General features: G+C 36.3%; 2 protein-coding genes across 2 annotated transcripts; both read right to left on the bottom strand.

Annotated features, from left to right (window-relative positions):
* Window positions 1-15,281: 15,281 nt before the first annotated feature.
* On the bottom strand, window positions 15,282-15,969 carry LOC140176653 (secreted RxLR effector protein 78-like). The gene is made up of 2 exons (XM_072208186.1): window positions 15,966-15,969; window positions 15,282-15,883 (listed from the first exon to the last, which is right to left on the bottom strand). Exons 1-2 carry the CDS (start codon window positions 15,967-15,969, stop codon window positions 15,282-15,284), a joined length of 606 nt encoding a protein of 201 aa, XP_072064287.1.
* A 7,382-nt stretch (window positions 15,970-23,351) lies between these two features.
* On the bottom strand, window positions 23,352-28,214 carry LOC112727061 (U-box domain-containing protein 3). Its single transcript, XM_025776662.3, has 5 exons — window positions 27,878-28,214; window positions 26,669-26,949; window positions 26,429-26,545; window positions 24,349-26,205; window positions 23,352-23,828 (listed from the first exon to the last, which is right to left on the bottom strand). Exons 1-5 carry the CDS (start codon window positions 27,885-27,887, stop codon window positions 23,763-23,765), a joined length of 2,331 nt encoding a protein of 776 aa, XP_025632447.1. The 5' UTR covers window positions 27,888-28,214; the 3' UTR covers window positions 23,352-23,762.
* Between the last annotated feature and the right edge of the window lie 43,875 nt (window positions 28,215-72,089).

The following is a 72,089-nucleotide window of genomic DNA, read 5'->3' as shown; positions in this document are numbered from 1 at the left end:
CTAATACTTTGAGCTCAGATAGAACGGGAGTGGTTGTCAGGCACGCGTTCATAGGTTGAGGATAATGATGAGTGTCACGGATCATCATATTCTCCATATTGAAGTACGAGTGAGTATCTTAGAATAGAATCAAGCGTGATTGAATAGAAAACAGTAGTAATTGCATTAATCGATTGAAACACAGCAGAGCTCCTTCACCCCCACCTATGGGGTTTAGAGACTCATGCTGTAGAAGATACAATATGAAGTGTAAAATGTCATGAGGTGCTAAATGAATCTCTAAAAGTAGTTTTTATACTAAACTAGTAACTTAGGGTTACAGAAAATGAGTAACTAGGTGTAGATAGTGAAGAATTCCACTTTCGGGGCCCACTTGGTGAGTGTTTGGGCTTATATTTCAAGATTCCACGTGCATATGCCTCATATTGGAGTTAAACGCCACCCTGGGTGCCAAAATGGGCGTTTAACGCCGAAAAGTATGCCAGTTCTGGCATTTTACGCCAGAAAGTTTTTGGTTGGCTTTTAATGCCAGTTTGGGCCATCAAATCTCGGGAAAAATATGGACTATTATATATTGATGGAAAGTCCAAGATGTCTACTTTCCAACGCAATTAAGAGCGCGCCAATTGGGCTTCTGTAGCTCCAGAAAATCCATTTCGAGTGCAGGAGGGTCAGAATCCAACAGCATCTGCAGTCCTTTTTCAGCCTCTGAATCAGATTTTTGCTCAGGTCCCTCAATTTCAGCCAGAAAATACCTGAAATTACAGAAAAATACACAAACTCATAGTAAAGTCTAGAAATGTGATTTTTGCATAAAAACTAATAAAAATATAATAAAAAGTAAGTAAAACATACTAAAAACTATGTAAAAATAATGCCAAAAAGGGTTTAAATTATCCGCTCATCACAACTCAATAAGCTCAGCAGTCTCTTCAGGTGTCTTCTTCATGTACAATGAACCACCTGTAGATTTGTCTAAACACATTTTAACCATTTCACAAAGGCCATCATAAAAGATCTCCAGCTTGGTCCATTCAGAAAACATGTTAGGAGGGCATTTTCTAGTCATCAGCTTGTACCTCTTCCAGGCTTCATAGAGTGTCTCACCATCTCTCTGCGTGAAGGCCTGAACATCCACCCTTAGCTTAGTTAGCTTCTGTGGTGGGTAGAATTTGAACAAAAATCCATTGACTACCTTATCCCAAGTTTCCAGGCTCTCCTTGGGCTGAGATTCAAGCCACGACTTTGATCTATTCCTCACAGCAAATGGAAAGAGCATAAGATTGTAGACCTCAAGATTCATTCCATTTGTTTTCACAGTGTCACAAATCTGCAGAAAGTTAGAGATAAATTGGTTTGGATCTTCCTGTGGAAGTCCATGATACTGACAGTTTTGCTACACCAGAGTGACTAACTGAGACTTCAGCTCAAAGTTGTTCGCAGCTATAGGAGGTATCACAATACTATTCCCATCGAAATTAGGATTGGGAGTAGTGTATGAGCCAAGCATCCTTCTAGGTTGTTCATTATCATTCTGATTTACCACATTGGCATTGACAGCATTGTTGTGGTTAGGATGCATTGTGATATCCTCAACTTCTTTTGCAAGAGTATCACTGAGATTTTTACCAGATTTATAGAGTCTAGCTTGTTGCAACCGCCGTCTCAAGGTCCTCTCAAGTTCAAGATCAAAATCTATAAGAGGTTTCTTGTTCCTGTTCCTGCTCATAAACAACAGAAAACAAGAAAAAATGGGAAGCTCTACTTCAGAGTGCAGAGAATTTCCAGTGAGGTAACCTGTGTAAAAGAAATAAAATAGAACAACTAAATAATTAAAGAAAAAATTTCAAAAATTATAAATAAAATTAAATAAAAAATTTCGAAATTTAATTAAAAAATTGGACAGGAAATGTAAAATAAAAATAACTAGGTAACACGAAACTTAATTTCAGAAATTAAGGAAAAATAATAGCAATAAATTTCGAAAATTAAAGGGAAAAATTAAATAAAATTAAAGTTAAAATACCTAATCTAAGCAATCAAACAACTAATAGTTTTCAATCACAGTCAATCCCCAGCAACGACGCCAAAAACTTGGTGCGGAATTTATAACCCACAAACTAACCGGCAAGTGCACCGAGTCGTACCAAGTAGTACCTCAAGTGAATGAGGGTCGATCCCACAAGGATTGATGGATTAAGCAACAATGATTGAGTGATTTACTTAGTTAGACAAGCAAAAAAGAGTGTTTGGGTCTTAATTGCATTAAACAGTAAATTCATGAAATCAGAAAGCAAGCAGTAAACGGGTTGTGAAATATATGAGTAAAACAGTTAAGGTTTCAGAGATGTTTATCTTCCGGATTAACTTTTCTTACCAATTATTTTAATCATGAAAGATTCAATTCATGGCAAACTATATGTGACTAAACCCTAATTTCTTAGACCTTTTTAGTCTCCTCTAACCTTCATCAACCGCCAATTCCTTGGTCACTTGATTCCAATTAGAGGGTTAAGTTCAATTTTAGTTTATATGCCACAAAAACCCTAATTATCCAAATATAAGAGGATTATATATCACGTATCCCGTTAAGTCTAGATAATTAGTGATTTAGGAGAGTTTGTTTTCAAGCTGTTGTTCAGGTAAATTGCTTTTCCAAGGTTTACAAGAACTCAAATAGAATAAGGGTCATACTTCCGTTCCACCCATATTCATAAGATGAAGAACGAAAACAAATTCTTGAAATAGAAATCAATACATGAATTAAAATAGAAAAGTAATAGTATCAATCCATACAATAAACAGAGCTCCTAACCTTAATAGTAGAGGTTTAGTTGCTCATGGCTCAGAGAGAAAACAAGGATTCTAAAAAACTCTCAATTGCGGAATGAGGTCCGAGAGAAGTGAAGAGCCCGAAGGGCTGATTCTTTTCCCTTTTATATCTAATCCAAATTAATGTAAAATATATTTTCTAAAACTAAATAATATCTTTTCCTATTTATAAATAAATTAAAGTTTTAATCAAAATTAAATAACAGTTTCGTTGCTTGCTTCAATTGGCGCTGGGACCACTTGGTTCTCTTAGGCTGGCGCCTAACTTCACAAATGTGAAGTTAGACTTGGATGAGGCAGCACGCAAAAAGGGGCTTTAACTTGCATCTGGTGCCTAACTTAGAAAATTCCAAGTTAGGCGCTACCTTGGCAGCGAGCATATGGAGCTTTAGTTCTTCTTCCGGCGCTGTTCCGAGGGTTACCTGAAACTGGAGGTCGATCTCGGATGAGATCTTCTGTACTGGTCGGAGATGACGTGTCCGGCTGGCTGGTGGCGGCCGGAGCTGTTGTGTCCGACTTGTTGGACTTGCTGCACTGCTGATCCTTGGCCACTGAAGGGTGGGGGGTACTTGCAAGAGACTCCGATACTTAAGTTAGCATGGGTATTAAACAGGTTTATTGTGTAGAATCAGAGTATGAGTTATACCTAGGTGCTTCAGTGTATTTATAATGGTGAGATGTGACCTTTGGATAAGATAAGTTAGTTATCTTATCTTATCTTTATCTTTTGGGTTGAGGTCAGCGCATCTTCAACGGAACCGCCCTTCTCTGTAGGCCTGAACGACCTTTTGGATTTGGGTCGTATTCCTTGAATAGGGCCCTTTTTTGGGCTTTCTTGTCGGTTTGGCCGAGTTCTTCGTAAAGAAGTCGGTCCGCTTGACCTAAGGAGGTCGGTCGCTTTATTACTGAACATCCCGGTTCGGACAGCTCGACCCAGGATATGAACAGTGCCCCTGCTTGAGCTCGGTCTTCTTTTTGAGGTCGAGTTCTCGACTTCGGTCTTTCTTTAGTGAAGCCGATCTCAAGCATTTTGTCGATTCTTTTGTAGAAGCTTTTGAATGTAGAACGTTTTCCTCTATAAGCGCGTGCTTTTATATCGGCGCTTTGGGAACGTGCGAGGGTTTAATGCCTTTTAATTTTAGCATTAATTGCCCCGTTTCCTTTTGGCTCTTTATTTTGATTTTGAAAACCCAGAAACGGTTTCTCTTCTTTCGCCCTTTTTCGTAACTTCTTTGCATTTTTCCCTTCATTCTCTCGCTTTCAACTTTTCTATGTGTTGCGGCGTTTGTTTGATTTTTCTGAAGCCTCTGCCTGGAGTTCGTAGTTTCGCGTTTCAGCCTAGCGACGTTTTCTTTTGCTCGTGTCTTTTCCAGATTTCGCCGTCCCTCTTCACCTTCCCTGAAGTCTGCTGCCTTTTCAGGTTGGTACTAACTTTCTTGCTTCTTTCATGGCTTCATCTTTAGTTTTTTGGTGAAGCTTTTGCTTTTGCATGTTTTGAAAGTTTGGACCTTTTCGTGATTTTGCATCTGTTTGTCGCTGTAAATGCGTTTTTCTTGGCTTTCTTTTGTGTGTTCCTCTGGCATTTCCGTCGAGGCTTTATACGGTTTTTGTTTGTTGCTTCTGATTTTTTACTATCTGATAGAAACTCTGCATCCGTTCCTTGCTTTGCTTGATTGCTTTTTGTCTGATTTCTCAAAAGTTCGTACCTTTGATGATTTCCATTTGGCGTGTTTTGATGTTTTGGGAATGCTTCTTGCTTGGTTGACTGTGATGACTTATGCTTCTGGAAATGCTTGCTTGTTTGAAGTCTTTTTCTTGTTTGAAAGATGCTGGGGTGAGAGCTGTAGATTTTCCTGGAAACCTTGCTTTGTTACTGCCTCCAAAGGATGCCCCAAGATTTTGGTTTGAGTCTTGGGGTTTTCCTTTTCTGTGTGTTCACCTGCATCGTATTAAGTTGTTTTCTCCCTTGTCCAAGATGTTTTTAGTAATCCCATCTTCTTTTCTTACTTGTAGGATTAGTTGGCCTCATGTCTTCTCGCAATAACATTGTAGAGATGTCTTCCAGAGTTCCCGAGGGGATGTCCGATTGGCTGGACTCCCTTGTTTTGTTGTGTGTTTCTATTGTGGATGCTGAATTTTGCACAGAGCTGAGGAAGCGCCATAGGATTTGTGATAACAGTGCCCGCGAGAGTGATTATGAGCTTGTTGTTCCTGATTCCGATGAGAGAGTTTGTTTTCCGACTTCCGTCGAGGGGGAGCGTCCCTCTTTCTATGCTTATGAATACTTCTTCAGCCAATTAAATGTTACTTTCCCTTTTACTGCTTTTGAAACTGACTTGTTGTGGTCCTGCAATATTGCTCCGTCCCAGCTTCATCCGAACTCCTGGGGTTTTATCAAAATATTTCAACTTCTGTGTCAGGAGTTGGACATAACACCTTCTGAAACTCTTTTCCTTTATCTTTTTGTCTCGGCCAAACCTGGAGGTTCCTCCAGAAAGAAAGCTTCCTGGGTTTCTTTCAGGTCGGCCCAGGGGCATAAAGTTTTTGCCATGTATGATGAGTCGTTTAAAGGTTTTAAAAACTATTTCTTCCGAGTCCGTGCCATTGAGGGGTTTGCCCCTTTTTTCTTGATGAAAATGATGAGCCTGCTTTTCCTCTGGAGTGGCAAAAGAATGTAAGAGTGCCACGTTACACATGGGAAATGCTTAGTGAGGTTGAGCGGGCCTTTGTAGTTTTTCTTGAAGATTTGTGGGGGAAGCCATCCCATCTGGACACGAAGAGATTTTTGAGTGATCCATCTTTGGTTCGGGCTACTTTGGGTACTGTCTGATTTGTTTTTATACTTGCTCCCGAGTTTTGTTTCTCCTGTGTTGTAACTTGTCTTTGATTTTTGTGTTTTTCAGAGATGTCGAAGAATAATGATTCTATGAGAGCCTATAAGAAGGCGAAGAAGGTGACCGCTGCTTTAAACATCTCGGCCAAGGCGGCCGGAGAGGGATCTTCTCAGCCTCCAGTTAAACCTCCTATATCGAGTTCTGCCGGGCCGAGGAAAGCAATTCCTACTCCCCGGGTCCGTCTGGTCGATCCTCCACAATCTTCTGTTGCAGCTTCCGGTGCCCCTCCTAGTAAAAAGCAAAGAACAACTGAGCCTTTCAACCTTGATGCTCCTGACTTTGATGCGGTTGAGTTTGTAGATCAACAAATCGGCCCTTATGGTGTTCTTCCTATGGACGACGTGTCGCTTCTTCATCATTTTGATTATATCACCCGGAGTGGTATCAAGTTGGCACACATGGGGGCGGCCCTATATCGAACTGCTCAAAGTCTTCCTCTCTATGCTACTAAAGCTTTTATGGAGGAGGCCAAACAGGAGTTTGATCGGATGAAGGACTTGAAGGAGGAGCTTGAAGTAAGGGTGGCCAAGTTGGAGAAAGACTTGGAGAATGAAAAGGCTAGTTCTACTTCTCTGGCTGGTTCTCTGAGACTGGCCGAGGACACGGCTATGCGGCATAAGGACAGTTATTTGACGTCTTACCGGGAGGTGTTGCGTCTGAGAGAAGAGTTGGAGAATGCCCGGGCTAATTATTCCGAACTCCAAGGTCATCTTGTTGGCAGTGTAACTGCTGCCTATGAGAACCTGAGGGAACAAGTTCGGGTTATTGCTCCCGAGGCCGACCTGACCCTCTTTAGCTTGGAGAACGTTGTCAGGGATGGCAAGGTTGTCCCTGATGACGAGGATGAGGATGATGTCGATCCTCCCCCTGTGGCCTCTACCAAGGTGTCGACTTCTGCTATCCCTGCCGAGGTTGGTCCTCCCGCTTCTGACCCCGACTGCCAGATCTTGAACCGGGATGACGGTACTGTAGATGCCGTTCCTCTCCAGACTCGACCTCCGTCTCCTCAGCCTGATGCTGCTAAAAAATCTTCTGACCCTTAGTTTTAACTTTATTCTGGATATGTAGTTGGCCCGGCTTGTGGGCTTTTTTAAACTCTTTATGTTTTGTTAATTGCTGACACTTTTCCGTTGCTTGCCTAGCAACTTTTGTTTTTTATGAAAAACAAATGGTAGCATGCTTTAGCTTTTTTGAGATAGGTTTTGGTGGCCTCCGAGACTTTTATAACCTTGTGGATGATATCGCGCTTTTTGTGCTTGACTTGGTATCTCTTTTGGATTGCTTTGTACTTTGTATCTTGAATCCTTTGTGGTTGTGACTAGGTAGGTCTAACTTGATTTTTGGTTCGTTCTCGCTCCGGCTTGTATTTCCCACGATTTGTAACCGATTTCTTCAAGTTAGTCCTCCGAGTTGTTTTCGCAGTCCTTTTCTAAGTTATTTTTGTAATCCCTTTCCTGGATCTTTGTCGGATATCTTCCCGGGATTACTTTCATAACTTTTTTAGTAGTAGGAGTCCGACTTCATTATATCGGTCTCCTTTAAGTTATTTGTAGTCCTCTTTCTTGGATCCTTGTCAGATCTCTTTTAGGGACTACTTTGATAACTTTCCAGTAGTAGGAGTCCGACTTCATTATATCGGTCTCCTTTAAGTTATTTGTAGTCCTCTTTCTTGGATCCTTGTCAGATCTCTTTTAGGGACTACTTTGATAACTTTCCAGTAGTAGGAGTCCAACTTCATTATATCGGTCTCCTTTAAGTTATTTGTAGTCCTCTTTCTTGGATCCTTGTCAGATCTCTTTCAGGGACTACTTTGATAACTTTCCAGTAGTAGGAGTCCGACTTCATTATATCGGTCTCCTTTAAGTTATTTGTAGTCCTCTTTCTTGGATCCTTGTCAGATCTTTTTCAGGGATCCTTGTCAGATCTCTTTCAGGGACTACTTTGATAACTTTCCAGTAGTAGGAGTCCGACTTCATTATATCGGTCTCCTTTAAGTTATTTGTAGTCCTCTTTCTTGGATCCTTGTCAGATCTCTTTCAGGGACTACTTTGATAACTTTCCAGTAGTAGGAGTCCGACTTCATTATATCGGTCTCCTTTAAGTTATTTTTGTAATCCTCTTTCTTGGATCTTTGTCAGATCTCTTTCAGGGATTACTTTTATAACTTTTTAGTTGTGGGAGTCCGACTTGGTTATATCGGTCTCCTTTAAGTTATTTGTAGTCCTCTTTCTTGGATCCATGTCAGATCTCTTTCAGGGACTACTTTGATAACTTCTCATTTTGGGCTGACTTTGTCATGTCGAGCCCTTCTAAGTTAAAGTAATCCTCTTTAATAGGGTTGGCCAGACCTCTTTCCAGGGTTTACTTATAACTTGAGTTGACTTGGTCCGACTTCTCAACGTCGGCCAGTCTTTAAGTTATTATTTTAGCAATCCGTAAGACCTCGTCAGGTTCTTTTTTAGATCACTTTCGATAACTTCTTACATTATTTTGTGTTCATCTTTGCCGATTTGTAGAAAGTGGTTGTCATCTCTAGATCTTCCTTTGGGTGAATCGCGTTTTTACCTTTATCGGACGGTTGTCTTTATCGTGATCGTGCAGTGAAATTGTTTTTCACTTTCTGCCGATCTGTTGCTTTATAATCGGACGATGAATGTTTCAGATTAATGCGTCTTGAAATCTTTGTAGAGTATCTAAAATATATTTTATTTAAAGGAAAAGTGCAAATATATACATATGGGATTGTCTGAGTCTCAACTTGGTGCCTCGTTAAAAAACCTTTTCAGGAAAAAGAGTGCATCCAATGATGAGATCTTTTATCTTTTCTAACTGTATTACCTTCTGAGGTTGCAGGCGTGCCATGACCTGGGAAGCTCTCGTCCGTCGAGTTCAGACAGTCTGTAATAGCCCTTTCCAAGTACTTTTACAACTCGGTAGGGTCCTTTCCAGTTTGCTGCCAGCTTTCCCTCTCCTGGTAGAGTTGTTCCGATATCATTTCGGATTAGGATGAGATCATTTTCTATGAAACTTCTTGGCACTACCTTTTGATTATATCTGGAAGCCATTCGGCGTTTTAGAGCTTCTTCCCTGATCCGAGCTCTTTCTTGGATTTCGGGTAACAAGTCGAGCTCTTCTCTCTGAAGTTGGAAGTTTGCTTCCTCATTGTAGTGAACTATTCTGGGCGACCCTTCCTCAATCTCTATTGGAATCATCGCCTCTATTTCGTATGCTAATCAGAAGGGGGATTCCTTCGTGGTGGAATGTGGCGTTGTTCGATATGCCCACAGGACCTGTGGGAGCTCTTCTGCCCAGGCTCTTTGCATCTTGTAATCTCCGTTTTAATCCGGCCAATATGACTTTGTTAGCAGCTTCGGCCTGCCCATTGGCTTATGGATGTTCGACGGAGGTGTACTGGTGCTTTATATTCAAGTCGGCTACTAGTTTTCTGAAGCCTGCATCTATGAATTGGGTGCCATTGTCTGTGGTTATTGAATATGGAACCCCGAACCTTGTGACAATGTTTCGATATAAGAATTTCCGGCTTCTTTGAGCGGTGGCATTGGCTAGGGGCTCTGCCTCGATCCACTTTGTAAAGTAATCTACTCCCACTATGAGAAATTTAACTTGTCCTGATCCCTGTGGGAAGGGGCCGAGAAGATCGAGTCCCCATTTTGCAAACGGCTAAGGCGAGGTCACGCTGATGAGCTCTTCTGGTGAGGCGATGTGAAAGTTGGCATGTTTTTGACATGGTGGACATGTCTTTACAAATTCTGTGGCTTCTTTCTGTAGAGTTGGCCAATAAAATCCCGCCCGGAGTACTTTTTTGGCGAGAGCTCGTGCTCCGAGATGATTGCCACAAATGCCGCCGTGTATTTCTTCTAGCACTTCCCTTGTGTTGGAGGTCGGCACGCATTTTAGTAAAGGTATTGAGATTCCTCTTTTGTACAGGATGTTGTTTATGATGGTGTAGTACTGTGCCTCCCTTTTTAACTTCTTTGCCTCCTTTTCCTCTGCGGGGAGTGTTCCTTCTTTGAGGTAGTTGATTATGGGGGTCATCCATCCTTGGTCCTGACTTGTTATGGCCAGGACTTTTTCCTCTTCCGAGATTGACGGGTTTTGCAACATTTCCTGGATGATGCTTCTATTGTTGCCCCCTGGTTTGGTACTGGCTAGTTTTGAGAGTGCATCAGCTCGGGCATTTTGTTCACGGGGTATGTGGCAGATCTTATATTCCCCGATTTGTCCGAGTAGTTCCTTGGTTTTATCCAAATATTTTTTCATGGTGGGGTCTTTGGCTTGGTAGCTCCCTGTTATTTGTGATGTGATCACTTGTGAATCGCTGTAAATGTTGAGTTTTTGAGCTCCGACCTCTTTAGCCAGCTTCAAACCAGCTAATAATGCTTCATATTCTGCTTGGTTATTGGAGGCCGGGAACCCGAACTTGAGGGAGAGCTCAACTTGGGTTCCTTTGTTGCTTTCTATTATCACGCCTGTGCCGCTTCCAGTTTTATTTGAGGAACCGTCCACGTAGAGATTCCATTCTGTGGGAGTTTCCAGGGTATCTGTGAATTCTGCGATGAAGTCGGCCAGATACTGTGATTTGATGGCCGTCCGAGCTTCATATTGGAGGTCGATTCTGACAACTCGACTGTCCATTGTAGAATTCTGCCTGCTAAATCTGTTTTCTGCAATATTCCTTTTATAGGCTGGTTAGTTCTAACCTTAATGGTGTGAGCCTGGAAGTACGGGCGGAGTCGTCGAGATGTTAGGATTAGAGTATAGGCAAATTTTTCTATTTTCTGGTAGTTCAGCTCGGATCCCTGTAGTGCTTTGCTAATGAAGTAGACAGGTTGTTGCCCATTTTCGTCTTCTCTGACTAGTGCTGAGGCTATCGCCCGGCTTCCTACTGTGAGATATAATATGAGTGGTTCTCCTTCTCGTGGTCGAGATAGGATAGGTGGCCGTCCTAAGAACTCCTTGAAGTCTCGGAAAGCTTGCTCACATTCTGTCGTCCATTCGAACTGTTTTCCCTTTCTTAAAGTAGCATAGAAGAGGAGAGATCTTATCGCAGCTCCTGCTAAGAATCGGGATAGGGCGGCCAATCTCCCGTTGAGTTGTTGTACTTCTTTGACACAGGTTGGGCTCTTCATGTTGAGTATAGCTTGACATTTGTCTGGATTTGCTTCAATTCCCCTTTGTGTGAGCATGAAACCCAAGAATTTGCCTGCTTCAACTGCGAAGGTGCATTTTGCGGGGTTGAGTCGCATGTTATGCTTCCTTATAGTGTCAAAAACTTGAGCCAGGTCGGACAATAATGTATCTTCGCTTTGTGTTTTTATCAACATGTCGTCCACATAGACTTCCATGATTTTTCCGATGTGATCTGAGAAGACTTTATTCATTAGCCTTTGATAAGTAGCTCCCGCGTTCTTGAGACCGAAAGGCATCACGATGTAGCAGTAGTTCGCCTTTGGTGTTAAGAACGAGGTCTTTTCTTGATCTGGTGGATACATGGGGATTTGGTTGTATCCCGAATAGGCGTCCATAAACGAGAGGTATCTATATCCGAAAGAAGCATCTACCAGAGCGTCAATATTTGGGAGTGGGTATGGATCTTTTGGGCAGGCTTTGTTGAGATCGGTGTAATCGGTACACATGCGCCACTTCCCGTTTGATTTTTTCACCAAGACAACGTTGGCTAGCCATAGTGGGTACTTGACTTCTCTTATGAATCATGCCTCCAGTAACATTTGTACTTGTTCTTCCACAGCTTGGGATCGTTCTGGTCCGAGTTTTCTTCACTTCTGCTGCACCGGCCGAGATCCTGGATAGACCGCCAACTTGTGGCACATTAGCTTAGGGTCTATGCCTGGCATGTCTGCGGCTTTCCATGCGAAGAGGTCGACATTATCTCGTAAGAATTGTATCAGTAATTCTTTTGAGTCTCCTCTTAGGACCGTGCCGATATTAGTCATTTTGTTCGAGGTGTCTCCAATCTGAACCTTCTCTACCTCACCTTTTGGGTGCGGACGGAGTTCTTCTCGATGCTGAGCTCCGCCAAGCTCAATTGTATGAAACTCTTCTCCTCTGCCTTTGAGGTTTAAGCTCTTGTTATAACAGCGACGTGCCATCTTTTGATCTGCTTTTATCGTGGCTATCCCCTCTGTAGTTGGGAATTTCATGCATAGATGCGGGGTTGAGACTATTGCGCCGAGTTGATTGAGTGTTGTCCGACCTATGAGAGCATTGTAGGCTGAACTTACGTCGACCACAATGTAGTCTATTTTGAGGGTCCTAGATTGGTTCCCTTTTCCAAAGGTAGTGTGTAGCGATACATATCCCAGCGGTTGTATCGGAGTGTCTCCTAGTCCAAACAAATTGTTCGGGTATGCTTTAAGTTCCTTTTTGTCTAAACCAAGCTTGTCGAAGGCTGTTTTGAATAAGATGTCGGCAGAACTCCCTTGGTCTACTAGTGTGTGGTGTAGGTTGGCGTTTGCCAGTATAATAGTGATGACCATGGGATCGTCGTGTCTCGAGATGATGCCGGATGCGTCCTCTTTAGTAAATGTTATCGCCGGGATGTCGGGTGCTTCCTCCTTTCCCTCAACATGATATACTTCTTTGAGATATCTCTTTCGGAACGATTTGGAGATCCCACCTCCTGCGAACCCGTCGTGTATCATGTGGACGTGTCTTTCTGGTGTCCGAAGTGACCGTTCAGCTCGTCCATCATCTTCGTCTCTCCGTCTTTTTCTTTGGTCATCATCCCGGGTGGCCAGAAATCGATCTAATTTTCCTTCTCTTACCAATTTTTCTATGATATTTTTCAAATCGAAGCACTCGTTGGTAGAGTGCCCTCGAATTCGATGGTATTCACAATATTCCTTCCGGTTTCCTCCTCCCCTTTTGCCTTTGAGTGGCCGCGCTGGGGGAATTTTTTCTGTATGGCAGACTTCTTTGTATACGTCGACTAGGGATGCTTTGAGAGGAGTGTAGTTGTGGTATTTTTTTATTTTCTCACCCTATCGATATTCTTTCCTTTTGGGGTCCTTGTCTTTGTCTCGGTAGGAGGCCCCAGATTTTGAGATTTCTCCCAGCCGAGCGTTCTCTTCCATGTTGATGTATTTTTCTGCTCGCTCCTAGACTTCGTCTAAGGAGGTAGGATACTTTTTTTATATAGATTGGCTGAAAGGTCCCTCTCGTAAGCCATTGATAAGCCCCATGATGGCGGCCTCTGTTGGTAAACTTTGTATGTCCATGCATGTTTTGTTGAATCTTTCCATGTAGTTGCGGAGGCTCTCCCGATCTCCTTGCTTGATCCCTAGTAAGCTGGGTGCGTGCTTGGCCTTATCTTTTTGGATGGAAAATCTGGCCAGGAACTTTTTGGCCAGGTCGTCGAAGTTTGAGATGGACTTCGGAGGTAAGTTGTTGAACCATCTGATCGCCATTTTCGTGAGAGTTGTTGGAAAAGCTTTGCAGCGAACGGCATCTGAGGCATCGGTAAGGTACATTCTGCTTCTGAAATTGCTGAGATGATGGTTGGGATCTGTAGTGCCATCATACAAAACCATATCCGGGAGCTTGAAATCTTTTGGGATTTTGGTCTTCATGATTTCCCTGGTGAATGATTCCTGTTCTTTGCGTGAATTTTCCTCAGGAGTGGTCCGAGGAGCTTTTGATTTGAGGTCGGCTTCTAATTGCTGTAGTTTTTCTTCTAGTTCTCGACGTCGCCGTACTTCTCTTTGTAGGTCCTTTCCGATCTCCCGTTGTTGCTGGGTTTCTTTCTCAAGTTGCTTTAAGCGATCTTGAAGTGCTTCCATGGCTCCCGGATTTGGTGAGTTTTTGTCCCCGTTGGATTCCGGAGTATCCTTTAGCGTAGTGTCTGCGTTCTTGTGCGGTGTTCTATTCTCCATATCTGAGTCGTGGTCGTTGTCATGGCCGTCCGCCATGGTTTTGGGATGACTTTCAGGTTCCCTGGCAACGGCGCCAATGTTCCGAGGGTTACCTGAAACTGGAGGTCGATCTCGGATGAGATCTTTTGTACTGGTCGGAGATGACGTGTCCGGCTGGCTGGTGGCGGCTGGAGCTGTTGTGTCCGACTTGTTGGACTTGCTGCACTGCTGATCCTTGGCCACCGGAGGGTGGGGGGTACCTGCAAGAGACTCCGATGCTTAAGTTAGCATGGGTATTAAACAGGTTTATTGTGTAGAATCAGAGTATGAGTTATACCTGGGTGCTCCAGTGTATTTATAATGGTGAGATGTGACCTTTGGATAAGATAAGTTAGTTATCTTATCTTATCTTTATCTTTTGGGTTGAGGTCAGCGCATCTTCAACGGAACCGCCCTTCTCTGTAGGCCTGAACGACCTTTTGGATTTGGGTCGTATTCCTTGAATAGGGCCCTTTTTTGGACTTTCCTATCGGTTTGGCCGAGTTCTTCGTAAAGAAGTTGGTCCGCTTGACCTAAGGAGGTCGGTCGCTTTATTACTGAACATCCCGGTTCGGACAGCTCGACCCAGGGTATGAACAGGCGCCTAACTTGGAAAAAGCCAAGTTAGGCGCCAGTATGGCCAAGTATGCTATAAAAGAAGTGTATACTATTATATATCGTTGGAAAGCTCTAGAAGTTAGCTTTTCAATGCCACTAAAATCACGTTAATTGGGCCTCTGTAGCTCAAGTTATGTCCGTTAAAGTGCAAGGAGGTCATGGTTGACAGCATCATTCACTTTCTTCTCTTTTTCTACAAAACTCTGTTAAATCCATCCGAATGCTACCTGAAATAAACAGAATTACATACAACTCAAAGTAGCATTCAAAGTGACTAAAAAGTATTTAAATCTTGATTAAACTTACAAATTCAAATGCAAATTCACTAGGAAAAGATAGGAGATATGCTCATGCATCACCAACCATCCTCCCAAAAATGAATATGTCTGCCATTTCCCACCTCCATAGACAAACCACTAATCATCATATCTCTCACCTGTTGATCCTTCATATTAAGCTGGCAAATATCTTTCCATGGGCCCCCTCTTGACGGTAAAGAAGGTTTTGACAACATTAAAGTTGGGTTCAAATGATTACAAGAACATACAACCTTTTTCCACAACGGGTAGTCCTCCTTTGAGAAGCGCCACCATCGCTTGAACAGAAGCGATGCATTTCTGAGTAATGCATCACCTACCCCCAAACCACCTAGCTTCTTTGGAGCTTGAACCACCTCCCATTTCACAAGTGGTATACCATTATTCCCATCTTCTTTACTCCACAAAAACCTTCTCTGTAGCCCAATTATCTTTTCTGCAACCACTTTTGGCATTTTATACAAGCTTAAGTAGTAAATCGGTAGGCTATTAAGAACAGATTTGATGAGAACCAACTTACCAGCTTTGTTGAGAAATTTAGCTTTCTATAAGCTCAGCTTATCTTCCACCTTGTCTATGATTGGTTTCTAGGTCTTCACCAGCCGAGGATTTTCACCTAGAGAAATCCCCAAGTACCTGACGGGTAACGCAGCTTCGGTACATCCCAACAAACCACACATATTCGTTATCTATTGCTTCTCACATTTGACTGAAATCAAGCTTGACTTATCAAAGTTAATACTCAGGCCAGACATCAACTCAAGACAATGCATAAGTCTCTTATAATTCAACACTGTCTCTGTTTCTTGAGGGAAAAATAAGATCGTGTCATCTGTGAATTGGAGATGCAACAACTCTATGTTGTCCCGTCCCACCCGTAGTGGAGAAATACGTCCATTCCTTACCACCTCACCCACCATCTTGTGCAAAATGTCAACGACAAGAACAAACAGAAAAGGAGAGAGGGGATCTCCTTGTTTGAGTCCTCTCTCCATCTTGAACGGCTTAGATGGTGACCCATTAATCAACACCGACATAGATGCTGTGGTCACACATTCCTTCACCCATGTCCTCCATCTAAGACCAAAGTCCATCTTCTGTAGCACTATATCCACAAAGCTCCATCTCACCCTGTCGTATGCTTTCTGAAAGTCTAGTTTGACAATTGCCGCCTGCTTCCTTCGCAGCTTCAGCCATTGGACCGTCTCACAAGCAATGAGAGCAATGAGTCTCCCCCCACTAAATGTGGCATCACTAAGCGCATTCTTCTTACCAACACTTTGGATATCACCTTATAAACACAACCAACCACACTAATCGGTCTTAGGTCTTTGAATTCCTTGGCCCTCCACAAATTTTGGAGCTAGCGCCACCCATGTTACATTAGCCTCTGTTGGTAGCTTCACACTTTTAAAAAATCCCAACACAGCTATAGTAAATTCCTGGCCAATCGCATCCCAACATTTCTTTATAAAGTTCATATTATAACCATCACTACCTGGTGTTTTACTAGACTCACAATCCCAAACTGCCTCTCATATCTCCTCCAATGATGGCATTTCCTCTAGCACTGCTTCCTCTTCGTCATCAATCTGTTTTACCAATCCATCACGGATCCCAATAATAGGAGCATGGTTCTGCCGATACATAGGGATGGCAAAACTCCCCAAGACGTGGGGATCTCTGCCGGGACTGTCCCGAATAGGGATCTGACTGTGGAGAATTTTTTCCGCGGAGATGGGGACGGGGGATAAAATTCTCCCGAGGCAGGTGCGGGGACCCGAGCGAGGATCCCCACCCCATCCCCGCTAATTCCCGAAATTCATAAATTTATTGAATTGTCCTTAATAGTTTATTTCCCATATATGTGTTTTAGTCATTTCACATATATAGAAACCCAAAACTCCTAATCCTCATTTGTATAACCCTTCTTCAATTCAGAGATCCCTAACGTTATCCAATCTCTCTGTAGCCATTCCCTCGCCACTCTCCCTTCTCACCGCATCGTCACACCTCACGGTGCCATCACCCTCACTGCATCGTGCTCTCTATTTGCGGCATCCCTTTCCATCCTCTCTGTTGCCGCGTCTCCCACCTCATCCACTGCTCTGTCCTCTGGCTTGCCGTTGGGTCCCCCCACTGCGCATTTTGAAAGAAGTCATCATCTTGTTGTTTAGACTTTTTGTATAAAATCTTGGTATTTTTGTATAGGATGGATACTTGCAACTCTATTCATATTGAAATTAATAATTAGTTAGAACTATCAAATAAATGGGGAATGTGGTTCCCGCAGAAAATGGGGCCCTGTGGGGAATGGGGATGGGGAGCAATATTCCCCTATGGCGGGGAACGGGGACGGGGACGGAGAGCAAATATGGGGGTGGGGATGGGGAGCAGGGAGGCATCCCCTGCCCCCGTCCTACCCCATTGACATCCCTACCGATATAGATCTTTATAAAAACATGTAATCGCAATCTTTATTCTGGTCTGATTCCGCACCAATCTTCCATTAATCACTAAAGAATCAATTCTGTTGTTCCTCCTTCTAGCCGACGCTAGATTATTGAAGTACCTAGTGCTCTTGTCCATATCTCTAGCATGTTGAGATCGAGACATCTGCTTCCAATGAATCTCCTTTCTAGCATACCACTTCGCACAGCAAGTCACAAGAGCCTTCAGTCTAGCCTTCATTGTTCCGTCATAAGTACCAGCACTAATGGTATCATAAATCTTCTTAATCTCTTCCTCAAACTTCTTTATCCTATTGTCTATGTCCCCAAAATTGTCCTTGTGCCATCTCCTTAGCGGAACTGTCCAAGCCTTCAGCTTATTTGTGAACTGATCATCACCCAAGTTCCTCCACTCATCCTTTACCATCCTCAGAAATCCCTCATGTATAAATCAGGAATCTAGACTACGAAAAGGTCTTGGACCTGCCCAAAGTCTTGTATCTTCTAGAATCAACGGGCAATGATCTGATAAGCCTCTCAGACCCCCTTTCAAACGAGTATCTGGAAACTCCTCAAGCCACTCCAAACTAACCAGAATCCTACCAATGTGGCTACAAAATTGACCTCAAAACCATGTGAATTTCTGATCAGCTAGCGGTAAATCTACGAGCTATAAATCTTGCACCTACTCCTTAAAATCCTCAGCAGATGCTGGTAAACTAACAACACCTTTCCTTTCTTCCAGATGTAGTATCTCATTAAAGTCTCTCATGAAGCAAAACGGAACCTAACATAAACCCACCATATAGCTTAACTACTCTCACATCACCAGTTTCTCACTCCGCACATGTGCACCATATACCAAACAAAAAGCACAGTTAAAATTATTTTTTGTCAGCAAACCTTCAACACAAAGCCAACCATCCCCTTTATAGCAATTCAACCGTACAAATAATAAATTATCCCACATTAACAATAAACTGCCAGAGGCTCCAACTAATTCCACATATTCCCAATCCACCGTCTCACAACCCCACAAACGTGCTACATCAAACTTAGTCACTACCTCCTTCTTAGTTTCAATCAGCCCTAGCATATTCAACCTATACTTTTTCTTCAACCCTTTCACCATACTCAACATTGCATTCCCTCCTAGTCCTCTAATATTCCAACAACTATAAATCATTTAAAGGAATTTCTGCACACCTTGTTATGTTGTTTGGGCTTGCTCCTCCTAGCTTTCTCCTTTTATTTTGCCATCCTTCTTTTTGTTGCGATAGCTTCATTTTGACTTTGTAAAATTGTCATATCTTCTTCATCGTCATAAAAAACGCACCAGACTCCACTACTAGCTTCCACGTTTCCTTATTCTCTGTTGACTGTCCTTCCTGCGTAAGCCTCTGATCAGAGTTTGGTTTTGTCCCTTCAATTTCTGTCTCGAAACAAGTGTCCTCTATAACCCGTTCGTTTACGTTGTCATGACCCACACCGTTATCTTCACCTCCTACCTCTCCTAACTTGCTCTCCTTGCCCCGGCAAAGCATGTGTTGACCTCCAAGTTTAGCCCGGTCGCTTGCTTCACCAAAGAACCCCTCCACTTCTGGTTCGTCATCAAACACCTCTACCATATTCTGCGCCACCCTGCTCTCTCCATCAACGATGTACTGTACCGGAGCTTGGTTGTCATTCTTCGCTTCCCAGCTGGGCCAGCGCTCCACCCCTCTCCTCAGCACAAAGGGACGCAAGTCGCACTCATACTGCACGTCCTAGTTGGCTTAACTGATCCTTGAAGGAGAGCTTACGCAGCCTTTCCCACGTTGTGCTGTGTTGCTGAAACAAAGGAGCTGCTGCCCCGACCTGGATACACGTGTATGCTCCCGACCCGGCCCAGAATCCTGTGCACATGCTTGTTGCAACTGTGCTCCAACCAACAGCCCCTCTAGCCCACAAGCTTGCACCAGCCCACCAGTTAAGTGGCCCATTAGATCACCCGCTTGGTTACAAAATTTTTGGGCCTCCCTCCTTTTTAAAATCAAACCCATCTCATTTCCACCTTGTACCCTCCTTTCTAAATTTTTGGCCCCACTTTCCTTATCAAAACACACCTCTGTAATAGTTCTCTTCGATTCACACTCTAAACAATTATCAAATCTCTCACAATTAGCCTCCTCATTAAATCCTTTAATTTTGAATGGAGCCGTTATCCCTTGCACATGAATCGGACTTAAATTCTCTTGATTGCATTCATTCAAAAAGTGTCTGTTATTACCATTCTACCCTTATCTTCATCTCCCTCATGCGCTCGTGTCATGATTAGCTCAGGATCGACAACATTTCGCCGGCATGTGAACTAGAATTTTCACATGTTAACTTAGCGCTTGCATCTTCCAACAAGCTTTCATCTCCATATATTTCGCGTCCCATTTCCTTAACAAAAACATCGAAGCCACTGGTGCCTACCGTGATATGAATCCATTCCTTAATTACGTAAAAAATACAAGTATCAATTAACACTCGGCCAACACTGAAAGATAAGGCAGACTTCATCACTTCATCACACTTGATTACTTCCCCCCATAGACCGCCTATCGTATTGAATGTTTTCACTGACCAGACATGTAAAGGCATTCCATAACATTCTAACTAAACTCTTCTAGTCTCACTACATTCAGATTCCTCCCATCTCCACACACTGTAAAAGAATTATAAGAAACTATTCATTTTGAAGGTAAATGCCTTCTCCGCATTCTTCATAGTATCAAACACTAATAAGGCTCTGTACGCTCCAAGCTCCCTAATTTCAACAACCTGAGGAAAAGTTTTTAACGATAGCTCTCCATAACGATTTGAAGTCAATGGCTTTTGTCGTACCTCCTACTAAGCTCTTAAACAGCCAATCAAAATTCTCCTTTGCTACTGGTACTTCAACCTTCTTCGTCCAGCCATTCCCCTGGAGGTCCTTGACGGGCGTAGCCTTCTTAGATTCTTCCACTCTTATTGGACTTTCGCCTCTTCGAGGTTGCCTGCTCTCCACCTCAGTTCTTACAATGTCTCCCTTGGGTACCCCAGTGTTCTTTCCTCCCGTAACCCTTCTGTACTTAGCCTCACCTACGTAGATAATTTTTTCCCTTATTCTCATACGATGCATTTCAGTTATGGCCTTTATTGCCCCCCTTTTGTCGTATAACGAATAAACGCAAACATGTGAACCTTTCCATTTTTCAACTTCCGCGCCAAATAGATGTCGTTGATTCGTTCTTTCCAATAGAACAAATAAAATAATTCTTTCTTTGAAATATCTTGCAGAAGATTATTGACAAAAACAGAGAAAGAATTGTGTTCCAAACGTTGATACTCTTCCCGATTCCAAACTCAAAGATCCTTTTTTCTATAAATCCCTAAATTTAACCCACTGAGTGTTTCTCCCTCTCTCTCCCTCTCTCGCTCGTCCTCTCCATTTGCCACACCAAAATTTTTTAACATCAGAAGATCAATGCATCAAACTATTAAGAACATCAATATATTAAATTTAAACCACATAAATAAATTCTTTTATACTAAAGCTAAAAGTAAAAATCTTAAATTTTACATACATGTACATAACTATCATGAGCTTGTTCTTTAGTCCCAACATTTTAAAATTAAACAAAATAAGAATATACTATTAGAAATAATATAAATGGCAATATTACGAAAATAATATTCAAAATTATTTTATATAATATAATATTTATAATTTTATACATATAACATCTGTAATTATATATTTATTATATTTAAAATTATATAATTATTTTGACAATAATTAATAAATAATAAATAAGATCATTTTAAATTATTTAACTAATTTTTTATTGTTTCCCACATATGATTGTAATATAAATATATAGAAGTATCATAAATGGTGATAATGGAAGTAAAAATGTTAATGAAAGTTCTCCTCTCTTTGAATTCTCTCTATTCTTTTCTAATCAATCAAGAATTAATTTCCAATTCACAATCATAATTTCATCAATACCATTGACATGTGGAGTTTATAATTTCTCACCCTTGGTCTTTTTTGTTCTCTCTCACAATTAATTTTAAAATGGTTATTGGATAAAATCGAACCTAATTTCTTTAAATTTTTTACAAATTCTTTAACCACTGAGTTATATTATTTTTATTGTAATCAATATATATATTTTTTTTTGTTTTAATTGTTCCTTATATAGACTATGTCTCGGAAAATTTCCCGGCTTGTTTATCAAGGAAAATATAAGTTATTTATTTTGTTGAATAATTAGTAGTACTCATGTCATGATCATGCTGTTCAGGTCAGTGTTTTAATATGGTGCACCAACCAATTTTATTGACAAATCAAACTCTGCCAGCAGCCCAGCATTATGAGATGGTGAAAAAGTTTGTAACTTTTATACACACATATTCCACGTGATGATAAGAAATGCTCCATACGGTAAAAAAATCATATAATCTGATAATATAAATTAAAGATAATAATAATAATAATAATAATAATAATAATAATAATAATAATAATAATAAACACCCTAATTACATCTTAAAGAATTTTAGCTCCAATACTTCAATCTCTAGTAAATTTTTATTTTTTAAAAATTCTTGAAAATTAATTTTATCAAACATATTTATTCTTCTATCATTTTGAATAGAGAATAGTTTATTTTATATTAATATTTTTTAAAATTTAATTATCTTATAATTTAAAAATTTATTTATCCAATACGTATATTAAAATTTTAATTGAAAGTGATAGAGAGACTAATTTATCTATCAGAAATAATTCTAAAAAATTTTTTAGAAATTAAAAATTTGTTAAGAACTAAAATATTTAATCTAAAATTTTCTGAAAACTAATTCAGATATTTATTTAAAAGAAAAAAAAAAGCCGTTAGACTTCTAAATCAAACTTTAGAATGGTGTAAATTTAGAGGAAGTAAGAATATTATTCCTCCTTCAAAACATGCTGGCCTATTACATATATATACTCTTTTCTTTCTTTCTTTTCTTTGTAGAGTCATAAACATTCATTCTTTTACTAGAGGCAATTTTATTGGAAGATTAGGAAATAGTGTACCACTGAAACTCCTTTAAGAAGCAACATCCAAACCCACTCTGTATAACACAAGAATCTTTGTTGTACATACACGTCACTTTGACCAAGTTAATAGTGTAAGGTGAACCTACCCATTCACATGAGGTGAAGGTGAACCATGCAAAATTGGACCACATAAATAAACCATACCCCCTATAATTAATGTCTCTTTTATCATTTTCTTTCCCCTAATTATTTTTCTTTTTTTGGTCATGTTTCCCCTAGTTATGTTTTTTTTCTTGGTAAAGTCCCCTAATTGTTCAAATCATCACCATAAAATATCCTCTCAAACAAAGGATGGTAAGCCCAATTATGTTATTTTCTACTCATGGCTATAAGGCCCAAGATTTGTCAACTTATGTATATAATTTTATTTATCTATATGGTCATGGAGATATCAATGATAACGTAGCAGTTAAAATATAATTTTTTTTTAAATATTTCTAGAACACTGGTGTTTTAGTATTTCTTTAACTGTTGATTTTAATTATAAAATATATATATATATATATTTTATAATTAAAATCAACAGTTAAAATTATTAAAATACTAGTATTTCATAAACATTTGAAATACCATTCACTTTTAGGTTTTTGAGGTAATTGCCTTTCTTGCTTTTACTTTTGGTTTTTAAGAATATCCATCACCAAATTGAATGACTAATTCTTTTGTTGTGGACCATCCAATTAAGGGCAAATAGAATTAGTTAAAAGACCAAGTAATAAGTCACTAGACCAAAGTTTCAAGGTTTAAATGTAACGTTAGCAATAGAATTAGTGTATGAATAAACACTAGCATTCCTAATAATCTACCATTTTAATGATTAAATATATAAAATTGTAACAAGTGTGAAATAAGTCAAAGATGACATTCTAACTAAGAGATCTTAAGATTTAGGGTCTTATAAATAGCTAAAAACCTTTTTTATTGAGATAATGATGACAAATGTTTTAGAAATAAAAATTTGTAGAACAAACTCTTTTCCAGTCCCATTATATATAACAGAAGAAAATAATAAATTACTGATTTCTTGTATACCCAAAAAAAAAGATATTTTTCTTAAATTATTTTACTTAGTAAGTGTTCTACATCACATTTTGCCCAAATACAAAATGAGTTTAATATTACCAATAACTTTTTTTTCCCCTTAAAATAGAAGGAAATTATGAAAAATTCTAAGATATCACAATACAAGGTACAACAATTTAATGTAGCATATCACAAGAATCTATAGTATATATACAAAAATATGTACACACATCTGTTATGATCTAGAGTAGAATAGTGTCATAGATTACATCTTCAAAGCTAAAATCTTGAGAGAAAAAGTACCCTAACCTCCTCCTAAGAAAAACTCCCAAATATTAGAAAGAAAATTAAAGCCCTTAATTATAAAAGGGGGAAAAATAATAACAAAAAATGATAAGCCACCCAAGAGAAGAGAAAATAGCTTCACAAATGATACATTCAAAAATTGAGAAAAAGAGAATGCAATCAAAGAAGTCCTAGAGTCCTCAACAACAGCTATGGGGGGAACATGATCATCACAGATCAATTAAGCCAATAAAAATGGGGTAATGAGATTTGAAATAACCAAAAATTTGCCATCACGATTTTCCTTTCGCGGCAGCTCCTTCGCGCTGATTGCGAAAATGACTGAGAAGTTGTTGTGCCTGCGTGAATGCAACCAACATATTAGCATCTTTTCTTGCACATTTTGAACTATGCTCATGACATTGTTTGTTATGATAATGAGAACTTAAGACACCATTTTTAAGGTTTCTATTTTATTACCTTTAGGAGAAGTGTTCACTTTTAGGAAGCTCCTCTAAAGTGAGAAAGTTGATAAAGTGAAAAAGTGAGACTCGAATCATCCTTAAATCAAGATAGTGAGGCTCACAAATAATATATAAAAATTACAAATTCAATGGTGATCAGGCCTTCACTTTCTCACTTCACCAATCTCCTTACCGTAGAGCATATAATGGAAAGATTTGCGCAATTAGTTTCAACAAGATGAGTATAGGACATGGAGATCTAAAAGAAGATCCATAGCAGGCACTATAGGACAAGTCTTAGTTTGTTTTGTTTCCAACAAATGCGTGGATAATTATGATTCGCCCCATGGTTTCGAGTTTAGATAATGAAAATGCATGCATCATTAATGTTGAGTTGAGTGGGATAATTTCATACCTTTTCCTTGGCTCTCGGCGTACCGGATTGAGATAATGCAACTAGGGAAGGTACAGCTCCTTCTTGCAAAACAAGAATACAAAACTTGGTACTATGAAGGCATAACTGTAACAGAACAGAAGCAGCATTCTCCTTTCCCCTATGTGAACCTGTTTCAACAATTTCAACTAATAAGGGGATGCCTCCTTCCCTTGCGATTTCTATCCGGCCCTCTGGAATTGTTGACAGGTTTGACAGAAGTGCAACAGCCTTGTCAACCATTCCATCGGCAGACTCCATCATCCGAACCAGAAACTTCACAGCTCCAGCTTGAACTATTCGAGCTTTGTTATCATGAAATATTGACAAGTTAAATAACGCAGTAGCAGCATCCTTTTTCCCTCTAAGAGTTCCCCAGGCAAGAAGATCCACCAAGGCTTTAACTGCGCCGGATCGGCCGATTTTTTCTTTGTTGTTTTCTATTACAGAGAGGCTGAATAGTGCCGCCGCAGAATTTGCCTTGGCACCATCATTTCCTGTCTTCAAAACATGGATAAGAGGTTCTATGGCTCCAGCTTCCATAATCATAGTCTTGTTATCTTCATTGATTGACAAATTTAACAGAGCTGTCACAGCATGCTCTTGTGTTATCTTCATGTCCGAATACAGAAGCGAAAGTAAAGGCTCAACAGCCCCACACCGCCCCACAATAATTCGGTTTTCAATGTCATTCTTTGTAAGAAGCCTCAATTCTTCCGCAGCCATGGTTTGCACTTCAACTGATTGGCTGCGAAGTTCTTCGATCAACTTATTAACATGAGATGAAGTGGCCACTTCACCGGCCCCCGAGTTCAATATAGGATGTGAATCAACTCTTGAATCATTTTGCTTAGCACTAGTATTAATGTTATTATTGTTCATAACAATATTACCATTTCTCGTCCCTTGGATTCTCGATGCAGGACTTTGTTTGTTCCCAACAACACTGTCAACATTTTGCGGCTTATCGGATATTCCGGACGCCTGTCCTGAAACTGGAAGTATGCAATCAGTACTAGATATTGAACTTGAAAATGATGATTCACTTCTGCTGTGAACATCGGATGATTGCTGATCACATCTTTCCACTGTTCCGCTCCGGCATCCATTATACTCTTCACTTGATCTGACAAAATTATCACCATTTGGTTTCTCATTTCCATTTCCATTTTGAAGAGATGACCTTGAGATGGAATCAATATTCATAGACTTGAAACCACATTTATTAGCTAAATCATGAGGCAATGAATGATCTGCAGGGGTTGTGATACAAGAGGATTTATCGAGCAGCGAGTTACTACAAAGCTTGACACTGTTTTCCTGACACCAATTTGCAATCATAGCTTTGACAGTATAATTGGCAGTAAGATTCATATGATTGAGCTTCTGACGAGTCTTGGGACAAACATTTAGCCCGTTATCTAGCCACTTTTGGATTGATTGCCTGTCATATGTTTGACCCGAAGCCACAATAACAGGATCCATCATGAGTTCCAATGATAAAGGGCAGCGGAAGTATGGAGGGATTGAGAGACCAGTTTTGACTTCAAGGGACTCAGTTCTCATTACATAATCGCGTAAATTGCGGACAAGATTCACAATTTCATTAATTTCATCCAAGTCCCCTTTCATTTTATTGACTTCAGCATTCAACCTTTCCTTTTCCACGACGATACTTTCTTTCAAGAGCTCCTCGTTTGATGTCAATTTTAGTAACTCGGCAATTTCCTTCAGAAGCTCGTTGGAAGGTTGAACATTATCTCTCTGGTTTCTTAGTGCTTCTTCTATATAAACCATTGCTGTTTCCTTCTTGAGACACTGAAGTTCCTGGATATAGTTCTGAAAAGGTTGCTCGAAATTAGGCTCGTACTTGTATCAATCAACAAGACAGGAAGAACCAAAAAATAATGATAGAAAAAAGAGACAATGGCTATTCCAGCCAAATACACGATTTCTTTCGAGAAAATAAGATCCTACTATGTTTGGGAGGAGTATGCAAATCAACTAGAAACAATCTTATCAAATACAAATCCAAAGATGTAACATCAAACACTGAACATACCTGAAGATTAGCCAAAACCGAAGCAGATGGAGGTGACTGTAGGGATCTAACTATCATGTGACATATGTCAAGTGATGTGCTCTGCAACTTAATCAACAATGTGCTGCTTTGAATAACCTGAAAACAGAAGAATCCGAAGCAAGCAGTTAAGAGGAATTAGCAGTTCACAACAAGAGGCATAAGATCATATGCTAGTTCGGAACATAAGTTATGACTACAAGAATATAACCCTTCACTTACACTAAGAATCTTGCTCATCTTTGGACCCCATTTTTCGATGAAGTCTCTAGCTTCATTGATCCGCACATCCAATTCTTCACACTCTTTAGACATATTTTGGTGAAATGGGAGTTTGTAGTCCATTACATCATCAAGCACTGGCTTCAGTCGCTTTAACACCCCGACCATATTATGACAGATCTTCTGAAAAGGCGCAGGCTTCACGATTTGGCAAGAGACCAGATGAAGGAATCGAGATATGCTGTTGATTAGACATTTCACTGAAGTTGTATCTGTTTGACCTGCTTATGTGAAATCATACAACAAAATGTCAGACAAACAAGAAAGGAATTGCCTCATCATATAAGACGCCATGTGGTGACCTATAACATGAAGGGGAGCCTGGGAGCAACTGTTGAGTTGTCTCTGTGTGACCTCAAGATCACGGATTCAAGCTGTGAAAACAGCCACTGATGTAATTATCAGGTTAGGCATCATATGCTTCACACCCTTTGGGTGAGGCACATCCCCGGACCGTTAACGTGAGATGCTTGTGCAGCAGGTTGCCTTTTTTTATTGACCACAACATATTCCAATGGATGAAAGACTCCAATACTGAATAACATTCTAATCTAACTACAAAACACATGTCTCTCACCATCCAAAAACACAAATCATGACTAGCTAATAATTCCAATACATAAGCATATGTCCGAATCTCAAGCTCAAAACAGACATCATAGTATTCATACACATGTTTTGATGAAACCAACATCAACCAAAAGCAAATTATAGAAATTGGAAAGAAAGCAGAAAGCCAACTGATGAACCTAATTCAACTTTTCAACTCAAATGCATTTCTTCATCTTCAATGAACCATGTAAGTAAAATCATTCCATATTTGCCCTCTCTTCTTGACAACTTCACCTCATTTTAGTATTTTACATTCCACCGACCAAAATGGAAACTATGAATCATTCATTATTCATTTCATTAAAACCAAATTAACTAACAGCAAAAGCTACAAACTGTTGTTTGACATTTTCAGCAAACATTTCCACACAGAGTTCATATTTTTGTTGAAAATGACAGAAGTACTTGGATCCCTTAAAAACTCAACAACACAGGAAAAGGGTACTAATAAATCCTCATAAAATGAAAAAACAAATTAAAAAGATTCCATTTTTGGAACAGAAAGAGGAAATTTTCGGATCACTGCAAAATGCATACCTATATGCATGGTTCTGAAGCTCAAAAATGGAAAAGGGGAATGAAGAACACACAGATCCTGATCAAACTTCAAACCATGTGAGAAAGAACAGAAGCTTCCAAGACTATGATGTGATTCATCAATGGCTGTTCAATGAAAAGGGCATTTTTTTCCCTTCAAACTTCGTCTTCATTCATTCATTCATTCATTTCATTCCCAACAAATGCTGTGTGGAAAGCCTGAGAGAAAGGAAGAGGGACCAACAACAGCAACAACTCCAACAAGAAGGGATTTATTTTATTTATTTATTTTTTTTTTTTGAAAAAATTATTGAATAATGAAAAAAAAAATTAAAAGGGTTAATGAGGTGGGTCCTTAATGTTATACATAGATAGCTAGATACTGTAGAAAGATTTGTCGTTTTTTCCTTAAAAAAATGGAAAAATAAAAATAAAACATAAGAAAATAATTATGGATGTAAGGTCTATTTTTGATAATTGAAATTAAATGAATAGTCAATTTTGCTTTTTGAATTTAAATCCCTAACTTTTGTAACTTTTTTAAGTTCTATCCTAAGTTCTATTTGATAACTGGTCAACTGCTAGTGAAATGTGGACAATTAAATGTTATTATGTATCAATTTGTATTAGTTGAGTAATCAATCTATTCGTTCGCTTAAATAAATGTCAAGAATTCGAATAATCTGTCGATTTAAAAAATATTATGGACAACAAATAAAATAATTATATGTACTATATATAAGTTTGTTTTTTATTAAAAAGTTTTAGTTTATAAGTGTCTTTTATTAAGGTGTTCAATGTAAAAGAAAAACTTAAAAAAATATTAGAAACCTAGAAAGTTTTTAAGTTTTTAAGTTTTTAAATATTGAAAATGTATAAAAGAAAACTTTTTTTAAAATAGTAACGTTGACAATTTGTTAGCAAAACACTTGTTAAAATAACAATATGATTTATGTAGTTAATGGAGTTAATTTTAATAATAGTGAGTTAATATGATAGTTATTACTCAATTATTGAAAATAATTTTGAATTGATATTGACATGTAATAATCATAAATTTCAAAATTTTTACTTAATAATTAAAAATAATTTTAACATTGACATCATTTAATGGTATTCAATATGTTATTTGGCATTCAATCATAACACTTAATTATATCAAAATTAATACACATCAATTAAGTCATATTAAACAACTTTAAATATTATATTAAATATCATATTAATTATATTACTATAATTTTTATCTTATTATATTAAAAATGATAATATTCATTTTTTATTTTAATGAAAAAGAGAAAAAAATTGAGTGCTTAGTGATAATTTTGCATTTAGATTAGGACACTCTTTATCCTTCAAACCATTATCATCTCAATATATATATATAGGTTAGAATACCATTACCATATATTGGAACTAAACAATTTTTTCTTCTACACTTTTTTTCTCTTTTCATTTGTCAAGAATGGAAATAGTGCCAAATCTCAACTACTTCTGCGCTATTTGATACGCTGTCTCATATCTTTGGACTGTTTGGTAGAAAAAGTTTTAGATAATAAATTCTTTAAAGAAATATGGAAATGCAGCTGAGTGATAGGAAATTATTTTTAAAATTCGATCTTATTCTTCAAACTACCTACAAGATAACAACTAATAAGAAATTAAGCATAATTTTAAAAATCAGACCGAAGTTCTACTAGATTAATTGAAAATCGGCTATCAGTACAATTCGATGTAAAATAAAAATCGTTTGTCAATAAATTGGAAAAATCAATTAAAATATCGGTAATTAAAATAATTGACTAATTTTTTAATAATTAACTAATATAAAAAATAAAATATAAAAAGTTATTATTTTAAAAAAATTATATATATATATATAATTGAACATAGGTAGTTCAACACAATAAGATGGAGCAAAAGGAATAAAGGACAACAAAAAAAACCATAAACATAAAGAAAGTTGTAATCCGTTGTCATCTCGGGCATTGCCATCAACAACCAAACGGATCCACTCCACACCATTCCTTGTAACTCAAGAAGGACAGAATCTTTATTCCTTCAACACTTGTTTCTACTCTTTGGAAAACTCTGCTATTCCGCTCCAACCAGATGTTCCAAATAATTGCACAGAATCCTATCAGCCATTTCTTTTGTTCAGACTTCCCACCTGTTACTCCAGTCCAACTCTCAAAGAACTCTTTAATGGTATCCGGGGTGGTCCATGCTCTATCAGTGAACGTCAACCAAGCACACCACACCTGCCACGTAAACTCACAAGCAAAAAATAAATGATGTACAAATTCTATGTCCTTTTTACACAACACACACATATTATCATGATGATTAATAATGCCAAGTCTACTCAGTCTCTCCATCGTGTTGACGCTGCCTACTAGCACAAACCAAGCAAATAGCTCAACTCTTGGAGGAACCAAGCCTCTCCAAATGGAACTTGTGAAGTTGTAACTCGTGATGTCAGCTGAAAGAGTCTCTTGCTGTAGCACCTGCACAAAAGAATTAGTAGAAAAAACACCATTTTTATCAAATTTCCATACAATTGAATCCTCTCTATCAACCGATAACCTTACAACCCGTAACCGGTCGTGAAGTTGGTTGAGCAACTCTAACTCCCATTGGAAGAGTTCTCTCCTCCATTGGAAGTCCCATACCCACTCTAACCCATCCCAAAATCCGCAGTCCCCTGTTACAGATCCTTGTTGATTTGAAACAGAGAAGAGTCTCGGAAAACAATCTCTCAAAGAGCCACCTTGTAACCAAGTATCCTCTCAAAAACGAATGTTTCTGCCATTTTCAACCTCCATGGACAGACCCCTGATCATCATATCTCTTGCCTGTTACTCCTTAATATTAAGCTGACAAATATCTTTCCACGACCCCCTCTTGATGGCAGAGGTTGGCTTGATAACATTACAGTTGGGTCCAACTGATTACAAGAGCAAACAACCTTCTTCCAAAGCGGGCAATCCTCCTTTGAAAAGCGCCACCATCACTTGAACAGAAGCGACACATTCCTAATTAGAGCATCTCCCACCCCCAAACCACCTAGTTTCTACATGTTTGATAACTGATTTGATTATTGAAAAATTTAGATTAAGTTATTGATTACTTATGCGATTCAACTATTGTTAAAAAAATAAAAAATAAAAACTTTTAATTAGTAAATGAACCTTAAAAATTTTTAAGTGAATTGAGAAGGAGGTTGAATTAAAGAAACATAAGTGATAAACACTTTTTTAGATTATGTAACAAAATTGATAAATAATTTTTTTTTTTGTTTTTGTCTCATTTTGCGATAGGAGAATAAAACGAAATTGCAGGTTACAGATTTTGGGAAAGAAGAAGAGTAACACCACGATATATCATGGTTCGGTCTTGAAGTGCAATGTGACCTATATCCAGTCTCCACCACAATGATGGTAGAATTTTCATTATAATCAAGATTGATTATAAATATCAATTTCAAGAAATTCACACTCTTGTAAACCACCTAAACTATCACAAACTTAGTAAATCACCTAGGTGTTAATTCAACCTAGTTAAGAGAAACCAAGTATACTCTAACCAGCACACTTTTGAACACAAACACTCAAACAATTATTGAATTTTGGCTTTTGTATGAACTCTTCCTTTTATCTTTTTTATATTTTAAATTAATCTTAATTCTAGACACGAGAGAACAAAAATACACTCAATATGACAAAGAAATAGCTTGTGTATCAAATCAGATTTTATTTCAAAAAATGTCCTTTTTCTTGTCTTCGTTCTTCTTATGTAGATATTGATATACTCTTTTTCAAAGTTGGTATAATTTTCTTTTTTACAAAATTAATCATTGCACGTATTATGCTTATAGTTGTTGGCATTAAGGAGATCTTTCCTTCTTTGTTCCTCAAGTTCGAATGCAGCAACTCCTTATGAATATGATCAGATTTTGGAGCGTATTACTTGTTGCCTTGATAGTGCTGATTCTTTCTTAATTTAGTTTGATATCATTTTTGATTGATTCCTATAATGTTCATCATAATGGTTAGTTATAATACGGATAGTTAATTATGTTTATTATCATAAGATACCAAATTAATTCTTGACTCAATCATTTTTCTTTTGATGACAAACATGATTAAACTTTTAAACTAAAGAGAGAGAGACTAGAGAAATTTTTCTAAATTTCAGCAAGCTCTTTCTTTTTATGAGCATCCTCCGATAAGAGATGGTACATATGATAGTAAGGTATAAAATACATATGCCAAATAATAGTTAGTTTAATGCTAAAAAATAAAAGGATAAATAAGACAAGAATTGAAATTGAATAGAAAAGATAAATTATAATTGAAATAGAAACAAAAATGATAGGTTGAAATTGAATACAAAGAGAATCACTCTACTTTGTATCTAATTTCTTGATGTAACAAGAAAGGGACTTCTCAATCTAACTTGTCCATATCATAGTTTGGAAATTGAATCGAAGGATTATTCAACCTTTTATCCAATTTCCCGTACAACAATAGAAGGACTCACTCAACCTTACTTGTCAACAACATAGTTTCATCACGATTCACGAAACCAAAAAGTGATTTGGCACCTTCAATCGCTTAATACTACGACTACAATAGCTACGGAGATATTTATAACTTCTTATTAGGTTAAAACAAGAAAAAATTCTAAAACCCATAAATATGAAGACCAATCTAGTAACTAAATAAATAAAAATTAAAATATATCAAAATAAACTAATAATATTTAATCTCATCATATCACGAGCATTTGAAACACGTATCATTCTCCTCCTCTTCAAAAAAGATTCGTTCTCGAATCTTATAGCTGGAAAAATAGTATACGAAAAGGGATAAAGATATTTTTTTTGTATTTTTTTTGCACTGTATACTTTTTTATTTTTTTAAATATAGAATCAACAAGAACGGCAAGATAATAATAAAATACAAACAAAAAAGATAAGAACGTAAAAGAAGGACATAAGAGACACTGAAATCTTTTTTATTATTTTTTTAATACAAGAAGAACAGACATAGATTAATAAGGATTAATTTAATACCTGAGCTCTAATACCAAATGATACGAAATAAAAAGATAAACAAGACAAGAATTAAAATTGAATAGAAAAGATAAATTGTAATTGAAATAGAAACAAAAAGGATAAGTTGAAATTGAATACAAAGAGAATAATTCTACTTTCTATCCAATTTCTTAATGTAACAAGAAAGGGACTCCTCAACCTAACTTATTCACATCATAGTTTGGAAATTGAATAGAAGGGACTCCTAAACTTTCTATCCAATTTTATGTGCAACAAGAGTGAGACTCACTCAACCTTACTTATTAACACCATGGTTTAATCACGAAATCAAAAAGTGCTTTGACACCTCTAATCACTCAATACTACGGCTACAATAGCTAAGGAGATATTTATAACATCTTATTAGGTTAAAATAAAAAAAATCCTAGAGCCCATAAATATAAAGCCCAATCTAGTAACTAAATAAATAAAAATCAAAATACATCAAAATAAACTAATAACTTTTAAATAATATTTGATCTCTTCATATCATGAATATTTGAAACACGTATAATTTAATCTTTACTTTTTTCCTATTTTATCATCAAGAAGGAAAATAAAGAGAGGTTCAAACAACAGCAGCAGTGAAACGGCATATGGAATACTAAAGGCATTAAAAATTTTGCAAGAATAAGAACTCCATAAATAGAAAAATGTTAGAAATAGATTTGAAAAGAAATTTTAAAAAAGATTTTTTAAAATAAATAAAATGATTAATGTAAAAAATACTTTGATTAAAATCTGTTTTAATGTAGTAAGAAAAAGTTTTTTGAATAAATACAGAAATTACATAATTATTCAAAAAAATTTGTTCATTATCTACCCAAAAAATTTCGTCTCAATCAGAAAGATAAAAACTCAAAAAAATTCGTCATTTCAAAAAAAAATTATATCAGCAGCATCTGCAGAAATTGGTTACACTTTAGTTGTAGCATCTTGTCCAACAGCTTCTTTTTAGATGCATGTAAGGCAAACCTACAATACTTTTAAGAAGTTTTATGTATCCAAACTAGTTTGGATCATTTGATGCTAATTCTTTTTTGTTGTCCAAAACATTATAATCACAAATAATATTATAAACATGATTATCAACTTTTTTTTGTAAATAAAGATTGAAGAGAAGAAAGTCCAGCTCTATGATAATTGGAACAAGTGTTGCTTCTTGTTGGAATTTTAAAATTAAGAGAAAGATTCTTGTTTTTGATATAAGAGTCATTTTATTTTTTAATGAAAAATTAATTTAGTCCTTTTGGTTTTGGACGAAGAGATTTCAAAATTATTTTTTTAAATTGATTTTCTTTTTTCCACAAAACCAATACCAGATTTTATAAAAAAAGGTTTTTAATTAGCAATAATTTTGTCTAAATTTTCAGAATCTTAAACAAATTTTACTAAATCAATATTTAGGTTTTTTATCTTCTCTTGCAATTTCTCATTTTCAGCCAGAACTCATTTGATGCAGTAGCAAAATTTCTCATTTTTAAATCCTCTATCTCAGTTTCTAAAAACTCATTTTCTTGTTTCAAAATACTAGAGGATTCGACTTTACTTAATTGTTCTTTGAGTTTCGCATTCTCTAATTTCAATACTTTATTTTTATTTTTATATTACTATATTTTTCGAAAAGCTTTGCAGAATTTTTATTTAAATCATTAATAATAAAATATAATTGATCAACTGAAAATTTAGTATAATTTACCTCATCATAATTAGTTTGATCAGTCATAAGACAAAATTAGGCTACATGATTATAGTCTTCTTCCTTGGCATCATTTTCGATATCCTCCCATAATGTCATAAGAACTTTCTTCTTCTCTCTTTTGTTGCTGTCCTCCTTCTTCTTTTGTGAACAGTCTAATCTATAATGGTCAGATTCTCTACAGTGGTGATAGATAATCTTGTTTTGGTCTCTTTTAAAGTCCCTTGAAAAAGATTCTTTTCCACTTTGTCTCATCATTCTTTTTAAGCCTTCTAGCGAAGAAAATAAGCTCATCATCAGAGAGATCATTTTCTGATTCTTCATCTTTGGAAGAGATCTTGGATTTTAGTACAAGATCCTTTTTCTTTGGTTCATGACGAGTTGTTTCATAAGCCAACAGTTTCCTTTCATCTCGTCGTAGAAAATTTTTTTAGATTGTTCCTGTTACGGCCTGGCCCAAACCACTAGCGGATCGGTCCGACCCGAGCACCACCCGACCCGGACGGTCGGGAGCGAGACGCTCAGTCGCCGATCCGGACACGTGTCCCTGCCAGCTACGCTTCAGCTGTGAGAAGGAGGCATCAAGGAAGGTGGGCCTGTCCTTGATGGGCCCACCTCTGACATGGTATATATGGGGAAGGTCCTGCCTTTCCCCCAAGGTACGTTACATTCCACATACCCCTTTTTCGCCTGCACATATCACTGACTAGAGCGTCGGAGTGTCTTTGCAGGTGACACCCCCTCCTCACGCGAAGTGCTCGGGACGTCGCCTACCCCAACCCGGTGACGTACGACCAGGCGAGATCTCCCCCTCTCCAACCAGGATATCAACCCGAACCGTCTGATACCCGACCTACCGAACAGTTCCCTTCAGCGATAGCAATGCTCTTGCTTTCCCATTCTTTAGTAAGGCTTTTTAGGATCTTTCTCACGAGCTTTTTTCTAGTGTGTTTCTTTCCCATAGCATCAAGATTATTGATGATTTACGAAGAATCTTTCAAATATCTCATTTATGCCTTCATGAGAAACATTTCGTACTCTTTCATAAGCTTGTTAATACGAGTTTCTCGAACTTGTTCAGTTCTTTCATGAGTGGGCAACAGCTTCTCTCATATCTCCTTTGCGGTTTTGCACCTTGAGACTTTTCTAAATTTCTCAAAACTAATTGCACAATGCATCAAATTGATAGCTTTGGCACTTAACTCAATTTTTTTTGTCTTCGTTGTTCCATTCACTATCCTCTTTTGGAACAGAATTTTCTTCCTCATTGAGTTTGGTAGGAATGTTTAGTCCATTGAGAGTGATTTTTTAGATGTTGTAATCGAAGATTCTCATCCTTTCTTTTCAATAGACATAGTTAGTACCATTAAAGAATGACGGCCTATTGTTGGATTGTCCTTCCGTTAGAGTGAACGCAACAATATTGTTTGTCATGGATCGTTAAATCCAAGCTGTGAAACTTGCCCCTTAAGTCTAAACTCTGATACCAATTGAAGGTTTTTGAGTTGAGAAGGAGGTTGAATCAAGGAAACACATGTGATAAACACTTTTTCAGATTATGCAGCAAAACTGATAAACACGAGATTATTTTCGTTTTGGTCTCATCCTGCGGTAGGAAAACAAAACGAAATTACAGGTTGCAGATTTTGAGAAAGAAGAAGAGTAACACCACAATATATCTTAGTTTGGCTACAAAATGCAATGTGACGTATATCCAGTCTCCACCATAACAATAGTAGAATTTTTATTATAATTAAAATTGATTACAAACACCAATTTTAAGAGACTCATACTTTTGTAAACCACCTAAACTATTCCAAACTTAGTAAATCACTTAGGTGTTAACCCAACTTAGTTAAAAAGAACCAAATATACTCTAACAAGCACACTTTCAAATACAAACACTCAAACAATGATTAAATTTTGGCTTTGTATGAATTCTCTTTGCCTTTTTTATCTTTTAAATTGATCTTTAATTCTAGACACAAGAAAACAAAATCACATTCAATATGACAAAGAAATAAGTTTGTGTATCAAATCAGATCAATAATTGTCTTTTTTTATCTTTATTTTTATATAGAAATTGATATACTCTTTTCAAGGTTGATATAATTTTTTTTTCACAAAATTAGTCATTCCATCTATTATACTTATAGCTATTGGTATCAAAGAGAAGATCTCTTTTGCTTTATTCCTCAAATTCAAATGCAACAGCTCTTTATGAATATGATCTAATTTTAAAGTATATTATTTATTATTTTGATAGTGCAAATTCTTTCTTAATTTAATTTGATATCATCTTTAATTAATTCTTGTAATACTCGTAACAGTTAGTTATAATAAAAAGTAATTTATTATGATTATCATCATAACATAAAGTACTAAATCAATTCTTGCCAAACCCGATCTAACAACAAAATCCTTTAGGAAGAAACAAAAAATCGTATTTTTTGTGTGTACAGCTTTTTCTTAATAATTGTTTGTGCTCATAAAATCGTCGCGATACGAAAAAAAAAATATATGTATTAGTAATGCGTTCGTGTTTCTTTCAATGTATAGTAGGATTTAGTAGGAATATGACGACTAAATCCCCATAATGGTCCCCCAGATTCAGTCCGTGCACCGATTTAGCCCCTGAGATTCTAATTGCACTATTTATGTCCTCCAGATTGCGATCCGGGCACCATAATGATCCTTCGGTAAATTTCTGGCGTGACTCAGCGACGGTCATGCTTATGTGGCACAGCCACTGCCACGTTGGACGTCAGAGTGTACAGATGACGTGGATTGTGTTGTAAAATTTCCCAATGTAGTCCCTGTCTTTATGTTTAAACCCTAAAACTTCGTTGGCCTCCCCTCAATGTGGTTTTCTCTATCAATGTCTCCTTCTGCATCTGTTGTGTACACCAATAGCTGTCCCCCATGAGAGGAACTGGGAGCCATGTTGCAAGAAGTTCGAACTGATCATCGTCGATGGAGAACTGGAGAGGGAGAAGCACAACGCGAAGCAAGCATGGGCGGATTCTGGACTGGTGCGGCTGTGGTTGTCGCTCGGTGCTAAGGTGGTCAGGGACGGAGAAGCATCCTAACAAGCCCTTTCTTTGGTTGCCCCAACTATAATGTGAGTAAAGGTAAATGATTTGTAGCTGATTGAATTTTTTTTGGTTGATTTTTTTGGTTGTTTGCAGACAAGTGGGAAAACATGGTGTGGGTTATTCGTCTGGGCTAATTGTGTGCAAGAGGAGTTGCCTGAAAGAGCTATTTCAGAAGATGATGATGGTGACAGGAAGATGAACTTTGCATGGCGAATGGGGAAGATGGAGGCAGACATTAGGAATCTGAAATTCATTACTCATGTTCTTGGGTTTGGGTTCTTAGTAGTTGTTGTTTTTGTAGGAATGGTGCTATTAAAGGGTTGAGAACATGTCAATGTAATGTAGTTCCCAAAGTAATGAATGAAAGTGTTATGTGGTAACATCACAAGGTTTATGTAACTGATCTTAGTTTACTATAATATAATATCCTGTTGGATGAAGTAAAAATACATGTAAATAAGTAACAGAAAGATTGATTCAAACCATGGATAGTATTAATTGATCTATACCAAAATATGGCAAACCATTCATAGTTTTAACACATTACAGCCATAAGTAATTGAACAAGTAGCATGACATACTTGATTAGTAATCAACAAAATGAACCATTGTTTAGAGTGCGCACAGTCACTATTTCTTTTAACAAAAAACAAACACTTGACAAGTCTAATGTCCTAATATGAAAGTTCACTTCTTCCGGGGATGCTTAAATCCAGGGGTCGGCACAAACTTCAGAAAATTTGTGAATCGTGAGGCAGTGGCAGAACTCGCACCCTTCATTGGGTCCAGTGCTGTAGAAGAGGTTGTCGGTGGTGACCTTCTTCTAGCAGGCAGTTTGGCAGGTCTTATGGCTGGTTCCCCTCTTACTTCAGTGAACTACACAAATTTCAAACCACAAATAAAAACCAAAGTTTGTCACCCACTAAACCTTTTTCAGAGTTATTAGCCCATGAATTAAAAAGGTTTATTATAGAATTACTATTGTATCTTTTAAGAATCTTCTGGTTCAGAATAAATTGGCTGTGACAGATCAATCTCTGAAGCTTGACCAATAGGAGCAGAATTGATTGTAATATTAGCAGTAGCCGTAGCTGTACTAGTAGCAGTTGCAGTGTCAGTAGCATTGGCCTGGGTAGTTGCAGTTGCTTGGGCAGTTGCATTTTTAGGGTCTTTAGCAGCCTCTGCAACCTTTGCAACAGCCGCAGCATCAGCTGCAGCTTGATCAGCATCAGCTGCTCTTTTCTTTTCACATCCTCTCTTGGTGTGACCTTTTTGCAATCAGTACTTGCAGGTGAAAGGCCGAAGCTGTCTTTTCATGGCTGTACCTGGCTTAGATTTCTTGCTAGAACTTGTGCCTTCATCGGAGTCCTTCCTCCTCTTTGTTTGAAGGTTCCCTGGCTTCCTCTTGATTGGTGGTGCCAATGGCCTGTTATACTGACTTTGTTCCCAGAAGGCTTGGCCAGGTATAGGATTGGTGTGGTACTTGTATGTTTCCTTGTAAGACTCCATGGTTATGAACTTGTGGTAGAAATCCTCCGGGCGCTTGTTCACTCTGGCCAGTGCAGCACAAGCATGAACGCATGGAATCCCTACAAGTCCAATTTACAACTAGCTTAGGTTAAAACAAAATCATTTATAAGACAAGTGTAAAAGTCAATGAGAAAAGGTAAGTGGATGGAAAAAAACAACCTGTTAACATCCAGAACTGGCAGGTACATAATCTTTTACCTAAGTCCACCACATCAGGCATCACCGCTTTCATGGTAGGCAGTAATCCCTGAAGACAGCAAACAACATGTTACTATAACAGTGCCTACGAGTGATAATAGTTCACCATAACAGTCCCTAACTTTCTTCATTGATCACCATAACAGTCCCTAACTTTCCTCATCGTTCACCATAATAGTCCCTATCATTTATAATCGTTCATCATTATAATCCCTGATTTGCACCATTTAGTACCTATCTAAGTTATAACAAACAGCATACCACACAAGTATAGTAACTAATCAAACAATAATAACAGACGTATCATCACTCACAGAAGTTTACTACACTTTATGTACTAAACCAAGTTAACACAGTTTTATACATTACAACTTATGTGAGATTAAGGTTATACTAGGAGATTACCTTTTGCATATCAGAGATGAAGTTCCACCCATGAGTCTTGTAACTTCCAAGGTCTTCATGCAACAACTCTAGAAACCACTTCCAATTCTCAAAGTTCTCCACCTCCACAACTACTCAGGCAATAACGTATATATGATGATTAGCATCTTGTCCAACAGCCGATAGAATTTGTCCCCCGAAAATAGTTTTTAGAAAAGTCCCATCAAGTACAATTAACGGACGACAGCCAGCCCTGAAACCTGACTTGCACCCACTCAAGCAGACATACATCCTCTCAAATATGACCTCACCATTAGGCTGTGACTTTGTGCAAATCTGAACAGTGGATCCTGGGTTGGTTTTCAACAGTGTTTCACCATAGTCCCTAAGCATGACATATTGCTCCTTCGCATCCCCATAGACTATATTCCTAGCATCACACAGTGCCTGTGATATAGAGTTCCTATTGAGCGACAAGTCGTATTTCGTCTTGAAATATGTTGTAGCCTCACAGTTCCTGAAATTGGGATTTTTCCTTAGTTTTTTGACTAGCTTACCTGCAACCCAATTTCTATTTGCTGCCCTGTTCCTATCCTCTCGTGGACAGGTGTGATTATTGAAGAATGTCTTCACTTGCCAGCAACTGTCTTCGTGGTCCCTTGATGCGTACACAACCCACTTGCAATCCTTCACCTTACATACTGTCCTTACCCTTTTCCTGTCGTTCTTCCTGAACCTCATCCGTCTCCCTTCTTGTATAGTGAACTCCCTCACTGCCTCCTTGAATTCCCACTTAGTATTGAACTTCATCCCGACTTCTAAATGCAGTTCCCCGAACCTAGCATCCTATCTAAACACCGAAAATACCTCCTCCGAACTTTCTTCTCCAACCAGCTCATCCTCTGAGTTAGGTGGTGTTTTCATCTCCAAAGAGTGCCACGAATTGGCACCATCCGATTCTAACCCCGGATCAAAAGCGTCATGGTTATCCCCCTTTCTCCCTCTCCCCATAAATTCGATGTCCACATCTTCATCAGAAACGTCTTCCACAAATTCATCATCATTAACATAGACCTTGGCCTTTCCTTTTTCCTTTCCACTCTCTGCCTGGACCTTCTTCTTTGGATTGGGTTTGTTGACTTTCTTCTTGTGTGAAGGAACAATATATCCAATGCCCGATTCATCCGAGCTATCATCTGGCTCTAGTCGCTTATACGCCTCGTCCTTAGCACTTTCGTAGCTGTCATGAGAGTCTGACTCAGAGGATAAAACAACATGGTCACCAGCATTTCCCTTTGCTTTTGAAAAACGTTTCCCTAAAGACCTTAGACAGTATCTCCTAGTCCTAGTTACATTGTTCTGTCTGGGCATGGGTTTGGGTTTGGGAACTGTCTTAGGCTTAGGCTTTGACTTAGGCTTAGGCTGGGACTCCATGTTACAATTTACATTCGTCTTCTTCGGTAATGCCTCTTTAGCTTGGGACTTGTATGTTACCATGCTTAAACTCATCCTGGAATTCGATTTGGCTTGCTCTCCAAGATCCCTCACCTGGTCATCAACATGCACAACAACATCCTGTCCTTGTACTATTTCAGGTTCTGAAATACCATGTTTAATGTAGACTTCCACTACTCCATTGTTCTTTCCACCATGACAACACATCTCTCTCAACTCGTTATTAGAGTCTAAACGCCTCAAACCTACTTCTAGGCTCATCCCTGGGACCTGCCACCAAACCTCCTTCATCGTCTCATAGCCTAGCTCTTTGAAGTAATTTCTCAGGTAGAATACATCCAACCTGTCCACATCCAGATCACCAAAACAGTGCTTATTGTCAGGTGTGTATATCCATCTCCCATCCTTACCCCTCTCAAAATTTTTCCCATGATGAAACATTATGTCTAACACTTCGGCGTCCATCTGCAACATAACAGAGGAAAAAAAAATTAACACGCATGCAACACAAGAACAACAAAAAACACGCACATTACACACCATCAGAGATTACACCCTGTTCTACTAAAAAGAAACAGAGCATCCATTACTGGTTTGAAGAAGGAAAAGACTAAAACCCTAACAACATATGGATTCTAACACAAACTAGATGCATCATGTTCAAGTAACTTTAACAATCGGCCATATTAGGAATGAAAAATGATCCAAAAATAAAAAAAAAAATAAAATAAAATTTGTACCTTGAAGCTAGATTAAACGGTTCCTCAGTCGTTGCTTCAATGGTGAACCACGAACCTTCCCCCAAGTTCAGTACAGCAATATTAAGAAACCAGGGAGCAGGCAGCAGTGCCCTTGCCTGTCGCCACTGTTCAGATTATGGAGGAGGAGACCAAGCGTTGAGAGAGGTGAGAAAATATGGAGAAGACGTAACGAATGCCAAACCCTTTACCCAAATAACTATTCTTACTGTGATCAAAATGGCGACATTTAGGCTTTCAAACGTTTGCCCCATGAAACGATGTCGTTTCAAATGTTCAACGTGGCAGTGGCTGTGTCACATAAGCATGGCCGTCGCTGAGCCACGCCAGAAATTCACCGAAGGACCATTATGATGCCCAGATCGCAATCTGGAGGATATAAATAGTGCAATTAAAATTTTAGAGACTAAATTAGTACACGGACTGAATCTGGAGGACCACTATGAGAATTTAGTCGAATATGACATTATTTTATTTTAATTCTATATATACTGACACCTTATGATAATGAAAATGGCCGATAAAATCATTGGTATATTATTTTCAACTAATACTATATTATATATAATAGATTGACACTACAAAAGTTATTTATAAATTCTTAAAAATTAAGGAAATATATGTTAACCGAAATAAACAAATACATTTGTATATGTACCCAAACTAAAAAAATAAAAATAAAAACAATTGTTTTATGTAGATTGATTAATCAATCCAATTTTCCAAACTACAACCAAATGATTTGCTACGTTGGTCAAATAAACCAATAAGTAGCCTATTTTGTCTGTGTAATATGATATGTGTGAATTTTGTAAGTATTATTATTAGGTAAAATATGGAATATATATTTCTATCAATAAATTAAATGAATAACTATAATAGGGGTCATCAAACGTCTTGACTCAATTTTAAACCACAAGTATATAAATTTTTATATTAGTTATATATAAAAATATTAGGCGATTAATAATTTTAGTAAAAAAAAAATTGACTAATGGTAATTTAAATATAAGACAAATATAAAAAAATATTGTTCATTTAATATTTTTAATTAATTTATTCTCTAAATCAATGTGAGATATCTCTAAAACACTTCACATCTAAACAGTATTTCGTATTCACATATTAAATGGATTATTGAGGCCACTCTAAGATTGTTAATAAAAGCCATAAAAATAAAAGTTAAGTTCTCTAAAACAAACATTTTCATCTAAGAATAGTTGATTTATTGCTGGATATAGATAACAACTTCATAATATCATGGTTACATTAATCTCTCTTTAATTAGTTCACGTGATATTATATCATTTTTTATTTTATAAGATAAAAAAAAACTAATCTCCTATCAAAATTTAGACTATATATAACACAAGATTATGAAAATTTTTTATTATGAAAATTGAACCAATTATTAAATTGGTTGAACTAAAAAATTAAATATTCAATTGAAATTTAATTTAGGTAAGGTCGTATATAATAAAATAATATATTTATATATTTAAAAGAATTTTATATTTTATTATTTTAAATTAATTATTAATCATTAAAAATGAACTATTTATTAATTTTTGATCTGTTCATTCACAATTAGATTTTTGTCCTAAACTAGAGTGGTTTAGTAGTCTGTTTTTAGTTAACTAAATTGAATTAATCGATTCGATCCGATTCTCATAATAATATAATATATATGCAAATTCTGTAAATATAAAAATTTTGTAAATATAAAAAATCTGTATACACTGTGCAGATATGATAAAATAGTAAGATGTGATGATATGTTTAATACCATTAACATAAATAGATGACCATAATTTATTCTGATATTAATTAACAAAAGTCACTGTAATAATAATATAATTTCATTTGGGTACTTGTAAATTCTAATATATGGATTTTTTCTGTAATTAAATTAAAAAAAATAATTTCTAAAACAAATTAAATGAATATTATATATAATGATCTTTTTTTTTTAGAAAAAATTTAAATAAATTTATCCATTACAACAAAGAACTTGAAAAATTTTAATGAAGTTCGTCTTGGTTAATAGCGAACTTCATGAAACAAAAGATTCGCCTATCTCTTTGACGAACTTTTTTTTTCGTAACAGTAAAATATGCAATCTATAAATACCAAAAAATACAAAATTTTAGTCACTCAAAACTATATTCACCTCTTATTATACTCTTTTTTCTTATTCTTATTCTTTAAAATGTCTGAAATACCATTGTTATTTTATTCTTTCTTTTATTTTGATTTTTTAAAATAGATTTGTTGTACTTAGTTCTGTTCAACTGACTTTTGTATACATACCATTTGAAGTGAGATGTCTAATGACGTTGAAGAATTTTATAGTGTACGCCATTGCTCAACAACACACAAAGAGAGTGAAAAAAATGTATTATAAATACCTGATGGAGGTAGACGTCACTTTTATTTGCTAAAGGTATTATCTTATTATTCATAGCATGTAGTTAATTATTTTTGTTATTTTATTTTTCGTAGATGACACATTTTGACATAGGTATCAGTTATGTGATGACGAAGATATACCTCTAATCAAGAGTTGGCACAATCATTTTTCAAATATCTATTTGTTGGAGTTATTTATTTTTCTGGTCAACCTGTGTGGAGGGACTTCTTTAGATGTTGGTGATGATACCTTCTCAAGTGGGATAATTAGAACAAATATTAGAATATTGATAGTTGATCTAAACATACCACCTGACGGTAGGCAAGAGGGGTGTCAAATCCTGAGAATTCTAATGATATGATGTTGCAAGCAGATTTTAAAAGTCATGAGGGTTCTACAATTAGAGACCCAATAACGGATTCTTGTCAAGTTAACCCTATATCTGATGATGAGGAGGTAGAGGCTGAACCCGTGGATAATACCTAATGAGGAGGAGGAAGAGATAAACTATTTCATAAACTCACAATTTGCGCTGACACAACCTGCTATTTCTCAACCGTACGATCATCCCTCTCACTTTCACATTGAATCTCGAGGAAATAAATCAAGATTGTTCTTTTGATTAAGGAGGCCTCGAGAATAATCTGATCAATGAATTTGAGATTGAGTAACAATTTGAGAATTAAAAAATTGTTTCGTAGTTAAGATGTATAGCATCGGCAGGGCCGTGAATTATAAAATATTAGAGAGTGATCACTTGAAGTATGTTGTATAGTGCACTAAGTTTGGGACGGGTTGTCAATGAAGCATACATATTTCTTATCGCCGAAAGCACAAAAAAAATGGGAGATGACGAGATACAATGACCCTTTTTATTGCATACAAATATTAATAGGCCAAGACCATAGAAGGTTGGACTCGAAAGTGATAGTTGAACACATATTCACAATGGTCAAAGCCAATCCAACCATTAGCATAAGAGTTCTACAAGGATCTGTTGAGAATCACTTTAGTTACAAAGTATCATACAGAAAATTTGGGCTTGCAAAGCAGATAGTTGTCGCTAGGATATATGAAAATTGAGAGGAATCATACAACGAACTTCCTAAGTAGTTATTTGCAATGTAGATGTACTTACCTGATAAAATTCATTACATTGTCTTTAGTTACATATGCTAAATTAAATGTTGATATGTTCTAACAACTATGGTGATTAAGGTATTTGAGTGCAATTTATAACACAGCCTTGGCATGATAATAATGATAATGCTATGTTCCATCGGGTGTTCTTGACATTTTCTCTCTATGTAAAGGCTTTCAAGCATTGCAAATCATTTATCTCTATTGATGGCACTCACTTGTATGGTAAATACAGAGATATCCTGCTTATGGCAATCGTCCAAGATAGCAATTCAAACATACTGCCTATTGCATTTGTTGTGGTTGATAAAGAGATGAAGGAGGCTTAATCATTTTTTCTATCTTACCTCAGGCAGCAAGTCACACCTTAGTCAGGCTTCTTGGTGATTTCTGATAGGCACAAGTCGATTATTGTTGCGCTAAATGCTGATGGAAGTGGTTGAAAATCAATGCATGCCTTCCAAGCCTTTTGTATAAGACATATTGCGGCCAATTTCATGACGCATTTCAAGAACAATACAAGGCCTTGAAGAAGGTACACATCAACATAGCATCTTTGAAATCACGTAGGGAGTTTGTTCACTACTTTGGTAGATCGAAGGAGGAGAACATCAGAATCACGAACTGGCTAAAGGAAATGCCACGTTCATAATGAACACAGTATGTTAATAAGAGTCGTAAGTTTGGGAACTTGACCACAAATATATATGTGTGCATTAACACTGCCATGAAAGCTACTCGCAATCTGCCAATAACCGCGCTTGTCAAGTCAACTTACATCCGATTGGGTGAGCTTTTTGTGAGGAAGGCACAGAGGCTCAAGCACAGCTTCAAGTGGGTATTGAATCTTCACAGACACTAACAATGGCAATTGAGTTCAACTCGAAGCACATGAACACCACGAATTCTTACCAGTTCGATCGTTCCATATCAACTTGCACTGTTGAGGAGTTAGTAGCAGCGCTAAGCTCTAAACATCAGAATTATCCAATATTACTCAATGAAGGTAAAGGTCTAGGCTCAACTATGCCAACACAGTTAAATTCCAAGACAACTGACCACAACGATCCAAATCCTCCAAAAAGGCAACCATCTCATTTGAATGCGAGAGTCAAACGTGTTCGAAAATAATATGCCCCTTATGATCTGCATAATGTAGTCTTGGGTGTACTGCATCAATCACTCCTTCGTCATCCTTGCCTCCAAATCCTAACATACAGTACCTCTTAACCATGATAAGTTGACAATCCACTTGTTCTGTGTCTATTTGTGATTGAACCAGGATACAGCTCCGAGCAACTGCTGATATAAGTCCTTCACAGAACATCCCTCATAAAAATGTTCTCATCCACCTATGCAACTATTCACAAGATCTCCATCAATATTAAGTCTCAGGTGATAGGCCATGTTTTGTAGGATAATGGTCATCTCCTCATAGAGCAGGAGAAAAGTATGTAATTCAGAGTGCTTTCTCTTGATCAAAGCGGATACTAATACCTAGTCATGGTCTCACTCAATCATATAGAACACGTGCTCAAATCCAGCATGTCTAAGGTGTGTTATGACATCCTTGTTGGGCTCGCCAATAAATTCTGTCTCGTTCGTAAGTAAAGGTGAGTGTACAGGCCAGTCCGGTTCATTTAGCTCAGACCACAACGGACTAAATATTAACGAATTGAGCCAGGCTAGCTCGTAATATATATGGGCTACTTTGAGAAATGCTGTGTTCGCATTGCGTTGGTCCATGGTTTCACGGGCCAGCCCAAACCGCAAATCTCTCTCAGCGTTGCTATTATCAAATTCATGAGTTATGACTGAAGAATAGGCCATAGAATAAGACACAAATCTTACACAACAATAAATTGATATCAATTTTAGGTCTAATAAAGAATTAAAAAATAAATACTAAGGTGAGAAAAATATGTTTTAGATGGGTTGTCAGCTTTTAACCCATATAAATACATTTTTGTTCATATTATATATACTTAAAGCGGGATAATGGGTTGGCCCGCTAAATCGTACGTAGGTTCAACCCATTTAACCCATGAGTTAAATGGTGCGAATTGAAAGATTCATTAAAATTACGAATAAAAAAATGGATGATTTAAGTTGTGCGAATTGCAGATTAAACGAGTTGACCCATGGATCATGATCCGTATACCCAACTCTATTCATAAGACCCTGGTATCCTAATAAAAAAATAACAAACTTATATAAAATTGAATCTCCAAATAATACAAATTTTATACTCGACATAATTTAGATATTATATTGATTACCCAAGTCTACCAGTAATATAGTCAACCTGATCTAATCTATAAAAAATATCCTCGTAACTTAACAAATTTTGTTCTATCAAACTAAAAAAAATTAAAAATTAATATCAATAATAGGATAAGATTATTATAACATATTAAACATAACCTATAAAAATAAAATAATTAGAACATATTAATTCTACATAAAAATTTTAAATCAAATATTAAATCTACAATATATCTGGTATTATCCAATATAAAATAATCTAAATTACATATAATATTATCTAAACTAAATACACTTTAGGTAAAACACTATTTTGATCCTCAACGTTTGGGTCAAATTCTACTTTAGTTTTTAACGTTTCAAACGTCTTATTTCGGTTCTAAAAAGTTTTAAAATATTGTCCCACAGTTAAATTTAACACAAATAATTAGTATATTTAAGAGCCAATATTACGTTCGATTTCAATATATAAGTAAATTTGATTCACCAATGATCACTAATGTATAAGTTTTTTCGTTAATTATTTGAATCAAATTTAATAGCTATACAATATTGACTGCATTTGAAATTTTTTTTTATTGAACTAGAATGTTTGAAATGTTAAGTATCAAATTAAGATTTGGTCCGAATATTGGAAATCAAATTAATATTTTATCCATACATTTTATAATCATTATCTATTCATTTATTATCTAAATAGTTAATTTTATAATATTTAAAAATTATTTCTATATAATATCTATTCTAAATTTTTAAATATAATAATATTATATCAAAACAAAATTTAAAAAAAGAACTTAAAAAGAAAAAAAAAAGAGAAAAAAGAAAACTTACAAGTTGAAGAGTAAGTGAAGGGTGAAATGGAAGAAGAGGAGATTAGAGGCAGTAAGAACAAATTGAAGTGCGACTGAATTTAGTCGGATCGCTTTATATAATTGGACGAACTTAGTGAATTTCGTTGATGGATTTGGCGAATTTAGAGCATGCGAAAAGTTTGTTGTTGACCTAGACGAACTTCATAAAAAATTTTCAAGTTTGACGTTGTAATAGACGAATTTATTTACACTATATTTGGTTGGAGAGAAAATGAATAGAAAGAAAACAGATAAAAAGAAGATGAATGAAAAATGATATTTTCTTTTATTTGGTTAGCAAAAAAAATAGAAAGAAAAGAAAATTTTTTTAGTGGGACCCACTAAAATTTTTTTTTCATTACAAGCAAGAAAACAAAAAAAAATGCTATATTTTTTGTATTTTCAATACTACTCTTACTTATATTATTATTAACAATTATTAATATAAATTTAGTTTTAATATAGTATTATAATATAGATTCATATTTAAATATTATATGTATTAGATAAATAGTTTAAATCAAATATATAAATTATAATATTTTATAATGTTTATAAAATGTAATAAAACATGAATAAATAAAAAGTGAGTTCTCTAGTAGCTTGGATAATGGTGGCTATATTTTGACCCGCAACTGGTGTAGTAACACGTGGTATAGGTGGGTTGAGCATAACGACATGACTGTCTCACTAAAGAAGAGATAATTAGAGGTAATTGCGGTAACTTATATGAATTTACTGTACGAAGGTATTTTTGTAATTTTACACTTGGAAAATGATTTTTTTTTTCCGACGTGAGCCTTCGATTGGATCTCGCAACATGTCGCCGGCGACGATCAACTCCACTTTTGCCTCCATGAGCGCACACCTTTAACGCCGCAAACGACCTCCCCTATCTACTCCTCCGTGAAACAAAGTTTGTAATCAAGTTCTCGCCAGATGATACAACGAAGGGACTTCCAATGACCGGCAAATGGGGAGCCCAATAGTGGTTTGCGAGGTGGACTCAGCAAAGGTCCTTGTGCTGATTCAGAGTTGGAGAAGTTGGAGTCGGCAAATAGAAACTGATTCAGAGGTTTATGTTAAAATGATGGTGCTGCAATGAGCTTAAGTAAGGTGGGATCTGGGATGTGCACTTTGTATTGGTCTCTAGAAAAGTTAATCGGGCTGCGAATTCCTGACAAAGCATGGAGCTCAGTGTGAAGAAAAAGTGTGGTCGGAGTCCACCGCTCGTCTCCGACAAATTCTGCTAAACGACGACACAGCCTAACTTCCTTCTTCTGTTCTCTTCGTGTTAGTTGTTTTTCTTTCTTTTATTTATTTTTTTTTTTGTACAACAAAAAAAAATTTTGTTTATTGGTTCAAATCTTTAATCTTTTATTGTACTTTTATTAGCCAATTTACCATGGTAAAATGGGTTCAAATTCTTTGGTCTTTTATTCTATGTCCTGCCACATGTTGCAATCAGATTGGATTTTTTTTTCCTTAGCCACCTTAGCCACTGATTTTTCTATGTCCACCAGAGATGTCACCTAAATAAAAATATTTATATTTTATTTTATGTTAAGGGTATTAATATAATTTTATATTATTATGATTTTTTTCTTCTTATTTTTCTTTCCATCAAAAAAAAAAAATTCTTTCTATTTTTTATTCATCTAAATAACACACAAAAAAACTCTATTTTTTTTCCATTTTCTTTCTTACTACATTCAAACAAAATGTTAAAGTTGAACTACTTTATTGTTGTGATGAACGAACTAATTTAAAACTCTAAAAAAATTGAATTATGGTATATAATTGCGTTTAATTTGTTTTAGAAATTAGTTTTTTTTATTTTATTACAGAAAAAATCCTCTAATATGTTGTGAACATGCATCATTAATATCATTGAGTGGTTGTGGTTGAACAAATTTTTGTTACGATTGATTATCAAGTTCTGCTATTGAAGAGGCCCCCAGCGCTTTGCTAATATATAAGAAGGATAGGACACTACCCTCAAATTTGGGGGTCACATTCAAAGATTGAGCCTTGTCTGTGGCATTTGTGGTTTGTGTGAACCTACACCATCTATCACACATTAAAACACTTTTTCAGGTTTGATTTTTCTCCAGAAATAGCGAATAGAGAGAGCATGAGTTAGGTGTCATTGTACTACTAATATCATATTTTCATATAAGGTTCAAGTGATTTTCAATATTATTTCTCATCATCGTAGAAGCTAGTTATATATACTCCCCTTAATGACGATTTTGTCTAGTCTTTTTATATATTTTGTATGTGTGTCTTTTTTTCTTTTAAAATGATTCTAAATTATGCAACTTCATGAAATTTATACTCTTTTCATCCAAAATAATTGCTATCTTATATAATTGTTCATATATTATATTTATATTAAGAAAAAATGAACGACATAGACATAGTACAATGTATCATTTATAAGGAAAAATAGTACTAGCTGAAACTAGGTTTTCACTCTTCGGTTCTCTTTATATGTATACAATATTGACACTTTAATAAAGTTGTAATATATATGGTATTTTGTACTTAGTTATGAAACAAGTTAAAAAAATTATATATCTTATTCTATCTAGCCTATATATTTATAGCGTACTTATATCTATATCTGATAGAAAAAATTTTAAATGTACCTAAAATACCGATATTTTAGTTATTTTAATCGTTTATTTTAATTAATATATTATATATATATTTTTTATAATTTAGATGAACAGTTAAAATAACTAGAACATGATATTTTAAGTACACTAAAAATTTTAAGATACACAGACTAAACACAACCTCTCCCTCTATATCTAAATATACTTATAAAAAAATCCTCAAATTTTTTCTTATAATTTTCTTTCACTCTTTCTTTCCTTTCCCGAATATAAATGATGTAATGCCTTACACACAGTATTTAATAATAATTTCTCCTACAATAATAATTACAATTCATTGTGGCAGCTTTACCTTTTCGTTATTTTAGCTGGAACATTCTCATAAAGTTATGCACCAAAAACTACCCACCGACTCTTGTAGTAAACCCTCACAAAGGTCTCCCACACAAGTCAACTATGATTATATGCTTAATGACATATCTTAATAATACTAATGTATTATATTATATTAAAGAGTAGTTTAATTTTAATGCATTAATATATAATGCAAAATATTTTACAAAATCATACAATTTTATTCGTTTTTTTAGATAATTATTTACGCGATTAATATAAAAAATAATTATTTTTTTTATATAATATTACATAATTTGATATACGTATTATTATTATTATTATTATTATTATTATTATTATTATTATTATTATTATTATTATTATTATGCTTGCCTTCAATTCTCACCATGTCAAATTATTTATATATAGTATTAAATTTGGATAGAAAATCTTAGAAAAGCATAGTGAAATTCTTAGCTTGTTCAAGTGGTAAAAAAATCAGCATCCCAAATCCACAAAGCTTCTTAAATAATTAAACTTTCTTTTTGGGTCCCTCATCATGTGAAATGTGGGATACTTTAGAAACTTTTATAATCTTCAAAGGATAACGCTTCCACCAACCTTAGGACTTATATAGTTTGACAATTGTACTTTTAAATAAAATTTTTAAGTTGGAATAATCGTGTGACTAAAAGACTTAATATTAAGAGAGTTTTCTTTTTATAATGAATCAAACTAAATTAAATTCAATTAATAAGTTGAACTTTAATATATTTTAGAGAATAATAATGTAATCAAATAATGTAATCCCAAAAATACAAAATAAAAGAAATCCACCAAAAGAAGATAAAAAGACTTTCTGAATTCATGTGCTCAATTGCTGCAGTTCTTTTTTTTTTTTTCGTGTTTCAAAAGTTATCATTGTTTAAGTTTAATATGTGAATTTGGGTCATTAGTATTTGACAAAAAGAAAAAGATGACTTTTAGGTTGAAAATATGAGTTTGAATCAATCTACAAATAAGAAAATTTGTGGAAATATGGTTGATTTTTTTTATATAGAAATTATTGTTGTATTATTCTTGTTTATAGAAAAGTTGTGTGTTTTAATTTAGTTTGAAGGTAATTATAAATTAGAGAATCTAATTTATATTTTAAAAATTAAAATTCACAAATTAAAGAGTTAAATTTGTGTAAGTTCACAAATCAGAGGATTGATTTTGTGTAAATCCATAAATCAAAGGATCAGTTTTGTATTTTAAAAATTAAAAAAAAATCTCTATATGAAAAAAAAAACACATCAAATTTTACACATTATTAAAAGATACTACTATGATTCAATATCAAAATTAAAAAACGTCAAATTATAAGTAATTAGTTTTTTATAAAAATAAAAATTACATGAGTCAAACATATAAAGATATTACTAACCTAAAATGGCATGTGATGATGACACTCTTTTTAAAAAATAAAAAATAAAAATAGATAAACAAAAAGTGAACAATGACCAAAAATGATGATAAATGCTTATTTTGAAAGCAAGTGTTGTGCTTTCCAAAGAAAAAAGAAAGTGAAGGATTGAATTTGGGGATCCAAACTATAATCACATGGCTTTATATAGTGAGTTTATTTCATCTTCGGCGGCAACAACAACAACAAACAATAAATTAATAATGGGCCTTAGCAATCATCACATCAATGAAGAGGCCACGTTGATCTATCCAACTCGGCACCATTAAAATTTATTTATTTCTCCAATCAGCAAATCTTGTTAGCAAGAATACAATTTATTCTACTTGAAATTTTGTGACATTCTCTTCCAATTAATCTATATTTATGACTAAACCTTAAAATGATTAAAAAAGTTACGAGTTTACCTATAATTTGACCAAATCACCAAACTAATATGAATTTATCCCTCCTCTATAGTTAATACCATATTTCAGTTTACCTAAAAAAGAAACCATATTTCATATTATTCTGGATATAATATTATAAATAAAAATAAAAATAAAATAAAAAATTGATCAAACTAATATTAGTATCTTTGATAAAGTTGAAGCCCATGTTTGGTTTGATCTCTCTCTGCCGACATTCTAAGGAATCCATATATGGTCATGTGTTATTAGATCCAACAATATTTAAGAAGATCTATCAAAGCAGAAAAATATTTATTGACCAAAATGGAAATAAAGAAAATGTTTTAACATATTAGTCGTGTTCCTATAACGATAATTTTGGTTGGAATATCTGTGAATTCTACCCAAGAAATGAAAAACATAAAAGGGGAAATTTATGCATGAAAAATACTACTCATCTCTGAATTTTCATATATAGTAGAATTTTAGGGTTTTTTTTTCTTAACAAAAATCAAAAAATAAAAAATAAAAACACAAACTAAACGCACTACCAATTCTCTCATTTTCTTTCATCATTCTTTATACAAAAAATAATTTCTCCAAGCATTTGTCTATATTTCTCTATAAGATTTACATTAGAACAAAAAAAAAAATCCAATTTAGAATATACAATCCAAATTAATAGTTTTAAACATCTAATTCAATTTGCCATACCACTATATCTGTGTGTCCATTCAAGTAATTTTTGTTTAACTTACAATCTTATGGCATAGAGTAGGGGTGCACAGACCCGGCCCGGCCCGAAGGACCGGCCCGGTCCGAAGGCCCGGCCCGGTCCGAAGGCCCGGCCCGGTCCGAAGGCCCGGCCCGGTCCCGAACACTTTAGGGGCTAATTTGGTGTGATTTCATCGGGTTTAGGGCCGGGTAAGGGTCTCAAAAATAGACCCGGTCATTATTTCGGGTCAGGTCCGGGCCATAGTTCGGGTCACCCGAAGTCGGCCCGGTGGCCCGGTCATCATACATAATTAATATTTTGTGTTATTAGTGATGGATCATGACTATTCTTATGTGGAATTTAAGTATTGTAAACCTTAATATTTTTTGTTATTAGTCATTATAAGACTATAAGTTAATGTTTTATGTTTAGAATGCATAAGACTTTAGAATAATGCATAACATTGTGTTATTTGTATTGATTTAAATATTTGGTATTATTAGACAATATTAGTATTGATTGTGGTTTTGCTTTAGTGTATTGATTGTGGTTATGCTTTAATTTTAAAGAAGGGTTGGTTCTTGTTATATTTTTCTAAGTGAATTTTACCATGTTAAATAATGGTTGGAGTATTGGAAATTTGTATATTTTTACATACTATCTTACAAGAAGGTATCAACATAATTAATGTTAACGGCCCGATTTTCACCCGGTATAATTGTGGCCCGAAAATGTATTGGTTTCATCGGGTCTAGGGTCGGGTTCGGGTCTAATAAATAGACCCGGTGTATATTTCGGGTCGGGTCTGGGTCACATCAAACCCGGCTTCACCCGACCCATGTGCACCCCTAGCATAGAGGATCATGGCTTCAGTTTCAAGAACAATTCCTAGGTTCTAAAACTGAATTATATTTTACACATGCACGGTGTTGAATCGCAGAATTATCATGCACCTATTACTTGGATTTTTTTTAAATAAATATTTTAATTACAGATACACCTAATTTAATGAATATTTATCGATTTTCATAATATTACTTATTTCATTTACAGTATAAATAAGATACGTATAACTGTATCTCGTTTATACTGAAAACGAGATAAGACACAAATACGTATCAACGTATTACGTTTACACACATGTTACGTGAAAAATAGCGGGTTACATGTATTTCGTTTACAGTTTAAATGAGATACGACCATCCTTATCTCGTTTACACTGTAAACGAGATACAGTACGACAAAAATCAACGCTATAAAAGGATCAGCAAACCGTTAGTATTCCTCACAAAACTCTCAATCCTTCTTCTCTTCCGTCTTTCTTCCAAAAACTTAGCAAAAATGTCTAGTGGCAGTGGTTTCTTTGTTGTGATGGTGTATCCCAACTATCAGATGAGAAATAGTGATGGCGGGGCTATATTTGAGTGTGAGAGTCCTATACTGCTGCGAATTCAAAGAGCAAATTCGTTGTCCGAGTTAAAGAGTATGATATTGACGCACGTCGATGGTGGAGAGAGAAAAGAGGTCGGTAGAGTTGGGTATAGGATGTTAGCACTGATGGGAAATAGTGTATTTCGGTTTCGTCTGTTCTGTCTCAATGGCGACGAGCATGTGCGCCTAATATTTGACGTGCACAGGAGAATTATGGTTGAACAAGTGATGGAACTTTCTATGGAGGTTCGTGATGTTGGTGGTGGTGGTTCTGGCAGCTCGAACTTTGTACAGAATGACCATCCTCTTGCACCACGACCCTTGCAATGTGCTAGTCCAGTAGTAGACATGAACGTTGAGGATAAGGACTCCGAGAAAGAGTACATTACCGATAGTCACAAAAGTGGTTCCTCTGACGATGATAATGAGGATGAGTTCCAAGGTTCTGAAAACCGGTTTGAACTGGCCGGTCGAACCGGTCAAACCGCAAACCGATGGTAAAAACGGTTCGGACAGATGCCAAAACCGGAGATTTGAGAAATTGCCATTGGACCGTCGAACCAGCCGGGAACCGGTCGGTCGAACCGAACTGCGACCCGGCCGGTTTTCCAAATTTCTCCAAAACGCTGCCGTTTGGATTGAGGAACTCCCCATTCCCTAACCATTACCCAACGTCCCACTCCCAACCCTAGCCTCTCCAAAACAACCCACTTCCAACCCTGACTCTCCAAAACGGCAAACACGCGCAGCACTCCCATCAGGCCATCACCCTTCCTCTCATTGTCATTGAGCTCCTCCTTCACTTCCGTCCCGCCACCGGCAAGCAACCGCCGCCGTCGCAACTTGGAGCTTTGAAGCTACTGTCGCAACGTCGTTCTCCTCCATCGTGCAGCCACGCTTGAGCTTCGAAACCACCGTCGCCGGCCTCGCCTCCTGCCTCCGTCGCGCAGCCACTATCTCGTCGGCGCCAGTTCTGTTCCACTGTGTCAGTCCTTCGGTCGTGCCCTGTTCCTTTCTTGCTGCTGATCTGCTCTGCTCTGTTCTGGCATTTAGTTCTAGGTATTAATTTTTTTAAACTACAATTGTTGAATAATTCTTGTTACTTGTTAGTTAGTCTGTGACCTTGCTGTTGTTACTGGGTTGAATAATTGTTGAATAATTGTTGTTAGTTAATCTGTGGACTTGTTACTGAATTGAATAATTGTTGAATACTTTTGACTGTTGAGACTTGAGATTACTGGGTTGGAGTGAGTTGCTGTGGGTTAATGTGATATTGTAATTGGATTATATTGTTATTGGATTGCTGGTGATTTTTAGGTATGGATGAGAGTATCAACTAAGAAACACCTAAGGCTATTGGATTGTTGTGATATTGTACAAGAGATAAATAAAAGAGAAGAATTCCAAAGATACATATAGCAAAGCTTCTGACTCGGCTCGCGAAACTAGAACCGGCCAAAGCAAATAATCCAAAAGAGTAACCCCAAATATATGACAAAGCACCTGTTTCTCCAAGTCAACCTCTAGGAGGGACAAAATACAAAATACAAGGGTGGAGAATCTATTTGATTTCATACGGAGGTAGGGGATTTTATTTTAAAATTAACTGTTTTAAACTATGAATGCCATGGAAGTCTAGTGCATATTTGTAAATAATTTATGATTGTTTGGAATGACTAAATGATGAATTTGAGTTGTGTTTGTGACTGAATTTGATGAATATGTATTTGATTTCTTGATTGATTAGGAGCGCTGAAAATTCTAATTATTGAGTTAGATTACATATATACAAAGCATAAAACAAAATACAGTAATCCCAGGATAACCAGCTTCGCTTGCAGAGGGAACTCCAGACGCTCACCGAGGTGCATCTCGACCTGCATATGAAAAACAACAATATTGTATAGGATGAGAACCGGGGGTTCTCAGTATGGTTAAGGTGCCCACATATATAATAAATAAGGTCCCAGGAAAGCCAGAGGCAATCCTAGAACTCTGACACTCAAATTATAAATCTTAAGGAACTAAAGCTGAAACCATAAATGAGGGTAGGTCTCTAAGGTTCTAAACTTGATCTATATCTAATCAAAACCCTCAATCTCTTCGCCTTTCATCCGTTCGTCCAACTCTGATGAAATTGCATAGACAGATAAAATAGATAAGTCAAACACATACAGAAAGCATATATAACAAGTGGGCAATTAGCAATTAACATGAATAAACAATTAAGCAAGCCAAGACAATGCACACTCAAACAAAATATACAAATGCACATGATGCATGCCTTTCCTACTGGCTGTGAGCTCACGTGTTGGTTACTTTGCCAGAACCCGACACACCCGGTAGCTAACCCGGATATTGTCCTCTCGAAAACCGGTGGGCGGTACACCACCACGAACCCCACCTGGCAGGCGGTACACCACCACGAACCTCGCAAGATCTTCAATTAGAAAAACAACACACGCATGTGGGCGGTAAACCACCACGAACCCCACAAAATATTCACTTTTAAAAACATGTGGGCGGTACATCACCATGAACCCCACACCAGTCTCTTTTAAAAACATGTGGGCGGTGCATCACCACGAACCCCACATACTTCTCGACATTGGGCAAGCGATAAACCACCACGAACCTTGCCAAGTCAAGCTCTAACACTTCCGATTTCCAAATCATTATACATTAATCATACATCATTACCAATTCTACACTTCCCTAACCCCAATTTATCCTTCCAAACCTTTCTTCTCTTCCAAGTAACCTCCATTTCCTAACATCATCTCATTACTAGGCCTATTACTAAGATTCAGGGTTAAAGGGGGGTGAAAATAGAAGTTTAGAGGTTCGAAATTGGGTTATAAACACATAAAATCAAGTTTGCTGAAAACAGTGGTCACGTGTACGCGTGAGCCACGCGTACACATGGGAGTGCATTACTGAATTGTCACGCGTACGCTTGGGCGTACATTTTTCTATGCTCACGTACGCAAGAACCCTGCTCGTGTATGCGAGATACCCAACCCGAATAGGTTGGTCGCGTCGCGTGCAGTAGTCGCGTACGCGGGTTATGGAGAACAACAAAAATGCTTAATGTTGTAGAATTTTCAGCTTTGCACTCCAAACTTCCAACGCACATAACTTTTTTGTTTTAAAACATTTTTCATCCGTTCTTCGAACGGCTTAAATTTCACGGACCCAATTTTTATATGAAACAATTTTGAAACAATTTGGGAGCCCGAAAGCTGAGTTATGGCTCGCTAAAGTTTGGCCAAAAACCAAGTTTTCACCAAAGACTTCTAAACCTCTATTTCACCAATTTCCTTTACCAAAACCAAAATTCTACATTTCAAAATGACTCCAAACTTACCCAACACAGCTCCATATTCAATCACAACCAACCTTGCCTCAATTTGAACCACTTCACTCCACAAATCCTCAAATATACAACCACAATTGTCAATTTATCAACATCCATATGTTCACATTTATAATCCTCATTCATTAACATCAAAATCATCATTCATCAATCAATTTTACCAACACCAACCACATTCACATAAATAAATCATCAATCTAGCAATACCTCATCATTTTAACATATATAGATAACTAAAATCATTAAACATGCCCCAAGCACATATTCAACTTATCCTATAGTCATCTAACCTAAGTTTCTACGAAACATTATATATTAAATACGAGAAACCAAAACCATACCTTGGCCGATTTTCCAATAAACTCGAAACACCTCAAGCGTTCCCCACAACACAAGCTATCAACCACCGCCCCTCACCAATGAATCCTAGCTTCCAAAATTGATCCAAACCTTCAATTTCATAAGTTTGACCTCCAATTTGATTTTTCACCAACAATATTCAATCTAAACCACATATATCACTATAAGTAATCCCTAAACTCAAAATCTCACAATTTCATAAGAGGGTTAGGGTTCTTACCTTGCCCATAGCTCAAGTGAGTCAAACCCAACTAAACCCACAAGCTAATTCGAACCTAAACACCAAAATTAAGCAAGATTCAACATGGATACACATTGAATTTCGAAATTGGGAAGGAGAGAATCTAAAACTGGGAAGTGAGTTCCTTACCAAATTGTTGGGTGGGTTTTGTAGAGGATTCTGAGACAAACGCGTGACCACTGACGGCTCGTCAATCGAAGCTCCGGATTGAAAGTTATTTGGATTTAATTGGATGATTAGGGTTTATGTCTCAAGTTCTTCTCCTTCTCAAAGTTTCCAGCGGGTTTGTTGTAATGAGGGAGGAAGATGAGCTGGTGCTCATATAGGTTAATAAATTAGTTGGGCCATTGGGCCCGTTATGGGCCCGGTTTATTCGGTTCGGCCCGTTCGGTCCATTCTTGGGCCAATTTCTTTAATATTAGTGTCAAATTCATGTTTTAATTTTCTCTACTTCATTAAACTATAAAATTAAATATTCTAACTTCTTAAATTAATAATCAATTTATTGGCTAATCATTTATTAATTTTTATGGGTTTTACATAATATATTTTGGAGGATTTAATAGTGGGTAGGAAATGGTTAAAATTTGAAAATGGGAGTAAAAATTTTTTGTTATTAAAGTTTAGGAGGTGTTTTTTATTTTTCAATCCACCGTGAGCCAATAAATCAGCCCATTGTACACATTGTCAAGATTCTTCATTGTCTCCCTAGCAGAGTTCTTATAATATTACTCATCTTTCTAATTTATCCTCAATTGTTTCCTAAATTTAAAATTGAAACCCTAGAATGTCTAGGAGAAGCAAAGGTAACCATTGTTCTTCGAATGAAAACTTCAGTAAAAAAAGGGACTTCATCATTCAAGAGGGGTGAAGAAAAAATTATGTCTGGGAGATGCTTCTGCGGACAGGATGTGATAATGCTACAATCTAAAACCTTAACACTTGAGAGATGGTTCGTTAGGTGTCCTCTATGAAAAGTAAGTCTTTTTGTTTTCGTGCTTCTGTATATGTTAACTTATTGTGAACGATTCCTTATTCCTATGTTTCATGCTGCAGACGATGGATTGAAAGTATTTTGTATGGTTGAATGACATTGATGGAGGTTGGGAGGGATTGACAAGAGCCCATATTAGAAAAAATCAAGATAGCTAATGTGCTATCCATAAGGTCAATGTCACTGGGCAAAGAAAAGAGATTGGAGAGAATAGTTTGAAGATCTTGTTAAAGATGGAGAAGTTCCGTGGCGAAATTAGAGCTATTAGGTCATGGATTATAACAATTTTCTTTGGTTTGTTAATTTGTGTAAGCTTGAATCTGTTCCAATTAATAAATATGTAATTGTGCGTATGGTGTATGTTGTTCTGGGGCCTTTTGTGGTTATTTGATTTCAATGACGATGAACTTTAAAATTCTATTAACATCTTCATTTGCTGTGAAAAAGTCAAGTTGTGTTATGACATTAATGTCCATAATTGTTGATATATTTGATATCTATGACATTAGACGTAATACATATTTGACAAAACAAGATATATAAATGTCGTAAACTGACAAATCTAGCCAGAAATCTGGTATTGTGCACTAAATAATGAAAATGTGACCTGGAAATAAAACTAAATAAAAGACGTTCATTCGATACGCTATAATAAACTTGAAAATAATTCTAACATAAGCATTTATCAACAAAAGTCTCAAAATAAGTCTATGAGTTTGATGTCAAAGTAGCAAATCCAAATTACCTAAAAGTACCAATACAAACCATGAACATGAAAGCATCAGGTAGTGCAATATAAGCACTAAGTATAAGTTATAAAAAAAACCATAGTATCAGAGTCTCAAATTCTATTTCAAGCTTCAGCCTCACCTCCTTAACAGGTGCATCGGCATTGCTCTGTGGAAATGATCTCCCTTGGTTATCCTCATCACTTGCAATGCTATGGAGGTCCTCTGACTCATAACAGTGAACACCAGGTTCATCATCTGAGTATTTTCCTCCATCTACCAGAATGAATATTGATGGAGGTTGACTCGGATCCTTATTAGAGATTATTGTTTGTCCATTCGGAGGGGTCTCTTAGTAGATCTCCTTATCTGTTTCCTCCTACTGCCTCCAGTAGCCTCCTCTGTGTTGTTATTCTGTATTTCTGGAGCATTGACTGTGGTAGATGAATTGGTAGAAGGGGTGTTGGTTGGGGGGTTGACTGTGGTTCAGGCATGGTTTAGGAGAGGAGCTAATTTTGTGGTAAAGGGACATATTGGGTGAGAAATTCGTCTTGTGAATTGTCAGAGTTAGAAGGTGGATCTGTGTATGTTGATGACTTTGGTTAGAAATTGTTGTCAATGTCAAACTGTACAGATATGTCCCCTAAGTTGCCATGGTCAGAAGGAATAAATGTTGCTGAAAGTATGTTTGGTGTAGCAGATTCTTCAGATACATATTGTGTAGGGGGCTGCACATTTAGTTCAGGGAGTTAGGAAGGTGTTTCTAGAGGTTAGGAGGTGATATTTGGTGGTGGTTGTCTATTTATAAGGTCCTCAAAATTTTGCTTGTTAGTTTCAGATATGGTAGCCAAAACTGATGGATTTGGGCTGGCATCTGATTGGGCCTTATTTGTAATATGGGTCTCCTCTACACTTTGGGCCTCAGTTTGTACTCCTCTCATTTGAAGAGTTCTCCTAGGACCTTTTACATTTTTTGGAGTTGGAGTTTTCCTAACACAAGTTTTCACCCTCTTCCTTAATGGAGTAACATTAACCTCACCAACTGCTCCTACACCACCTTTGTCATTCATATCTATAACATCTACTTGCTGATGGGGTGCTCTGTGTATAATTCAATCCTATGCTCATTTTTCACAGCAGCTTCATATATCTTAACAATATCCATGTCAAATCGTAGAAGACTCAAACCACCATCAATTTCTATTCCAAGATGTTGCCAGTAGAAGTCGGAGATAATTGGATACCCAATGTCTTTGAGTAGGTCACTAATGAAGAAGTCATTCAGGATATACACGTTAACTCTCTCCACCTCAGTAGTTTTACCTTGTACATAACACAACTTTCCATCTGATTCCCTTTTAAGTCTACCTCTATAGTGTATCACTAACGTGATATGCGTGGTGGTGGCCATTTTTGTGAATAACAAAAAAAATACATAATCATATATTCTAACATTACCCAGTGCCCAAATAAATAAATCATCAAAAAATGAATAAACCATCAATAAACATAATCAGTTTATAACATTACCCAACACCCGATTTTTTTCAAAATTAAGAAGACATGAATAAACCATAAAAAAATATCAAACCATACAAATACACCTACTATTTTTCCAAATTTTTTAAACTAAAACACAACCCTCACAGTGACAAATTCTATGACCCTAACTCCAATTAACAATTTCATGCTGTACGAGTTCAGTGAAAAGAAAAATTAGTAACTAAAATAAGAAATTAGGCACCAGAACGATAGGAACATGACTTACCTCTCACTGTGGGAGTGACGACTGTCTTCTATTATCTCGACACACCCATGAGGATTGTGTAATTTGATGGTTTAGGTGAACTCTAACAGCGGGTAATCACTAGGTTTTGTCTAACTAATCCGTGGGTAAGGTAAGAAACTATTGAACCCTTGTAAATCATTTAATTAGTGAACCCTATGATGATTATAGTGATATTGTGTGAATTAGATTATGTTCTTGTTGATTTGGAGTTCAATTGGGTAGTTTGAAATGAAATCCGGGTGATTAAGCTTGTGGAATTGGTAATTGGGGGATTGGAGCTTGTGGAAGAGTGCATTTTTGAGGTGTTTCAAGTTTAGGGAGGAATCAGCCAAGGTATGATTTTGGTTTCTCGTAGTTAATTTTTAATGTCACGTGAAAACTTAGGCTAGAAGACTTTAAGATAGGAATGAACTGAATAAATTATTGATGGATTGTGTATATGGTATATGATGTATGTATAAAAGATGAATGAATTTGTATGTGTTGGATTATGACTTTGATGAGTATAAAATAATGATGATTGTTGATGTATTGAGGGTTGGTGGTGGGTTGTGAAATTGAATTGAATGGATTGGTTAAGATATGTATGGTTCGATTTTGTAAACGATTTGCTATTGGAGTTGGTTGGTTTTGGGAAAAGATTTAATATTAGAATTGGTTTGATTTTGAATTGATTTGATATTGAAAATGATTTGAATGATCGAGAGGTGTTTGGTTTGGTGATTGGGACCCTTGAAAGGTGGCAGAAGTTTGAGTTTAAGAGGAGATGCTATCGAAATTTCTATAAAAATTAAATATTTGATTTGAAGTGTTATTTTAAAAAAGAAAAGAAATCATCATGTGGCTTGTATATTTTGAGATTAATTGTTGACCCTCTATCGCAAGATATGTGTAACATCTTCACTATCAGAATATCACACTTCCGCCTGCACCACTTTGATAGATTGGATATTACGACGACTCTAATCATATTTAATACTAAAATAGGAGCCTGTTTAAAACTTAAAATACGCATAACTTTTAGAAAGACTTTTTTTTATTGAAAATACATATATACATACTTACTAAGAATATATATATATATATATATATATACAAACTTTACATATCATAAATCATATCCCTCTTACAAAACTGGTAAAGATAAAGGCGAGGAAAAAATAATAACTAAGATAATACAAAGACATTGAATAAACAAAAAATGAAATAAACTCTTCTGGAACTTTGTTGCCAATATACTGAAAAGAAAAACCTGTAGGGGAGTGAGAACATCGTCCTCGCTAGTTCTCACTATAAGGTTACAGAAATTGCTATAGTAAGATACGTAAAATAAAACTGTTTTTAAAGTACAATGATCCTTGCTCGTCTTGTGTGTCTTTTCATAAACCAAAGGTTCACATTCAAAAAATCCAAAAATCTTTTTTAAAGAGAACTTGGTTGATTCTTCAAAATCCAAAACCCTTTTCCTTTCTTGTAAAATCTTAAAAGTTTTCCTAGATAGTATGAATGACCAACCTGTTCCAAGCATAGGTTCATTAAGTCTATGTTGAACCAGTTTGATTTTTCATACCTTACTAGACCATAAACATAAAGAAAATTACCTAAGCTATATAAATGAGCATCCTACACCAAGCATAGGTTCATTAAGTCTATGCTGAACCAGTCAGATATTTTATACAGAACTAGACCTCAAACACATACCAGCCATGGTCTCAGTCCCATCACATAATCAAACACAGCCTCAGGCCCAAACAACTCAATCAACATCCAATCACCACAATCCAAACAATTTTCAATCACAAACACAAGTAAATAGGTTCAAACACAATCAAAGCAATTACATCAAGTATAGCAATTAGTAGTTAAACATAATTATTTACATAGGCAAACCAATTACAATATGCACACCCAAACATTGTCACATAGATGCATATGATGAATGTCTGTTCTACTGGCTGTGATATCACATTGTCGGTTCAACTACCAACCCGACACATTCCCATGAGAATGTTGCCTTTCGGTCACAAATATATATATATGGGAACCCCCACGGATATAGTGCCGGGCACACTACCCACAGATATAATGCCGGGTACACTCTTGTGATCCAAAAGGATGTGAGTGGGATACTCTGCCTCCGAATTCACATCTACATGTAAGCAGGATTAACCAATCGTCCTTACGCCGGCACCGTAACCTCGACAAGTGGGATTAACCAACCGTCCTTGCCAGCCGCAAGCAACTTATCAACAATCTCAGTAATATCCACAATCAATCGGGCTCAAAATCTTATTTCAAAATCATTCTTGGCCCATTTACTTTCAAATAACAAACGTATTCAAGAACCACTTTTTCTCAAATCAATTTTCTTTCAAAACAAAGCCACTTTCCACAACATCTTTCCAAAACTCTCAAACGACTTCAAAACCATGCAAAATTCAAAATCTCTTCTGAAAGACTCAAAATTGTTCGTTTTAAATCAGAATTTGATGATAAAATTCCTCAGTAGAGTCTCAAGACTTTAAGGGAGAATAACCTAACTCATTTTCTTAAATTCATTGAAAATCTCTAAAACCTTAGCTTCTTGATTTGAATAAATAAAATATAATTTAAACCAAAACTAAGTCATGTATCCAAATCATTTAAACCAAAAACTAATTTCAATTTCATTCTTAAATCTGAAGCGTTTCCAAAGGCTCGAAAATTATTTTAGTTTTGCTAAATCAAAGTTTTAGAGAATACTTCAAACTTTTCCTAAAACGTCGTCAAGTAAAATTAGTCAATCGAAATTCAAGTTTCTTTTTAAATCCACTAAAACTCCTCCAATTCTGCTTATTTAATCAAATTCCAAAACATAAGTATTTTCATCTTTAAATCGACTGTAAAACATAATTCTTTTCTTAAATAAATGATATTAAAAAATATAATAACTTTTTCTAACAAATAAGTTCAAACATAATTCATTTATCAATAATTCAAAGCATAATTCATTATTTTCAAAATAATGTTTCAAATAAAGTCTCAAATTTTATAGAAATTTCGACAGTACCTCCCCTAAAAATTGAACTTTTGCCACTCTTTTCGGGTCCCAACCAAACCAAACGTCAACCCTTTCCAACAGGTTCAAGACCAAACCAGTTTCCAATAAAACAAAATTCAGACTTTCAACTATTAAAATCATTTTAAATCAAACCAATTAGAAATCTCCAATTTAACAAAAATAGTCAATAATTCAATCAAATAGACAATCATATTCATCTAAGACAAACTAGATGATTCATAAAACTTACATAATCACCAAAAATGCATTTCTCATATCAATATCAATTTATAACAATTCCAATTACAAAAGTAAGTTTTCAGAAAAATTCCTACCTCAAACAAGCGAAACCACTAACCAAACGCGTCAGAGAATTCCTTTTCTCCTCGGCCCGCAATCGAACGGCATAGACTCTGACAATTTTCCGCAACTGTAACCGCCCCAAAAGTACCACCCACAACAGAAACTCGACCCTGAGATATTAACGTTGTAAAACTAAAAAATACATAACTGAATACTAATGCAAGGATTTTTGAAACAAAAAAAACTTACTGTAATAAGAAAATGAAATAGCATCAATCTCTAAACCGGTTTGGCGGTAGCCCGGGTAGCCACCCCAAGCGACAGCGGTGACCAGAACTTCAGCGACGGCGGCTGTAACAACATGCAGTGACGATAAAGGTTTCCAAAATCTCAAAAAAAAAAACGAAAAACAAACTCAAAACCTTTATCGGCAGATCTCAGTGGCGGCAGAGGTGGCGGTGGCTGGGCGCGGGTCTCCCCTCTCTCTCCTCTGCTCCCCGAGCTCTCTCTTTCTTCGGCTCCACCATCGGTGACAGCGACTCTAACTCCACGACGGCAGCTCCCTTGCGGCGCGTCTCTCTCTCTTCGCAAACGGTGACGGCGTCTGGCAACGGGAGGATGAACGACGGCGGCACAAGCAGCAGGATGCGGTGGCAGTCCACGATGATGGAGCGATCTCCTTGTCTCTCGGATTTCCCTCTTGATGGCACAGCTACACCGATAGCGTTTGGCGGTGGCGGCGCGATGGTAGCTTGACGTGGTGGCGGTGGCACAGCTGGCAGCGACGGTCTCCCTCCTCCTTCCTCTTTGGATCGCAGCTCCCTCTGTTTTCTCCTTCCCATGCTTCCGTCTCCCCTTTCCTTTTCTTTCCTTTTCTCTTTTTTTTTTTTTTTGCAGCTGCTGCTGTTGTGTGTGTCGTGTGTGTGTGTTGTGTGTGTCGGTTGGGTAGCTAGGGTAAGGTAAAAAATTAGGGTTTTAATTTGGGGATTTTGGGTTTAATTTGAATAGGGTAATTTTAATAAAATTGGGGTATAAAGTATTAATTTGAAATCTAATTTAATCTTTAAAATTACTTTAAAATATTATTTGTGGTATTAAAATACTAATTGATTCTCAATCAATTACTCTAATTGGAAAATACATGGTAATATAATTAATTTTCTTTATCCCTAAAACTTAAAGTATTTAATTATAAAAATATAAATGATTTAAATCAAATCATATAAAATTCTTATTAATTTATAACTACAAACTTTATATTTTAAATATAGAAAATAACTCAATAATTATAAAATTGGATAAAATTCTAATTTAGATAGCCAAACCTCATTATTTTTGAATTTCTAAAACTTTAAATTGTAAATAGAAAAACAATCCATAATTATAGAGTTTGGATAAAAACCTTAATTTATTTCAAATCCAATTAATCAAAACTACCTTTAATTATTTTCAATAAAATAATTTCTAAAATTAAAACTGTAAATAAATATATGATTTGAAATTAGTTCAAAATAGGACTTTTCAAAAGTTCTGGGTCTTACAATATGACCGGATACTTTAACTCCTCGGGTTCTACCATGGGCATATATATATATATATATATGATGGTTTATCAGTGGCTAAGAGAAGGGGGGTTGAATCTTAGCCCCTTTTTGCTGATTAGTACTTGCTGCCCTTTTAAACTGCTTTAGGAGATATTTCTGCTTTTTATCTCGTAACCAGTAAGGAGATATTTTTCAATTTTGTCTCCTATGAATAGATTCAGAAATTGAGTAAAAGAGAGAGAGAGAATTACACCAAGAAGTATCCTGGTTCAGCTGCTAAGTGCATTGCAGCCTACATCCAGTCTCCATCACAACAATGATGGAATTTCACTATAATCAAACAGATTACAGACACCAATTCTCCCTAGGAACTACCCTTCCTATCAGGGAGAAGTCCAGAATCTATCCCTAATCCTGAACTTGACTCGGTCACCTACCAAGCTTTCAACTGCTAAGTGCTAACCCAACTTGCAAGGGGATTCCCACAGAATCATGAAACACAACACAGATGTACAAAAGACCTCTAGGACATCTATGGCTTTTTCTTTTAATTTTGTATACTCTGCCTTTTTTCGCTCTATAGCTTTTTCTTACAAACCTCACTGTTTGCCTTTTTTCATGAGACTCAAGACAGACAAAACTAAACAGAAAAATACAACATAAAAGACATTGAAGGAGAAGAGCTTCTGTTAGCTTGGGTAGCTATGAGAACTCTATGCTTTCCACTCTTTTTCTCCTTACTTCAAGCCTTGACTGCTCATCCTTATTATAGAAGGGGAAGCCTCCAAGGTTGAAACGGTTGAACCGAGCTAAACTTCTTCTTCTTCAACATCAAACCGGTTCAGCCAAAGAGAGAAGAGAGAGAATTGAATGTAAAATCCAACATGCAATTACCTCTTCCTCATCCCTTCTCACCAAGCTTCATCAATCCGGGTCTTTTTATCTTGACTTGCTCCCCAAGAAGGATTCCTGACCCTTGATGAGTTCTTGATGCTTGACAGCTCCATCTGCTCTATCTTTTGCCTCTTCCTCCACGTAGCTACAGTAGCTACCTTCTGTGTTAGTTGATCAAAAGTAGAGATGAGCCATGCCCCTGGGATCTTCTTCTCTGACCGAGTTGGATCTCTTCCATTTTCGGGTATGGAGAGCTTGAGACTTCTTCACCACATCTTACCATTAGTGGCAAAGATCTCAGCCACATCCTACTGTGGATCTTCTTTCTGCTAACTCCATCATCGCAATGACCTCTTGCTTACACATAGCTTTACTACTACAATGCCTCATCTCTGATAACTTGCTTCTTCTTCTTCTCTATGACATGACCGAAACAATGAACAAGAGAAGAGAGAAAACTTTCAATGTAATTGAAGAATGAAATTAAAAATGAATTAATTTCCCTCTTCCCTTTTGCTTAGTAACGTGTGATAGTAATGATTGCAATCAAATCAATTCCCACTTTCTCTTTCATGTTTCCAATGATATTAATGCTAGTTAATTGAATTTTAAAATCCATTCAAAGATGAGAGTGGGTAACCGTGGGAAAGCATGCAATATTGCTTTCTTCCTTTTTTAATTTTTCGGACCAAGCCTTAATGGTCTTGTAACAAAGATTAATTTGGGCTTGTTCAACAAAATCTGGCCCAACTTTCACAATAATAATTTCAGCCACATATTTTAAAATATTTTTTTTACAAGGCTGAATTTTAACTTCACATTGGACTTGTTATTTTTCGGCCCAAAACAAAATCTGCAAGCAACAAAATTATTATTAAAAATGTGAATTAAAGTTCAAATTAATAATTTTGTGATTAATCATTTTAATAATGTTTGATCATCATCAAATTAATTTGGAGTTTTCCAAACTCATTAATCTCCCCCTTGATGACAAACATTATTAAAAATTGAAATGAAAAGAGTAAGGATTAAGAGTACTCCCTTTGAAGGTTTGGAATCCTCCCCCTTTCCATCTGTTACATAGCTCCCCCTTAATATGTGCCATTTAATTAAAGGAAGCATTACCTGTAACTTTCTTAAATCAAGCTTAAAGCCACAATGTATTCAACATATGGATTTTTAAACAATGTTGAACAGCTTGATTTTTGAGCAGAAGTAACATGATAAGCACAATCTGATTTGTTATCATCTAATGATTTTCTGCTCAGTATAAATAAAATAAAGCATGCTTGAGTACCTTCAGAGTACATTTCAACATATAATCAAGACTCAATATACTTCAAATTAACAAGCTAATTCTTGTAAAAACAATTTCTTGCCAAGAAAAATTTTGCCAAATAAAACAATAATTCATGATCTATGAAGCTTTTTCTGGGATAAAAACAACTCTTCATAACAATTGGCAGATTAGAAAAAATCAGAGCATAATCAAAATATCACAGCCAAAATCAGAACATGATAATGCATAAACCAGGGCATATATCATAAAACATGAAAATAAGATTGGAATACATGCACAAGGGTAATCATTAATCAAATTGATTTCAGCCCCTATTTTTCAATTTTTCCCAAACTTTCCTCCCCCTTTTGTCATCAATGGGGGAACCTGCAAAACAGATAAGAACAACATACCAAAATGCATAATATTTGTTTAAACATAAGGTCCAGAGTATCCAAGTTAACTAACAGTTATACAGTACCCAAAACAAGAAAGCATGAAAATGAAACACAGTTCATGAGTACGAGCAGCTAAAATATATCAGGCCTCAGGAAGTAATGATTGCAAAAAGAACTAAGGTATCACAAACAGTTACTCTTTGGAAGGAACTACTCTGAGGCATTAAGATATGATTGATGATTCTATGAAGTAGCGCTCTTACAGGTCCAAGAGCTTTATACGTCAAAACCGTCCCATCCAGGGCAGAAAAGTTTTCACAGGTTTGATTCAGAGCAATCTGATATGTGACCCCAACCTGTGAATCCTACTTTCCAGTCATGTAGGCAGTTGCTCCTTCATCAGTGTATCCTAATGCAGCGCTGATGGTTTCTCTGTTCAGAGATAAGTTAACCCTCTTGACATATGAGTGGATTGCTCCGTCAAGATACACCATGTTCGCATAGAACTCGCAAACTAGGGATGGATAAACAGGCTTCTGAATATGGAATAAAGGAGTCCACTTCAGGTTATCAAACAGAGTGGCAAAGTTGATGCCTTTTGCAGTCAGTGCCTCCAAATTTACTATGTGAGAGTCACATAGGTGACGTTTAGCTAGAACTTGATAGTGAAACTCATACGTAGCACATGAGTTAAATCTTCCCGGATCAAAATGAGAATGCCCCTTGTTGAACTTGTTTTTGAAATCAAGAGATTCCAAGTTTGGCAGTTCCCGGGTGTTGCGGAGAGAGTAGCCTTTTGAGCATTGAGAACTGCGGCCAGAGGGGTGAGGCGTTGATTTTCTTGGTGGTGAATGAGGTAGGGAAGATTGAGACTCCTCTTCTTCTTCTACAACCGGTTCTTTATCCTTTCTAATCTTCTTTCGGGATGAAGTTTTCTGGGCAATGACCTTTCTTCTCATGGTTTCGGTTTGCTTGGAAGAGGGTGAAGGAGATGAAGAAGATGTAGAGTGTATGTGAATGTGAGTATGTGTTTGAGGAGTAGAAGAAAATTGAAGATTTTTGGGTAGAGGAGTTCAGCTACTTCTTTTAGGAGCCACCTTTTTCATGTTATGAGAGTGGTGTGATGAGAGGGAAGACGAAGGAGTGGGTGACGAGATTGGAGAGAGGTGGGAGGTTATAGGAGCATTTAATGCTGAGTGGAGAGAGATGGTTAAGTGAGTAATGGGCCATCAAGTGGTGTGGTTATCACCAAGGAAAAATTTTAAAATTAAAAAACTAGTTCCTAGAATCAAGGGAAAAGGTAGAAGAAAAGATTATGATTTGACAAGAACTCCTTCCTACAAGATATGATATGACAACTTCCCAAAAAGTATTATTTTTAAAACAAAGAGGATTTCAAAACGGCCAGAGTCATGGATAA

Source organism: Arachis hypogaea, chromosome 12 (assembly GCF_003086295.3).
Source record: "Arachis hypogaea cultivar Tifrunner chromosome 12, arahy.Tifrunner.gnm2.J5K5, whole genome shotgun sequence".
Taxonomy (NCBI): domain Eukaryota; kingdom Viridiplantae; phylum Streptophyta; class Magnoliopsida; order Fabales; family Fabaceae; genus Arachis; species Arachis hypogaea.
Note: the sequence above shows the minus strand (reverse complement) of the source record. Positions and strands in the feature narration are given on the sequence as shown.

Coding starts and splice junctions, on each gene's coding strand:
- LOC112727061 (XM_025776662.3), bottom strand. Junction 26,206..26,428: donor CGGTTTTGGCTAATCTTCAG/GTATGTTCAGTG, acceptor CAACCTTTTCAG/AACTATATCCAGGAACTTCA. Junction 23,829..24,348: donor CGCCGAGAGCCAAGGAAAAG/GTATGAAATTAT, acceptor GCATTCACGCAG/GCACAACAACTTCTCAGTCA.